Below are 67,384 nucleotides of genomic sequence, written 5' to 3'. Positions count from 1 at the left end.
GACTCTTGATTGCAGATCAGGTCATGATCTCAGCTTCATGAAATAGGGCCCATATCAGGCTTTGTGCTGAGCTTGGAGCCTAGTGAGGATTCATTCTCTGTCTCTGTCTCTGTCTCTGTCTCTGTCTCTGTCCCTCTCTCATTCTCCCTCTGCCTCTACCCCTACGGGTGCTCTCTAAATAAATAAATAGGGGCGCTTGGGTGCCTCAGTCAGTAAAAGTCTGCCTTTGGCTCAGGTCGTGATCCCAGGGTCTGGGGATCAAACCCCATATCTGCTCCCTGCTCAGTGGAGAGCCCGCTTCTCCCTCTCCCCTTGCTACTCCCCCTGCTTGTGCTCTCTCCGTCTCGCTGTCTGTCAAATAAATAAATAAATAAATAAATAAAATCTTAAAAAAAAAAACTTTAAAAATTTAAATCTTTATAAGGATTTTATATATTTACTTGAGAGAAAGAGGGCATGTGCGCACACACACAGACAAGCGGGGAGAGGACAGGCAGGAGAAACAGGCCCCCCACTGAGCAAGGAGCCCAGTGTGGGAATGGATCCCAAGACCCTGGGATCATGACCCAAGCCAAAGGCAGACTCAACCAACTGAGCCACCCAGGTGCCCCAAAAAACTTTAATAAGTGACAGATATTCATTTGAAAAACTTAGAAAGTTTAGATAAATCATAAAAAAAAACCCCAAAAATCTCTTAAGAGATAATCACCAAATGTTAACATTTTGCTGTGTATAAATATCCAGTCTTTTCTATGCATATTGTATGTGTGTGTTAGGTGTATGTATATATATCAAATATGTATATACATATATTTAATTTTATTTCTTAAAATTTACAAGTAGTCATAATGCACATTCAGTTTTGCAACCTGTTTTCTTTTTTTCCCCCCACTTAATAAATTGTTGGACACAATTCCATAGATTAAAAGGAAAACCACAGACTCAAAATAGCCTCTCTTGAGTTAAGTCCCCAAGTCGGTAAACCAGGGCTTAATACCTAATCTAATTGTAGTTTCAACCTCCCTCAGAAATTAAGTCTGAACCGGTCAGTCAGGAATTTTCTGATCACCACTAAGGAGATAAACTGTCTCTTGGACCTCCTCTATCTCCCAAAGGAAGGTGAGGTAATGAGGTAATCTGTATACTAAGACCCCTTGCCCTCCCCACTCAAGGAAGGTGATCCCTTCTGAAACAATCCTTTCTTTTCTTCTGCTTGTAATTTTCTTGCCCCACCCTTGTTCCTATAAAAGCCTTCCATTTTGTACAACTGCAGGAGCTGCCCTCTGCTTGCAAGATGAGATGTCGCCCAATTCATGAGTCATTTAATAAAGCCAATTAGATCTTCATTTACTGGGTTGAATTTTGTTTTTTAACACATATAAATAAATAATATTCCAAAGACTCATTTTTATTTATTTATTTATCACTATTTCTTAAGTAGGCTCATACCCAGCCAGGGTGGAGTCCAACATGAGGTTTAAACTGACAACCCTGAGATCTGAGTGTCTGGACACTTAACCGACTGAGCCACCCAGGTTCCCCCAAATAATAATTTTTAATATAAACTTAAAAATACGTATTGTATTGATGGACCAACATTTGTCCAATCCCAGTTGAGTTTTCTGGTTACTTCCCAACATCTGCTAGTATAAATAATGCTTTAATGAATATTTGTGTAGCTAAATCCTTGCTCACATCTAAAATTAATTGGTTATGATATATTTCTAGAAATGCTATGGGGAGTCTTAAGACCCCTTATATCATAAAATTGTCTGTCTTGGTACAGTTTGTGATGATGAAACTCATAATCATGAGCTATCCTTTGATTTCTTATATTTATCTTTACAAATTTCAATCTTAATTTTTTTCAATCGGTCCTTAAAAGGCTGTTAGGTTTTCTTTTCTGACCACCTGTTGTCATAAAACCTAATAAATTTATTTAGAATATATCTTTTCATTGCAGCTCTCGCTCCCTTCCCTACCCATTACAAAATGTCAAGAATTTTGCAAGTCTGTGGTTTACAAGGATGTGCTCATACAATTGAAAATGGTCCTATTATGGACATAGCTAACAAGACACATTTGTTGGCCATTAGTGAAGCAATTGTATTCTACAGATATTTAGATTTGGTTGAAGTGAGGGAAAGATTAGTTTCCAGTAAGGGAGAATGAGGTCAAAGGCCTCTCAAAATCAAGACTGGAGTTGACCAAATAGGAAAAACAGAATAATCTCATATGTTTTCACATCTCTCATATTTTGCATGAGCTCAAGTATTCCCACAAAAATAAGTGTGCAAGGTCTTAGAGATGGGGAAGAATTCAACTCATCAGTGTTCTAAAACTTAGATTAATCTGGAATTTACTACAGATACCTTTTAAATGCTTAAGTTAGGCATTTCAGTATAACTGGTTAAATGAGAATGTGTCCTTCTTCATCTATGTAGCTAAATCGTTGCCATCTACATTTAGAGTAGTAGAGAACCCGGAAGTTTCCCTAACTTTAAGCAAAAGCCCATGGAAACAATAATAGAGTAATGGAAATTAATTTTATTCTCAAAAAGTAGTTGGGGTGGGAGAGGAGAAAACAGAGTCGGGTGTTTAAGGACTAGGTTAAATGATATGAGGTAAAGTATCCTGACCTATGTAGTCAGAGAAATCTTAATTTTAGTTGTGACTCTACCTTAAATATTTTCCTAGGCTTCAATGTTATAATCTTTTTTTTTTTTTTTTAAGATTTTATTTATTTATTTATTTGTCAGAGTGAGAGAGAGAAAGAGCACAAGCAGGCAGAGTGGCAGGCAGAGGCTGAGAGAGAAACAGGCTCCCTGCTGAACAAGGAGCCAGAGGCAGGACTGGATCCCAGGACTCTGGGATCGTGACCTGAGCTGAAGGCAGTGGCTTAACCAACTGAGCCATCCAGGCGTCCCTTTTTTTTTTTTTTTTTTAAGATTTTATTTATTTATTCAATGTTATAATCTTTTTAAAAGAAAAGTCAGATTCCAAGGCTCTTCCTAGCTTTAAATGTATTGTGCTATTTACTGAAATGACTCCTATACTTTAAAGCAGAAGGAAATTTGCTTGTTCTTTTTCTTTTAAAGATTTTTAAAATTCAGATAATACATAAAATTTGGATGGGTAGGTCCTTACCAATGCTCCTTAACACATGTCAGGAAAATCAGATTCTCTAACAATAAGACATAGCTATAGATACATGGATGGAAATTAGAGGAGGCTCCCAAATCAGAGACTGGGAAATAATCTTTTTTGTTTTTTCAATTTTTTTTAAATTAAAAAAAATATATATATATTTTTCAATTTTTAATTTTTTTATTAACACATAATGTATTTTTTGTTTCAGGGGTACAGGTCTGTGATACATCAGTCTTACACAATTCACAGCACTTACCATAACATCTACCCTCCCAATGTCCTTCACCCAGCTTCCGCATCCCTCCTTCCAGCAATCCTAAATTTGTTTCCTGAGATGGTTTGTTTCACTCCCCGGTGCCATCTTGTTTCATTGGGAAATAATCTTCTTTTTAAAGCATTTAAGAAAGGCAAAAATTGAATCTTAGTTTTAGGTATAGCTCTCACTAGTGGTGGGGGAAGGGCCTCAGTGAGTGACCTCTGTAGGTGCTGGGGTTTTGGGGTGGGTTTTTTTTTTTTTTTTTGGACCTGAAAATATCCTTACTTAGATTCTCATAGAAGGAAATCATGAAATGATTTTACTCTTCAACACAGTCTTATTCTTGGCAAGGAATAAGATTCAACAGTGAAAATCAAGCAAAGCTGGTTTCCTGTCTTCTTAAAATACTGTTTCCACTAGTCCCACCCCTTCCTCCCCTAATTGCTTTGAAATAATGCCTGAGGCTGTAACTCATTTGTCGGCAATGAACGTTCTGCAGTGACATATTTAAATGCCAGGGATGCGTCCTGACAGGGAGGAAATTCAAATCACTGATGTTCCATGTACTCGTCGGAAACCATACCAAGGGCAGGACTTGGAAAAGATGAAATGCCCGAGTTTCCCTCAAGTTCCCCATTCCACCCGAGTTATCTCGTTCTGGTCAAGTGGGTCTGACCTGGCAATATTTTGGAAATCAAATTATATTTCAAAATTTCTCTTTTAATCACACAAGCCATTCCTGGAAATGGGCTGTCATGCACCACCTTTGGGGATATTTGTGTTGGCTATTTTTATTGGGAAGAATTTTGTACTGTGGAGTTTCTGCCATTTCTTTGTCCCTTCCTTTTCTCAGCCCCTGCTCTCTTCCTCTGCATTGTTCATTGGCAAGGGCACGAAACTGTTCCCAGTGACTCATTATTACTCACTATAGTAATCTACTCTCCTTTGTGAGACTAAATTTGGAAGATGCTTGAGTTGCCTTTCCTGAGGAGAGTGGGTCCTAAAATACATCCTGTTAACTCTCAACTCCCCGTGCTAATGCCAGGAAGTACTGATACCGATCACAGAAAATGGCTTAGCTGCTACATTTCATCCTGGTCAAGCCCAAGGCTGCTGCAAAAGGGCTTCCTGCAGTAAGCAGAGCCAGGTGCCTGATTGGACAAAAAAAGAACTCTTGATTGTAGGGCAGAGCAAGCCAAATTATATTTATATAGCATTTACAGTATATAAAGTATTTTGTGATGCACTAACTTGAGCTTTTCATGATCCGCATCAGAGCATTCATTGTTACATCTATCATGTAAGGAAGGTGAAGCTCTGGTCTTTTACCCAACACCACCAGCCTTTGAGAACCGCCCACAATCCAAAACCACTGTTCTAGGATGAATGCCCGTTCACTTTCACAGTTAGCATGAGGGATCCAAACCCCAGAGTTTGCTCTGCATCTGAATAGGCAGCAACTAGCCTTAGGTACCTCAGTAGACCCACATTTGACTGACACTGTCCCCCTCTAGCAGGTGGGCCTCTCAGTGTTGAAGTTCTGCAACTTGCAACTCGGGTGCTCTATCAGTGGGGTTTCTGACTTTTAGCTGAGCCTCAACTTCTACACTTTTGCAGGCTGACACCCATCTCCTCCATGCCCAGTAGTCCCTGGCTCTCTACCTGGTGATACCTGAATTCAGCTATTTACCTCCATCCTCCTATCCCCACCAGCCATCCTTTTTAAACCACAGTTTATTTCTAACTAATTCCTGTGTTAATTTCGTCTGCCTCTTTCCCTTTCAGTTTCTCAAGCCAACTGATTTACTTAATCTTAGCTATCTACCAGACTTTCCAGCCCCTCCTTACTTCCTACTGTCCCCTGAACCTAATCTGAGCTCCCGTGACTGTTTCTTTTCCGTGTTCTCTTTGCTAGGCAAATGATAGACCTAAGACCCTTTGTACTTAACTTCTGGCTCCTTCTAACCTACAGCAAGGTGCCCAAGGCTCAATTATTTTTATATTTTCTGTTGCTGCTTAGAATTTCAAATCCTATTGACCTTCTAAGCCTATATTTTCTCATCTCCCACTGTATCATTGATTGCCATAGCTTCTGCCCTAGTTGAAATAGGATCTGTAAAAGCACTTCGTTTAAGCCATTAACCTCATACAAATATACTCTGCTGCTATTATATTAGGTAATTCAAACCAGAGGTGACTTTTGTTAACCTTCCCCATGGAAGGAGATATGCTGTCAGCTGAAATAGGTAATTCACAATTCTTGTCCAAAGCCAAAAATAAGAGAATTTAATAATTATGGTACCATAACTGATCTTTTCATATAGAAGATTACTTTTGACAAGGTCATCACTGGCTAAGACGTGTCACAGGAAAGAGAAATGAAATATTCTAGGCTAATCTAAAGGCCTCAGAAACTTGCTTTGAATCAACTTGAAGATACCGAGCTTTCAGATGACATCTACCCTGATTGATTTTCCAATGCTAAGATAATAATTACTTTTAACATTTATATGGCATTTTATATAGTAGTATTCTTACCTATATTATTTCATGTCATAAAAAAAAGACTTCATGGGGGAAATAATATTTATTTATTTGAGGGGGTGGAGGGGTAGAGGGCAAGGGAGAGAGAGAATCTCAAGCAGACTGACTCTTTGTTGAGAGAGGAGCCTGATGCAGGGCTCAATCTCATGATCCCGGAGATCACGACCCTGATATCAGGACCAGAGCCGAACTCAAGAGACAGATGCTTAACTGACCGTGCTACCTAGGCACCCCTTCATTGTTTTACTTTTTTTTTTTTTTAAATAAGCTCTACACCCAGCATGGACTTAAACTAAGGACCCTGAGATCAAGAGATGCATGTTCTACTGAGGCAGCCAGTTGCCCCCAACTGCTCTAAATTTTTAGATAGGGCAGCTGAGGCATATCTGTAAACCTGAGCTCTCAGTTAACTCGACCAAGTGCAATAAGCCAGGATGCTCCTTGCATTTGAACTCAGACTTTCCTGAGTCCAGAAAACCCTGCTTTTTTATATCTCGAGTCAATGCATCTCAGAACTTTAAAACACTCTGGGAGTGAAACTGCTTATTTATTTCCAGATTAAGAGAAGATACAAAACCAGACATTCACTTAATAGATCACAAATAAGCCACGGAAGGGGATGGTCAAGAGCCCATGCTGTGTCATGGTTTTCAACGGTTATACAATACTGCCACCTTGTGGATAGAGTCATTTTCTATTACTTTAGCCAACTTCTGGCCTAGCATAACGCATAGCCAGAATTACCCCGCAGAATCTGAACAGTCAAATGTAAAATGCCCAGGAAAGGGCTGGAATCAGGTAGCTTAGGATGACATTTGAGGGACTAGGCAAGTGTCAAGAGTTCGTGAACCTGTGGTGCTTTCTGAACGAGATCAAACCCTGCATTATTATTAACTTTGTATCCTCTTTTAGTTTTATACACAGGATAGTTGTGTCCTGTTAGATGGAAGAATGACCTTGTTATTGTCTATTCAGAGACTCCGTATGGGTTAAGGAGATGCAGGTGGGTGACAAGTTGACAAGGAATGGACTTGTGATGGTTACTTTTAGGTACCAACTTGGCTGGGTCGTGGTTGGACCCAAAGATTGGGTCAAACGTTATTCTGAATGCTTCTGTGAAGGTGATTTTTGGATAAGATTAACATTTAAATGGGTGAACTCTGAGCAAAGCTGAATGCCCTACACAAAGTGGGTGGTTACCATCCAACAACTAAAGGCCTTACTAGAAAAAAGACTGATCTCCCCCAAGCAAGAAGGAATTCAGCCAGCAGACAGCCTGTGGTCTCAAACTGCAAATCTTTTCCCTGGGTCTTTAGCCTGCCGCCTAACCTGCAGATTTTGGACTTACTAAGCTTCCACAATCATATAAGTCAAGTCCTTAAAATAGATGTCTCTCTCTCATTCTCTCTTTCTCCCCGTTTCCACACACATACACACATCCCTGTTGGTTCTGTTGCTCTGGGGAACTCTAGGACACTCCCGTACTTCATTCAGATCACGGCTGAGATGTTCTCTCCTGAGAAACACTCTCTTCCTGACTAAATTATTTAAAATAACCCCTTACTCACATCCCCTCAACATACCTAGCTACTTTTCAGGTCTTAACCCTGCTTTATTTTCTTCATAGCACTAATTAGCGTGTGAATTTATATATTTATTGTTTTACTCTTTTGACCTGACCCCCTTCACTAGAAAATTCCCTCACTGAGACAGAAATGTTTTCTGTCTTATTCACTAGTGAATTCCCAGCATAGTGCCTGACTCAACAGTATCGCTTGAATGACCAATGGATTACATAAATGCATTATATGGATTTACCTATATACATGTTAAGTGCATGGCTCTAAAACCTGTCCCCCCCCCCAGTCGATATAAGGCATCTGTAACAATATCCGTAACATGGACATTTTTACATATTGGTGCCTATAGATAAACCCTATTCTTTTTCTTGGCTGCATAGTAGTCCATGGTGTAAACACACTGGAATTGAGTTAACTGTCTCCTGCTGACAGTTATTTGGGCTATTTCTAGCTCTTTGATTTTTTTAAAAAGTCATAATAAACAATTTTATGCATGTGTTTTTGTACACTTGTGTGTGGATTTCTGTAAGATAAATGAACGGAAGTGAAATTCACAAAGGTTTTATCAACTTCCAGTCAGCCTTACAAGTTATTTACACACTAGTGCATAAAATTGCAGATCCTTAAAAGGATCCCCCCCCCCTCAGGCAGTTTCCAGGGAAGCATTGCACTGACCGAGGGGACTTCCAACGAGAAAACAATAGATTAAAATCAGATATTAAAATAATTCAAAAAATACTTGAATGAAAAGGTACTGGCCAAATATTTTAACTGTGGTTTGACTTGGTGGTGTGGGACCAGACTGAAGCACAAGAATCGAAAGAAATTGTTCACAAGGAAGTTTAGTAAGAGGCTGGCTCACCTCCCCACTCTAACTGCCTGCTCCTGCCCTGTCTTTTTGGCCAGCTCCCCTTCCTCTGCCTGCCCCTTGCTTGTGTTCACAGGTCTTTGCCCTTGGCCTTTTCCTCTTCATGTCCTTCCTGTTTTCCCAGGTCAACCTCATTCACTCTTACAGCTTCATGTACAGCAGGTTTGCCAGTGACTTCCAAATCTGGGTTACCCATCCCAACTTTCCTCTCCCAGAACCTTATATTCATCTTCCCACTGGACACCTTCATTTAGATCTGCTCTAGGTGTCATCTGTTTGTTTTTGTTTTTGTTTTTTGTTTTTTATTTGACAGAGATCACAAGTAGGCAGAGAGGCAGGCAGAGAGAGAGGAGGAAGCAGGCTCCCTGTGGAGCAGAGAGCCCGTTGTGGGGCTCGATCCCAGGACCCCGGGATCACGACCTGAGCCGAAGGCAGAGGCTTTAACCCACTAAGCCACCCAGGCACCCCTAGGATGCCCTTTCTTTAGTGAAGATCCCACCATGCACCTAGTCACCCAAGACAAAAATCTCTGAGTTGGCCTAGACCCTCCATCCCCTTAAAGCCTGAAGGTCATCAGATATTCCTTCAACATTTTATTCTTATCCTTCATCTTTATATTGTTCTAGGATCCATTTACTACTAGATGATGTTTTTAAAATTCAAATAATCCCACACAATCCCCATTCCTCCATGACTTCCCCATTGCCTACTGAAGTGGTTTAAATTCCTTAGTGAAACATGCATGCCTTCCCCAATGTGGTGCCTGCCAGCAGCTGTCACAGCACAGCCCAACGTGTAGCATTCAATCCAGCTACAATGAAGTGATCGCGTTTTCTGAAAACGAAAGGTAATTGCGTCTTGATGCGCACGTAGTCCTTTCTACCTCGCATAGCTTTCCATGCCTATCTGCTCAGTAAGAATTCTCTCCTTAAGGACTCAGAAGAAAGTGAGATGGCTCCCCATCTTCCCTGTAGATGGCCCACCTGCCCACTCCTGCAGCAGACACTGGATAACAAGTGTAAGAGCTACCTCTTCCGGTTTGAGAGTTCCACTCCCTTGCTGTGTTATATAGCACTTTATACAGATTCTACTCTTTAATTCTTTCTGTTCAGGGCTTACAAATTGTTAGTAGAGAACTGCATAATGGACTTATATCCTTTTCCCAATTTACTCAGCCTCTAAATGGCCTTTATCAGTTTGGAGAACAGGCTACTGTGTGAGGCAGGGCCTGCATTTCACTTCTGGAAGCCAGAAGGCACAGGTAGCAGTTTTCCCTCATTACTGACTACTTGGGACCCAGTCAGTCCCACCTGGATCGTGATCAGGAGACAGGAACCCAGAGAAGCAGGCAATGTGCAACAATTACCCCGGGAACGGTGGCAGGTGGTATGTGGCTGTGGCTGGGGCAGCTGGGGCAGCCACGGCCCCCATCCTCCGCATGTTGCCAGTGTCCAGCAGCAGCACTTTTCCTGTGGTGTGGTTTCGTCTGGGAGGTCTGGCCCCCCAGCCTCCCTTCATGTCTGCCTGTATTTCTAGCCTGGTTGTCTAGGCTGTCCATGGATTCTTTGAGGTCAAGACTGTTTCAATGAATTCCTTTCTTTGTTTCAGTCAATCAAAATTAGTTTTTATTGTTTGCAACCCCAAGACTCAGGCTGGTGCATAATCTTTTTAGGGGGAGTGAAGGGCACAAAGTCTTTAGGTAACGCTTAACTCAAGAGTCTGATGCTACTGTTTTTTTTTTTTTTTTTTTTTTTTTTTTTTCAGTTTTTATTTCTTTAACTCATCTCTATACCCAACATAGGGCTCAAACTCATGACCCCAAAGATCAAGAGTTATAAGCTTTTCCAACAGAGCCAGCCAGGTGCCCCTGATATCACTGCTTTTAGACCAGATCTCTAGATAAAGTCGTGGTCAAATTTGCAACTGGCCTGGGAGTTTCATCTGGGCTCCCCTGAAGTCCATAAATCTCAGGCACAATGTCTGCTGCCTCATCCTAATCCCCTTCTTCCTGTGTCTCCCACAACTTCTCAATTCACACTCACTCACCTACCCAGTCCATAAAAACATATACAGTCCCTACTGTATACAAGGCAGGATGCCAGACACTGAGAGGAACCCAAAGGTCAATAAGCTGTAGTCCTCATACTATATTTTAGAATTTCGAACCAGGTAAATGTATTTTCTTTTCAAAAAAGATATTTAAAAATTGATCAGTCTGTGAAGGGTAAAAGTGAAGAGGAACTCTATCTTTGAGTTAGTGTCACTGGGAGCAAGGGGATGTCCATTTCTTTGTACATGTTCTAGAAATCACCCCCCCCCCAATAATTGGTTTGCTTTGTTACACAATGGTTTCCAGTTGAAAACAAACAAGTAGCTCTCCAGAACATTGAGAAAAGAATGGCTTTTCTGAAGTTGGCCATTAAATTGCTACCCAACAAAGTATTTATGACTAGGATAAAAGGTGAGGCACTAGAGTGAGTACTTTAGGAATTTAATTCAAGATAACCCAGAGCCCTCAAACAGAATCTAAGAAACATCTGTTTCAAATGAAAATACTAGCCAGCTTGTCTCCTTTTCCTTAAATTAACAAATAAATACTTCTTGGGACTATGGAACCCTGCTACCTCTGGGACCCCAGTAATACAACAATTGCCCAGGGATTGTTGTTGGCACGTGGGTCTGAAATCACAGAATACTCAACACAAGCTAGGAAGAAGGGCATACATCAGTCATGTAAAGTGAAACGAGCAAAGCAGATGACTCCATACTCGGGAGAAAATGCTGATCACCCCCACCCCCCACAAACACTTTACAGGAGCAGAACTGAGGCGCTGACGCTGAGCACTCAAGACCCTTCCCACAAAAAGGAAGTCAATTTAGAAGTCAGGCTGGCCTTGGGATCGCCTTAAAAAAATTTTTTTTTAAAGATCATTTATTTATTTGTCAGAGGGAGACAGAGGGAGTACAAGCAGTGGGAGCAGCAGGCACAGGGGTAAGAAGGATCCCCACTGAGCAAGGAGCCTGACGGGACTCCCTCCCAGAACCCTGAGATATGACCCGAGCTGAAGGCAGTTGCTTAACTGACTGAGCATGCATCCCTTGAATGCTGACTTAAAATTTTTTTTAATTATTATTGATGTATAGTTGCCATGCAATGTTATATTTTGGGTTTTGTTGTTGTTGTTTTATTTATTTTTTATCTTTTTTGGGGGGGTCATCTCAACACCCAGAGTGGGGCTCAAACTCACAACTCTGGGATCAAGAGTCACATGTTCTTCCATCTGAGCCAGCCAGGCATCCTGCAGTGTTATATTTTGAATGTCGACCTTCAGTGGTAAGATGCTCACTCTCTCACTCACTTACTGATGCCACTTTTGAAATGTTCTGTTAGAGAAGTTTTTCCTTACATGTTCCAGTGTGTGCTTATGGATATCCCCATGCTAGTGACTTCTCAGGTCACACACCTGAAGTCTGATCCATGGATCAGAAAGCTCTCAACTTCATTTGCTTTTCCTGTCTACAGACTAAACCACCCCTCTCCCCTTCTAGTCTCATCCATCACATTCAAGGCATAGCCCCATTTTGGTCTTCATGTTTCTTGTTTTGGGTTTTTTTTTTTAAAGATTTTATTTACTTAATAATTAGAGAGAGAGAGCACCCACATGAGAGATCACAGGTGGTAGGGAGAGTCAGAGGGAGAAGCAGACTCCCCCACTCTGAGCAGGGAGCTGGAGGGGAGGCTTGATCCCAGGACCCTGGGATCATGACTTGACCCAAAGGCAGAGGCTTAACACACTGAACCACCCAGGCACCCCTGGTCTTCAGGTTTTTGTGGGTGTAGATTAGTGGTTAAGCAACAGGAGGCCTCCAACAGTTTGAATTTGAATACTGGTTCTGTCCCTTAGTAGCTGTGTAACAGTAGGCAAATTGCTTTCATTTTTCTGGCCTCAGTTTATCTAAAATGAAGATAGTAGTAACAGTAATGCTAAGAAGCATGCCTGTTTTATAGAGAAGTTGTGAATGAGGTAAATGAGGAAACACAAGTAAAATGTTTACTATAGTGCCTGGCATTTAGGAAGCCAAATTACTATTGCTACCACTAATAATAATAAATAATAAGCCCTAATAATGAGAATAAGAATTAGAACCGAGAAGATTTGGGAAAGTTAATCTAGTTGATTGCTGATCCCACAAACAAGGTTTGCCTTCCCCGATACGACATTTTTTCTTTTTTTTTTTTTTTTTAAGATTTTATTTATTTATTTGAGAGAGAGACAGGGAGAGAGAGCATGAGTGAGGAGAAGGGCTCCCCCGTGGAGCTGGGAGCCCGATGTGGGACTCGATCCCGGGACTCCGAGATCATGACCTAAGCCCAAGGCAGTTGTCCAACCAACTGAGCCACCCAGGCGTCCCGATACGACACTTTTTCATAGCGATTTTCACTCTTCAATGTCAATGTTCTAAGTGTCCGACCAACCTCACCCATCACCGCCCCGCCCTCCAAGGGGGCGGGGACCTACTTAGGGCCTAGAACAGTGTCCTATTTCACAGCAGGGAGAGAGTGGACGTACAGCTTTCTATCACAGGAAAGGAGACTGGGGTGCAAGGAGATTGGCAGATTTGTCTGAGATTGAGCTCGTGGGAGAGCTGGGTAAGAACCCAGAGGTCCTGGGCAGCGGACCCTGGGAATGAAATCGAAGTCCAGCCCTAACATCTGGTGCTTTGGGCAGAGCCACGGATACACAGATTGTCAGTGATCCAGGGGTCAACATTCCCACCAGGTGGCCTAAGCACTGGCCCGTGTTTTGGGGGCGCCGAGATCGGGGGAGCAGGCGGCTGAGCGGGAAGGCACGGGTGCACCCACCCTTCCCCGCGGCGCAGCGCGCAGAGCCGCGGCAACTCTCGGCGCTGGCGGCGGGCCAGGGCCACCCCGGGCCGGGCCGGGTCCCGAGCGCGGCAAGTGGAAAACAACCTGGCCGCAGACAATTGACAAAGGCGCGCGAACGGGCCGGCCCTCCGCCGCGCGCACGCACGCAGCGTGGGCAGAGCCGCGCCCTCCGTGGGACCCGCGGCGCCCAGGCCCAGGTGGGGCGCGTGTCGGGGAGAGGGGCGTCCCTCCCGCCTCTGCGGCGGTTCGGGTGCGCCCGAGCTCCGCGCGGGGAGTGCGCCCCGTGAGAGGGGCGGGGTGGACGGGCCGGGCGCGGAGGGGCGCGGGAAAGCCGCCGCCGCTGCTTGCCGAGCTGGAAGGTGTGGGGCGCCGAGAGCCGCGACGCCCGGGACCAGGTGGCGCGGTGGAGCCTTGTGTCCTGGGGCCGCACGGAAATGCAAGCAACCTGATCACGTGACCTTTTACAGGTGGGCAGATAAGGCCTAGAGAGGTAAGGTGGTCTGGAAAAAAACTATTATTTCTTGCGTCGGTTTGTTTATCTCTGCCCGCTTCAGTGTAGGATTTGGGGTGATTTTTAATAAGAATCGATAGGTTGAAACAACAGAAAAATACAAACAGTGTTAAAGGATCCTTGCCAAGGAAAGTATAATTATTACTACGGGCGGGGGTTGGGGGAAGAGAAAGGAAATTCGAAGTCCCTATGTTGCGCTGCTTTGGCCAAGGACCCGCAGAAAAGTGCCAGAGCTGAGACCAGAAGCCTGAGTGTCGGGCTCCCCCGGGGGTTCAGTGCTCTGGGCACAGTGAGTGACCAGAACTTGCAGGAGAATGGAGAAACAGCAGCCTGCCCGCGGGCTTCACCTTCTTGGGATTCTGGACCCCTTAGACATCTGGATCCCTTCCTACAGAGGGGTTCACACATGACCCTGCACACCGTTTCAGATTTGACACGAAGCATTCTGCTGTAAGGAGTGACCGGAAGGCTGGCACTCAGCCTGTGCTATCAAGAGCAATTTTTTGCTCTTTTTAAAGGGAGGCAGCCAGGGAAAAAGCGAGTACCGGCTGTCAATCCAGTGTTCTGACCTCGCTAGCTGGTGATCTTGGACACACTGTTTAACCTCTCCAAGGCCTAGTGTTTTGCTCTCTTCTTCTTTTTTTTCTCTTTACAGATTTTTTTAAAACTCAAGTTAGTTCACTTATCTAGTGCAGTATTAGTTTCAGTCCCAAGCCTGGCATTATCTGTAAAATAAAGATGAAATTGTCTGCCTCCTCCTTCAAGTTATTGTCCGCCTTAAGAATGAATGCTGATCCCAGTGTCTGGCACATAGGGAGTGCTCAGTGAGCGTGCAGGTGCACCGAGCCCAGTGGCTCGCAGCTGTGCCAGTTAGGAGAGATGATGACATGGAAGACATCGGGCTGTCTCTGAAATAAAACACAAAATTAAAAACATTGTAAACTGAAACTATAAAGAGAACCCTATAATGACTCAAACAAAAGTACAGCAGTGCACCACGTCAATATTTGGCCTAAGGTGGCTGAGAGGAGAAGCCACCAGACATTCTAACAAGGACTGTTTACTGGGCCTTGCTTGCCTCTTTTGAATGGAACCGGCACCTGCATAGCTTGTTTCTAAATGAGAGGAAAGAGGAAGGTGATGAGGGGACCTGGGCGACACCCAGTCTTGCCAGGTGATGTGGGCTTGGCCAAGTTCTGGCCGGGGTACAGGAGTTGCTGGCAGTTGGCTCTCATCCCTCTTGGATCAGCAGCTTGTTGTGGTAAACAGAGCCTTGGTTGACTGTGTTCTAGATCAGATAAATGGCTTTTTATTTAACCGATGGGGGTGTGTGTTTGAGTGCTCTAACTGAAGCAAAATAGTGTTTGTTGAGCTTGATTGTCCAAAGCCTATAGCTTGTTTACTGACAGGCTAAGGAGTTTTTATTATTATTACTATTGATTTATATGATTTATGGAGAGAGAGAGCATGCATGCACCCACAAGGGGAGAGGGGCAGAGGGAGAAGGAGAAGCAGATCCCTCACCCAGCTGGATACCAGGACCCTAGGACCACCACCCAAACCCAAGGCAGATGCTTAATTGATTGAGCCATCCAGGCGCCCCAGGCTTAAGAGTTTTAAAATCTGCAGATCCAAAATTGTGAGGACAGGCCTGCTTGCCTATAAAAAGAATTGCTCTTAAAAAAAAAAAAATACTGTGTTGTTTTCTTTCTCTGCTATTTTAGGCCTTGCAAATAGAGTCAGGGAAATATGGCTTAGGGCAAATAGCTGCTATTTAATTTGGGCTGAGACACAAATTACCTGTCTGCTGGGTTACATGCCTCTCCAGGTGTTTATAAAGAAGAGTTCTTCCTCAGAAACAGAGAATGTGTGTGAAGTCTCTTGCCCCCTGTCTGCCTCCCCTTGAGCCAGTCATTTCTCAACCCAGAGAAATCCTTTTTCTGCAAGTTCAGTGACTTTGGCAAGTTCCTTCCCTTCCTCGCTCTGTGGCCTGATTTTGTTTCACAGTAGCTCTGTTGGAAAGTTGTTTTTTTGTTTGTTTTTTTAAAGGCTCCACACCTATGGGGAGCCCAACACAGGCTTGAACTCACGACCCTGAGATCAGATCGGAGCTAAGATCAAGAGTCAGTCACTTAACCGACTGAGCCACCCAGGTGTCCCTGTTTTGTTTTTTTAAAGTAAGCTCTACATCCATCGTGGGGCTTGAACTCAGGACCCCAAGATTAAAAGTTGCATGCTCTACCAACTGAGCCAGCCAGGTACTCCTAGAAAGTTTTCCCTAATTTGACCTTTAGATTCTAAACATTTGGTGCTCATAGGATGGCATAGAGCAAACATACTCTCTTAGGCCAAGGCTCTTCCTTATTTGAACGCAGCCTGTGGACCTCTTTCATGTTTCTACCTCCAGACTCGCTGCCTTCATTCTTTCAACATTTCTGTAGTAGGTTGAGATTAAAAGCAGAATTTTCCCAAGAAGTGATCTACAGACTACTTGCATCAGAGTCACCTAGGGACTAGGGTGCCTGGGCAGCTCCGTCGGTTAAGCCTCTGCCTTCTTTGGCTCAGGTCATGATCCCAGGGCCCTGGGATCAAATTCCGCATCAGGCTCCCTGTTCAGTGAGGAGTCTCCTTCTCCCTTTGCCTCTGCTGATCCCCCTGCTTGTGTGTGCGCGCGCTCTTTCTCTCTCTCAAATAAATAAATAAATAAATAAAATCTTAAAAAGAAATCAACCAGGGGCTTGTGGAAATGCTTCATCCCTGACCACCTGAATCAGAATCTTCAAGCATGTGGACAAGAATTTACACATCTGAGAAGGGCTCCTGGTGATTCTTATGCACCTTTGGTTGTCTGCTTGGGTGTTGGGGGTGTGGATTGGTAGTGGGGGATTATATACTCCTTATAAATTCTATATTGTTTGTCTAAATTATATAATGAGTGAGAGCCTCTTTTGTAAATTGAACAAAACCATGATGTCTAGGGAAAACGTGAGTAGCAAGTAAGCGCTTGAGAAAATGCTCAAGATAATTCATCATTTGGGAAATGCACATCAAAACCACATTGAGATGTCACTTCCTACCTATGAAGGTGGCTAAAATTAAAAAGACTGACTGTAGCAAGCTTGATAAGGATGTGGAGGAACTAGAACTTGTATGCACTATTGGTGCGAATGTAAAATGGTACAACCACTCTTTCAAAGTTTGACATCTATCTTGTGATCCAGACACATCCCTAGGTCCGGCGTTATTGGACGAGAGAAACAGAGAACAGCCAATTGTTTGTCCAGTGTTGGGTAAACAAACAGTTTTATGTCCCTACAGTTAAATATGCTCAGCATTAAAAAGTAATGAACTGGGGCTCCTGGGTGGCTCAGTGGGTTAAAGCCTTTGCCTTCAGCTCAGGTCATGATCCCCGGGGTTCTGGGATCGAGCTCCGCATCGGGCTCTGTGCTCAGCAGGGAACCTGCTTCCTCCTCTCTCTCTGCCTGCTTCTCTGCCTACTTGTGATCTCTGTCTGTCAAATAAATAAATAAAATCTTTAAAAAAAAAAAGTAATGAACTACTGACACACAGATAGATCTCGAAATAATCTTGCTGAGAAGAAAAAGAAGCCAGACCAAAAAAGAGTACAGACGCTACAATTCCCCTTATACAAAACCCAAGGGGAGTTGCTCTCTCTGCTCCTCCGCCCCGCTCCCCGATCTTAAACATTATGGTGGCGTTCAAGAATTGTGTATGATTATATTAGTCAACCTCCACTTGTTACAGTGTCATTGGCAATTTGATCTGCCAGTGTTTCTCCATTTCATTCATCCATTCAGTTAATCAAGTACCTACCATGTGCCTGATTTAGAGTAGACACTGGGTAATGTGTTGGTGAATAAAATAGACATGATCCATAGGGACGTCTGGTGGCTCAGTGGGTTAAGCGTCTGCCATTGGCTCAGGTTGTGATCCCAGGGTCCTGAGATTGAGACCCGCGTTGGGCTCCCTGCTCAGTGGGGAGCCTGCTTCTGCCTCTGCCTCTGCCTGCTGCTCCTTCTGCTTATGCTGGTGCTCTCTCTCTGACAAATAAGTAAATTTTTTTTTTTTTTTAAATAGACATGATCCCTTTCCTTGTGGAGTTTACCCTTTATTGAATGAACCAGTAAAACAAATAGGATAAGAAAAATAGTTCTTGGGGGAAAGGAGTGCTTCTTTGGAAGTGGGTTTCAAGCAAGAAGTAAAGCAGTCAGGTTTTTTTTTTTTTTTTAAGATTTTTATTTATTTGACAAGGAGAGACTTAGCGAGAGAGGGAACACAAGCAGGGGGAGTAGGAGAGGGAGAAGCAGGCTTCGCTGAACAGGGAGACCGAGGTATGGCTTGATCCCAGGATGCTGGGACCATGACCTGTGCCTCACTCCCCTCTGGTACTATGAATCTAATCAGGATGCCATTATACTTGTCCAGGAGAAAGGTGGTAGAGATTTAGACTCAGGTGGTCTTAGAGATGGAAAGCATTAAAGGAACTGCTGGATATCCTTAAACCGGGCAGATCACAGAGGTTGAAATTAACCAATGTTCTTTAAATTATGTAGTTTTTTCAGTTTTTTCTTTTTTTTTTAAGGGGGGTTTCAAGAGCAGGAGGAGGGAGAAGCAGACTCCCAGCAGAGCAGGGAGCCCAATGCAGGGCTCCATCCCAGGACACTGGGATCATGACCCAAGCCAAAGGCTTGGGGAACCTGCAGGGAAGCCTGCTTCCTCCTCTCTCTCTCTGCCTGCTTCTCTGCCTACTTGTGATCTCTGTCTGTCAAATAAATAAATAAAATCTTAAAAAAAAAAAAAAGTAATTAACTACTGACATACAGATAGATCTCGAAATAATCTTGCTGAAAAGAAAAAGAAGCCAGACCAAAAAGAGTACAGACACTACAATTCCCCCCATATAAAACCCAAGGGGAGTTGCTCTCTCTCCCCCACGCCCGATCTTAAACATTGTGGTGGCTCTCAAGAATTGTGTATGATTATATTAGTCAGCCTCCACTTGTTACCGTGTCATTGGCAATTTGATCTGATGGAGCCACCCACGCGTCCCTAGTTTTATCAGTTTTTAGTTCATATTACTCTACTATGGTCCCCTCCACCTCCATCCCCCCAGCTCTCAGCCTCCATCACCCACATCTTGCTCCTTAGAGAGACTGCTTAGAAAGACATCAGCACCTTGCTGGGCTGGTTACACTAGTATACAGCATTCCTTTGATCCACTGGCCTAGTTGCCTTTTAGTAAGAGAATGAAGATAGTCTGCAATTAACTGTTATTCTGTTTTGTTTTGATCTATCCTGGATCCCAGTGATCTCTGTTTCCCTTTATAAAGGCTGAGGGACCATCTCTTTTACTCAAGTGGCAGAATCCTCAAATGGCTAAGGCTAAAGAGGATGGGGGAAGAAAATATATTAGCTCCTAAGAAAATCCAAAGGCAGGGATGCCTGCTTGGCTCAGTTGGTTAAGCATCCAACTCTTGATTTTGGCTCAGGTCACGGTCTCAGGGTCCTGAGATTGAGCCCCATGTTAGAATTAGCTCAAGAGTCTCTCTCTCCCTCTCCCCCAGATCTAATTAAAACAAACAAACAAAACACCTAAAGGCAGTCAGTCTCCATCATGGCTGGACTGGGTAATGGCATCAGGGCTCAGTTTCATGGTCCCTCAATCCTTAGCTCCATTTCTTGGTGTTTGCTGCATTCTGAGTCAGGCTCTAGTGTGTCATTCCTATTACTTATTATTATTATCATGATCAGCTGTTCTCACCTTCAGCTTGAATATGATCAGCGAAGTGTCCTTAGATAATGTCTTGACCCATTGGATCCATGGTAGTGCTATCCTTTACGGTGAAACAACAATAGTGACGAAGCAACTGTTAAAATTTTTGCGAGCTTACCTTGTACTCTGTTAGATACTCTACATGGATTATCTTTTTTTTTTTTTAAGGATTTATTTATTTATTTGACAGACAAAGATCACAAGTAGGCAGAGAAGCAGGCAGAGAGAGAGGAGGAAGCAGGCTCCCTGCTGAGCAGAGAGCCCGATGCAGGGCTCGATCCCAGGACTCTGGGATCCTGACGTGAGTCAAAGGCAGAAGCTTTAACCCACTGAGCCACCCAGGCACCCCTACATGGATTATCTTATGAAATTTTATAATCACCCTGTAAAGGAGGTTAATAATTATCCCAGGAAAGCCAGCTGACTGATTGCTGAATCAGAATTTAAAATTGGGTTTTCTGGCTCTAGAGTGTGGACTCCAAGCCTTTACAGTGCCTCTTAAAGTCCCTCTTAAGAACTAAGAAGACGAGAGCAAAGCCATCAAATATTGTGCCTGTATCTTACTTTTTCTGAACATCAATCTTAAAATATACACGGCAATCATAGTAGGGGCAGAACTTTGGAAGTTATTCTCATGACTTTGTCAATCTCTGATCCTTATGGGTTGTTAGAGTTTTGGGAGCTCTTCGTACAGGACCTCTCTCCTGGACTATTCAGTATATCTGTATAAACCAGGAATGTCAGGCAGGACTCCAGTGTGGCCACTCTTCTTTCTACAGGCATTTCCTCCCTTTGTTTTTCTTCTCTTTCTCTCTCTCTCTCTTTTTTAAGATTTGTTTACTTTTATATGAGGTGGGGGGCAGAGGGAGAGGGAAGGAAGAGAACCCCAAGCAGACTAACTACTGAGCATGGAGCTTGACAAGGGGCTTGATCCCACGGCCCTGAGATCATGACCTGAGCCAAAATCAAGGGCCAGACACTTAATGGACTGTGCCATCCGGTACCCGTAGTCCTACGTCTTAACTGAGGTGGTGGTTACACAAATCTAACATGTGATAAAATGGCATAGAAACAATCATTCATGAATAGTAGACTGATGCCAATTTCCTGGTTCTGATATTGTGCTATATTTAAATAATAGGTAACCATCAGAGTACCCTAGTGAAAGGTGCACAGAAAATCTGGTACTATCCTTGCTACTTCCTGTTGAGTGAGTCTGTAAGTCTTGTACCTGTCTGTAAGTATTTCAAAATAAAAAGTTAAAAACAAAAGATTACATAGCTTAACTTATCCACTATCTTTGCAGCTCTGTATGGACAAGTACCGCCCAAAAGCCTGGGAGAGCAGGCTGGGTGTCCCTGTTCTATTTCCTGGTCTGGGTTGATAAGGAGGCTTATCTCAGAGAACAAGCTTGGGAAACATGGCTTTCCTTGTAGTCCAGTCATGCTCAGTCCTGGGATCTCTTTCATGTCCCATGATAGGCAATTTTTTTTAAAGATTTTATTTATTTATCTGTCAGAGAGTGAGCACAAGCAGGGGGAGCAGCAGGCAGAGGCAGAAGTAGGCTCCCTGCTGAGCAGGGAGCCCAATGCAGGGCTTGATCCCTAGACGCTGGGGTCATGACCTGAGCCAAAGGCAGACACCTAACCGGGGCCAGGAGTCCCCCTGATAGGCAATTTAGAACTAAAATCAGTTTAGCCCTCTGTTCTCTCTCTCAAAATAAATAAATAAAATTTAAAAAAAAAAAAAAGACACAAAATTATTCTAGGACCACAAAGCTCTCCCTGGTGTTGTTTCTTTATGGTCACACTCACCTGCCCTTCACCCTCATCCCTAGCCAGGTGACCACTAATCTGTTCTCTGTCTCGATAATGTTGTACATGACATAAATGGAATCATACATGACCTTTTAAGATTGGTTTTTTTTTTCAGGCCGTGTAATACCCTCAAACGCCCTTCGGGCTATCACGATTTATGCATAATTCAATCTGTGTTATTTCTGGGTATTCAGTTGTATATGGATCTACCCTTTCTTTCTTTTCTTTTATTTTTTATTTTATTTTTAATTATTTTTATTTTTTTTTAAAGATTTTATTTATTTATTTGACAGAGAGAAATCACAAGTAGACGGAGAGGCAGGCAGAGAGAGAGAGAGAGAGAAGCAGGCTCCCTGCTGAGCAGAGAGCCCGATGCGGGACTCGATCCCAGGACCCTGAGATCATGACCTGAGCCGAAGGCAGCGGCTTAACCCACTGAGCCACCCAGGCGCCCCCTTTCTTTCTTTTAAAGCATTCACCTCTTCTTAATTTTTTTTTAAAGATTTTATTTATTTATTTGACAGAGAGAGATCACAAGTAGACAGAGAGGCAGGCAGAGAGAGAGAGAGAGGGGGAAGTAGGCTCCCTGCTGACGTGGGACTCGATTCCAGGACCCTGAGATCATGACCCGAGCCGAAGGCAGCGGCTCAACCCATTGAGCCACCCAGGCGCCCCCTCTTCTTAATTATTTTTATTTATTTATTTATTTTTTAAAGATTTTATTTATTTATTTGACAGAGAGAGATCACAGTAGGTAGAGAGGCAGGCAGAGAGAGGGGAAGGGAAGGAAGCAGGCCCCTGCTGAGCAGAGAGCCCGATGCGGGACTCGATCCCAGGACCCTGAGATCATGACCTGAGCCGAAGGCAGCGGCTTAACCCACTGAGCCACCCAGGCGCCCCCTTTTTTTTAAAGCATTCACCTCTTCTTAATTTTTTTTTAAAGATTTTATTTATTTATTTGACAGAGAGAGATCACAAGTAGACAGAGAGGCAGGCAGAGAGAGAGAGAGAGAGAGAGGGAAGTAGGCTCCCTGCTGACGTGGGACTCGATTCCAGGACCCTGAGATCATGACCCGAGCCGAAGGCAGCGGCTCAACCCATTGAGCCACCCAGGCGCCCCCTCTTCTTAATTATTTTTAAAGTAGGCTCCACACCTAACATGGGGCTCGGACTTATGACACTGAGATTAAGAGTACCTATATGCTCTACCGACTAAACCAGCCAAGTGTCCCTAAAGTGTTCACCTGTTAAACACACCTATTAAAACAACATTTTGATTGTTTCCGGTCTGGCAATTACAAATAAAACTTCTGTAAGCATTTGTGGACACGTTTTTGTATGGACATAAGTTTTCTTTCTCTGGAATAGATGCCCGAAGTTATGATTGTTAGTGAGTGTAGGTTTCTTTTTAAAAGAAACTGACAAGCTGTTTTCTGCCGTGGCTGTACCATTTTCGCATTCCCACCAGTGATGTCTGAGCGATCCAATTTCTCCCATACCTCTGCCAGCAGTTAATACTATATAATATTTTTCTGATTAATGGCTTTATTGAGCTATAACTCATCTCATATACTTCACCCACTGAAAGTATACAAATCAGTGGTTTTTAGTATATTCACTGAGTTGTGCAAGTATCACCACAATAAATTTAGAACATTTTCGCCACCCCCAAGAGAAACCCTGTGCCCAGTAGCCACCACACTCCATACCCTAGCCCGTTAGCCTAGGAATCCGATGATCTGCTTTTATATAGATTTGCCTATTCTGGATATTTCATATAAGTCAGATCATAAAATATGTGGTCCTTTGTGACTGACTGCTTTGACCTAGCATAATGTTTTCAAGATTCATCCGTGTTAAAGCACATATCCATAGGACTTCATTCCTTTTCATTACCAAATAATGTATAATATTTTTAAAGAAATAAAAGTATGTTTCTTTCCATTATACAGACCATAAACTAAGAGATGACAAAATGCTCTTACAGGGAGGTTTTGCCAGGCCAGCTTGGAGGTCTAGCTTGCAGTTAGCCTAAGTGAAAATTAATGCTATTTTAAATATTTAGCAGTTCTCTGTAGAATGTGCTTTTTGTTTGTTCAGCAACAGTTCTGAGTAGTGGAACCTGAGTAGCTCTCCTGAAAGCCTGTTGGGATCTTTCTAGAGAACCTACTGTGCACAGGGGGGTGAGTGTCAGCGACTCAGGCCAGGGACAGGTCAGCAGGCCACGGGAAGTGTTCAAGAGCTGGAACAGAGCTGTGCATCAGACAGATGCATTCCAGGATCTTTCTAGGCCCTTTGCTCTCCCCATTCAGTTTACAGATCATCTGATCAGGTCAGCGCTTATGGCCCACGACAGAAACTTCTGCTGCTACTAGTCCCTCCCAAAGGACATTTATATATGCAAGTATCATCAGTATTGTGAGGAATAGTGAAGGACACCAGGTGAATGGGTGCTCCTCTGTCTCTGAGTGTGTAGGGTCTGGGCAGGAGGCTGAGGCCTGGTTCTGAATAACCCTAAATAGCCAAGTACAAGTTTGAATGGGCTGTGTGCCACTTAAAATATTAGGAAATATTTTACCCATCCAGAAAAGAACAAAGAACAGTGAAACAAATACCATGTACTTACCACCTCGCTTTATTTAATTTTAACATTTTTGTCCTCTGTGCTTCATTATTTTTAAGCAAATAGGACTTCTCTTACTTCAGCAATAAAAAGTAACGAACTACTGATACATGCAACAATTTACAGGAATCTCCAGGACATTATGCTGATTGAATAAAGTCGGTGCCCAGAGGTGACACACTGTAATGATTCCATTCATATACATTCTTGAAATGACCAGATGACAGAAGTGAAGAACAGATTCCTGATGGCCAGGGGTTAAGGATGGGATGGAGCTGGAGGGAAGTGAGTGAAAAGGGAATATGAGGGGTCCTTGTGATAGAAATGAGCTGTGTCTTGCTTGTATCAGTGCCAGTATCCTGGCTGTGAGATTGTGTTAAGAGTTTTGCAAGATGTTACCATTGAGGAAATTGGGTAAAGGGTACATGGAACCAGTTTATTATTTATTATAACTGCATGTGAATCTCTATCTCAAAATTAGAAGTGTAGCTCAAAACAAGACAGCTTCAGATCCCATTAAGTCCCTTTTGATCTGTCCTCAATTCCATTTCTCTGCTTCCCTTTCCAGAGGTTGCTACCATCCTGAATTTACTGTTGATCATGTTCACAAAATTTTTAATACATATATATGTAATATATATTATAATATTATATATATATTATAATATTAATTACATATATTATTTTTATATTATAATAATATTTTTTTACTTACAGTGTTGATGAGGCTACCCATTATGATATATGAATTTGTAGTTTGTTCATTTTCACTGTTGTTGAGAATTCCATGGTATGGATATATTACCAGTTAATAACCCATTCTTTTGTTGATGGTCATCTAGGTTGTTTCTAATTTCATTATCAGCAGTGCTGCAGTGAACATTCTTTTTTTTTTTTTTAAGATTTTATTTATTTATTTGACAGAGAGATCACAAGTAGGCAGAGGCAGGCAGAGAGAGAGAGGAGGAAGCAGGGTCCCTGCAGAGCAGAGAGCCCGATGCGGGACTCGATCCCAGGATCCTGAGATCATGACCCGAGCCGAAGGCAGCGGCCCAACCCACTGAGCCACCCAGGCGCCCCTGCAGTGAACATTCTTGTCTCCATTCCTTGTGTATAGGAGGAGAATTTCTTTTTTTTGTTTATGAGTTTATTTATTTATTTGACGGAGAGATCGAAAGAGAGCACACGTAAACAGAGTGGCAGGCAGGGAAAAAAAGAGAAGCAGGCTCACTGCCGAGCAAGGAGCCAGATGTGGGACTTTATCCCAGGACGCTGGAATCGTGACCCCAGCGGAACCTTCCGCTCAACAGACTGAGCCAAGTAGACTCAGGCGCCCAGGCGCCCCCAAGTGGACAAGTTTCTTAAACACAGGTTATCTCTAAGAGTAGAACTGGCCTGATGGTGCAAGCATTTTTAACTTTTCTAGTTATTGCCAAATTGCTCTTTGGAGTGGTTTCAACAATTTACATTACCATATCGGTACATGAGACTTCCCGTCATCTATAGTCTCACCAACATTTTTATATTTTGCCAGTCTGATGGGCATGAAATGTTATCTCACTGTGATTTTTTTTTTAAGATTTTATTTATCTATTTGACAGAGAGAGAGAGATCACAAGTAGGCAGAGAGGCAGGCAGAGAGAGAGAGAGAGGAAGAAGCAGGCTCCCTGATGAGCAGAGCCCAATGTGGGGCTCGATCCCAGGACCCTGAGATCATGACCTGAGCCGAAGGCAGAGGCTTAACCCACTGAGCCACCCAGGTGCCCCCTATTTTTATTTTTAAAGATATATTTATTTGAGGGAGAGAGATAGTGCATGAGCACAGGGGCAGAGAGAGGGAGAGAGGGAGAGAGTCTCAAGCAGACCTCACGCTGAGCTTGGAGCCTGACGCAGGGCTTGATCCTATGATCCTAAGGTCATGACCAGAGCCAAAACCAAGAGTCCACACTTACCCCACTGAACCACCCAGGCGCCCCCATTGTGGTTTTACTTAATCACATTTGCCTAGTTACTAGTGAACCAAGCATCTTTTCATTTGTGTATTAGCCATTTAAACTTCTTCCTTTGTCAGTTACCTGTTCATACCTGTATAGGCTAGAGTTTAGTTGGAGAAAACACAGGTCATTCTGTTTTAACCAGAGTTGGAGGCTCAGCTAACTGCACCATGCAGGTGTCCCTCCATGTCTTTAAATAGCATGCAGGTACTGTCGATTGAGCTTTTGGTTTATGTATTGTTCTTTGACTTTCTACCATGGAAGATTTAGTTGTTTTTTTTACTCCCCACTCCACCACACATACACACGCCTTCCACAACCACATACTCCCAGTATAGTTACACATCATATTGTTTAGGTCACTTGCATTATAGTGTGTATAAATTGTATTTATAACTGAACCAGGCAGTAATGTACTTTTATTTTTCCTGCACAACTTTTTAAGTTTTTAAAATTTTATTTATTTATTTTTAAAGATTTTATTTATTTGAGAGAGAGAGTGTGGGAGAGTAGAAGGTCAGAGGGAGAAGAAGACTCCCTGTGGAGCTGGGAGCCCGATGTGGGACTCGATCCCAGGACTCGAGGATCATGACTTGAGCTGGAAGCAGTCGCTTAACCAACTGAGCCACCCAGGTGCCCCAGCACAACTTTTTTTTTTTAAAGATTTTATTTATTTATTTGACAGAGAGAAATCACAAGTAGATGGAGAGGCAGGCAGAGAGAGAGAGAGAGGGAAGCAGGCTCCCTGCTGAGCAGAGAGCCCGACGCGGGGCTCGATCCCAGGATCCTGGGATCATGACCTGAGCTGAAGGCAGCGGCTTAACCCACTGAGCCACCCAGGTGCCCCGACAACTTTTTTTTTTTTGCTTTTAATTTTTTATTATAAAATATGACAAACAGAAAAGTGAAGCTGAGTGAATTTTCACAAAACAAACCCCCATATAACCACCACCCAGGTCAAATAACGACCACCACCCTGGAAGCCCCCTTATGTCTTCTCTTATTATCAGTCCTCTTACCCCTTCCACAAGGGTAACTGCTCTGGCACAACTTTTTTAACAATTGTTTTGTGTTTGTTCGATGGTTTATCTCTTAGTTTTGTATGTATGATCTGTGTGATTATCCCCAAAGATATACCATATTCTTTATTGATTCAATGAATCTATTCTCAGGACGTTCTAGCTCCTTCTGAAATACCATAGACTGTTTGCCATCTGCCTGTAGCCAGGGGTCAGTTCTAGGATTTTCCTTCCCCATCTGGGGCTTTCCTTGGCCCTTCTCACTGTTGACCACCAGTGTCCTCTACTATGTCTTCCTCTTTCCTGTTTCCTTATTTTGGTGGCGGGTATTTATTCTCCCATAGTTTTCTGAGAAGAGGAACAAACAAAGATAAATTCTCTAGGCTTTCAAGGTTCTGCAGTTTCTCCTCAATGGCTCTAGATACAGATTTTTAAAATACTTATCCTGTTAGGGACTTGTACTTCCTGGATCTAAGAATTCATTTTTTTTTTATAAATTCTGGACAATTCTTACTCCTATCTCTTTGAATATTACCTCTCCTTACTCTCTTTATTCCTGCCTTCTAGAATTCAGATTTGATGCATGAACCTTCTTATTTCAATATCCAGATTCCTTAAGCTCTCTTTCATATTTTCCATGCTTTTCTCTCTCTTTAGCAATCTTATTTCTTCAGATCTCTGTGCCCTTTTGGTATTTCTCTTTTCTAGATGTCTATTTAATCTGCCTATTCAGTGTTTAATTTTGAAGGCTTTATGTTCAATTTCTGTAAGTTCTGTTTGGTGCTTTAAAAAATCAAAATTGCACAGGTCTTTTTTTTATATTATGAGTTTTTTTTCCCCTTATTTTACAGTTTTTACCTAATGGTTTGACTCTCTGGGTGTTCTTGGGGTCTACTCCTGCTCATTGCTGTGGAGTCTGGATTGCAGACTCATCTTCAGGACAGGGTTCACAGGAGGAGACATTTTATTTCTATGAGCACTCAGAATAGCATTAGTCCAGAACTGTTTTTGTCAGTTTCTCAGCTTTGGGTTACTTGGGTCACATGTGTAGTATCAATTTGAACCTAAAGCCCAGTGAGGGCAGGCCTGTTTTTATGAATTTTCAGAGGGGACTTTTTAAAAATATTTTATTCATTTATTTTACAGAGAGAGAGAGAACACAAGTAGGCAGAGAGGCAGGCAGAAAGGGGGGTGGAGGGAGGCAGGCTCCCTGCCGAGCACACAGCCCGATGCGGGGCTCGATCCCAGGACCCTGGGATCACGACCAGAGCCGAAGGCAGAGGCTTAACCCACTGAGCCACCCAGGTGCCCCCAGAGGGGACTTTTTGTCCTCATGTAGGACCCAAGCCAAGAGGACTTCATCTTCTGTGTGAGTGGGAGACATTTTTTTTTTTGATCCACCATTTCACTGGAGTCTTTGGGGGTCCCAGTTCTGTGAAGAAGCTTGTCAAAGATAAAACAAATTTATCTTTGTTCCTGCCTGAACACCTGTGCCCAAGTCCCTGGTTGCCTGAACTTGGCCATGCCCTTTTCCCTGCCCGCTCTTCTACTTGGGGCCCCAGCCACATCTGCTGTTCTCTCTGTTTGGGGGTCCTGCTATTTCCTTTCTTCTCTTACAAGCCCTGCCGGGCTGTGAGGAGGGAGTTTTATGCTGATCCAGACTGTCTAGGATGTTTTGTAGCAGGGAGGGGTTTCAGGCCATGTTGTTTACAGTATTGCCAATTGTACCTTTAAGCCTAGAGATAAAAGGGTTGTGGGAGTGTCAGGGAGGGAAGGTCCATCTGGCTGGGAGGTTCAGGGAAGGGAAGGGAAGATGAATGTCCAAGGGTAGAGACATGGGAGGGGGCCCAGCAGGTGCAAAAGCACAGAGGCAGGAAATGACTGTGCAGGCCCGGAGGAAAGCACGTAGCTCTCTTTGGCTGGAGGATGGTCTGTGAAGGGGAAAATGAGCTTGGAGCTGGACCACAGAGCAGCAGGGAGCTGTTCAATCCCCACAGTGCAGAATGCCGTGATCATAGCTTTGTTTCAGGAAGTATAAGCTTGGAAGCACCTCCAGGATGCATGGGTGTGGGCGGCAGCCAGAGGGAGAGGGCTTTAGACTTGGAACAGTGCCCCTGGAGGCTATGGAAGAGCCCATGGGATGGACTGTGGGGCCCGAGTGGGGTAGTGGGGGTAGAGAGGAGGGAACCCCTGGGACAGAGGGTGGGAGAGACTGGGCTGAACCAAATAAAGAAATCTGGGTCAAGAGCTGGGGAAAAAATAGAAGAAAAGCTAGGCAAACACATGATCTGAATCCTGGAAAATGTCAGCAATTACGAGCCTTGTTCTACCTTTTCAAATTGCTCAGATACTGCCCACAAATGCTAATACACAGTTCATCATGCGATGTGCAAACTAGAGATGTTTTTAGGCCACTTGATGAATAGTTGTCTTTGGATTAGACACAGTATGTTCCAGTAGAGCTCCTGGAAGTGAGTTGGGATGTGTTTGCCTTTCCTAGAACCTGCTGACATGGCTGAACATGGGACTGATGAGCCATCCTCCAGGACAGGGAGTCCTGACGGAGAAGGCCGGGCCTCTGGGGACAGACTGTCGCTGCATCAGAGGCTGGCTGTCAGGGAGCTCATTGACACTGAGCTCTCCTATCTTCACCTGCTCCAGCTCTGTGCCTCTGACATCAGGAGCCGCCTGCAGCAGGTACGGGGGCTGCACATAGCCTCCCTTAACAGGGGCAGACCTGGGTCCTGGCTTCTGAGACCCCACAGCTTTTCCAGGGGCAGGCCTGATGGAGGGGAAGGTGTGGTGGCCGGGAAGTCATCTGGATGGAAGCTGGGGTGCTTCCATTTACTGGGCGTGCAGCCTTCAGCCAGGCCTTTAACACATCAGAGCCTCAGTGTATGCATCTGCTAAATGGAGAGAGGAGTAGTCACCCCAGAGAATTAAGTGAGCTAATGCATAAAATAACCCTTTATCAAATTTAGAACAAATTGCTTAAACTGACCTATATTCCAGTCGTCTCATTTAGGAGATGGCAACAGGAAGAAGTTATCATGATGGTGGGTTTTTACATCTTTTTTTTTTCCTCTTGATTTCAGAAGTAATATAGGCTCTCTTTATAAAATATAAAGTATCCCTTAGCATAAGCACCATTAGGGCAATGTACCTTCAGTTCTGGACTCACAAATCAGAGACTTCCAATTAGTGTGTCTTGAATGAATGAAATACTCAAGTGGGAAATGTGCAAAGTGAAAGTTTTCTCATATTTTACTTTCCAGAAATTAGGATTTTTCTCTGTAGGCATTAAGCAAACAACTACAGGTTGTTACTTACTCCAACAAGAATAAGAGCATACTCTAGAAATCTTTCTGCAGTTAGCTCTTCCTACTCGATTGTGCATCCAGGACACACACACACACACACACAATCTCCTGCATACACCCATGCACATTTATAGATGTCCTACAGTAGAATTGCCAGTTCATAGTAGCTGGAGTTCAGAACATATGTCAAGGTAATGGTGGTGGGTGCCAAGTATGTCAGAGCTGGAAGGAAATCCAGCTTTTTCCCTAATCTGACAGATAGGGAAACTGAGGGAAGAAACATGATGGCTGCCAGCAGATCTGGGATAAAACCCCAGTTCAGCTTTCATTCCATGCTGAGCCCTCCATCTCTTCCTCACTTCCTGTAGAGTAATGAGAACACCTAATTTATAAAGTTTTTCAAAACCTTGCGAACATTCCACTGTGACAATATTCCCAAGAGTAATAGGACCCTGAAGGTATGAATGTTCTGGACTGATGTCCAAAGTCTGCAAAAAGTCCCTCTGCTCAACTCCCAGAGACTCCTATGGTTTTTTGTTCCTTCTAGCTGCCCCAGGGAGATCTGGATGTCCTGTTCTCAAATATCGATGATGTCATTGAGGTGAACAGCAGATTTCTTCATGATCTGCAAGAGACAACATCCAGGGAAGAGGAACAAGTGTACTTAATTGGTAAGCAAAAGACAAGGCAGTTGTTAGCCCTAGGTTCCCATGAATTGTCCTCAGCATGTGGGTATTGCTGAACTGTTTCTAGTTCCAGGGAAATGCAGCTCAATGGGAGTTTCTTTTGGGCATCTCTGAAATACAGCATGACAGAGGTGGTAGGACCCTCAAAATATCCAGCCCAATCCCATCTCGTTTACAGAAAACGAGCTGGGGCCCAGAGACAAGGAGGGACAAATTTGGTCAGTGGCCCGGCTGAGCCGTTAGTTATTTACTAAGCTTAGTTTTGTACTGAGCACTTGCCAGTTACTATGCTGTGTGCTGGGGTCACAGCATCAACAAGTGAGTCCAAGTTCCCATTCTTAAGGCTTGGCAAGTTAGAGAACAGCAGATAAACAGATAAACAAGAGAATTTTAGAAAATAATTTAGAATTTGAAGAACGGAAACAAATGCAGTAACCCTTGAATATGATAGTAGTCCTCTTAGGAAGGGGACATTTGAACTGAGATCTGAATATTAGGAAGGAGATGGCTATGGGATCTGGAGGGAGAGCAGAAAGAATGGCTGTGCAAAGGCCCTGAGGCAGGGATAAGCCTAGAACGTTTGAAGGACAGAAAGAAGCCTAGTATTACTCCAGGGAAGTTTATGAGGGGAGTATGTTTGGAGATGAGATAGAAAAGGTGGAGAAGGACTGAATCATATAGGGCCTTCTAGGCCATGGTAAGGAGTTTGGATTTTATTCTGAATGTGATGAGAAACTACTAGACGGTTTTGAGCAGGAAAGCGATATGGTCCTATTTATCTTTTTGATGACCTCTTTGGCTGTTGCGGACAGTGGGTATGAGGGAGTGGCAAGTGTGGACGCCTGAGACCAGTGGGGGCCTCACTGTCACCCAGGTGAGAGATGGTGGGAGTGTCTTCACTCTGGGATGGTCAGGAAGACCCTTTAGAGCGTAAAGGAGGTGGGATGAGTGGGGATAAACCTCACACCTGTGTCCCACATTCTCTTCTCATCTGTTGCCCTGAGCTCACACCACAGAACCCCAAGGTCAGGGGTTTTGAGTGGAGTCAGGCGGGAAGGGTGAAAGGGTACCAGGTAGAGAAGAGGGGCAGGGAGGGCACCCAGCCCAGGGCCCACCCAAGTTCCTTGGCCTTTACATCACCAGTCAACCCTTTCTGAGACATGAATGACGATGGAGATTAAAAATAACAAGTACACACATTTTTTTTAGAAAGCCCATTTTCTGAGTGTTTACTAAATGCTTAGCACTGTTCTGGAGTCATGTATTAACTCATTTCATTCTCACAACAACCCGGAAAGGTAGACGCTGCTACCTCATTTTACAGTTGAGGATACAGAGGCACAGAGTGGGGAAGTAACCCATCAAGGTCACACAGCTAGTGGCAGAGTCAGGATTTGAACTTGGTTGTAGGTCTCCGGAGCCAGTGCTCTCTTAACTGTGGCACTGAGCAGCTTCCACGTAGTGGAGAATGGTAGCAAAGCCTGTGAATGTGTTGATTATTCCCTTGAGAATAGAGTTCCTTATTGAAACAGCAATGCAAATGAGTTACCATTTCCTATAAAAGACAGATGAACACAAAATGAAAGAACAAGATTTTTTTTAAGTAGCTGGGTAGATATTCTCAACGTTTATCTTTTTATCCTTATTTCTATTACAAATTACCATTTATTTGAGTGGGAATCAGTATAACCTCAGGCTGAGGACATGCTGGGGTCCAGGGACTCAGTCAGGTTCTCCTGTTGCTGTGGTTTGAGGTTCGATGTGGTTCCTTGTGTGAGGGGCCTTGCTTGCCAGTCTCTGCCTTCCTGGTTGACCTGCAGCAAAGAGTCAGGATGTCACTTTGTTTTCCAAACACACCTGGTGATCACTCTGCTACCTGCCTTCCTGGTAGAACTGCCAGATAAAATACAGGTCCCAGGGGGCCCTGGGTGGCTCAGTGGGTTAAAGCCTCTGCTTTCGGCTCAGGTCATGATCTCAGGGTCCTGGGATTGAACCCCGCATCAGGCTCTCTGCTCAGCATGGAGCCTGAGCCGGCTTCCTCCTCTCTCTCTGCCTGCCTCTCTGCCTACTTGTGATCTCTGTCTGTCAAATAAATAAATAAAATCTTTAAAAATACAGGTCCCAATTAAATTTAAACTTCAGATAAACAATGAATACTTTTTTAAAGATTGTATTTATTTATTTGAGAAAGAGAGAGAGAGAGAGAATGTGCACGAGCAATGTCAAGCAGACTCTCTGCTGGGCGCGGAGCCTGATGCAGGGCTCCATCCCAGGACCCTGAGCCAAGGTCAGACACATAACTGCCTGAGCCACCTGGGCGCCCCATCAGTGAATAATTTTTTAGTATCAGGATGTCCCATGCAACATTTGTAATATACTTATACTAAAAATGTGTTCATTATTTAGCTGAACTTTAGTCCTGTATTTTTTTCCCCTCTGATATGTTAGTTCGATTTCCTGTCCTATTTCCTATTTCCTTTACAGAGTCTACAGAAAATAGCCTCCTCATCCTCTGATCCTTGTGATTAGCCGAAAAAAGGCACAGAGAATCCATATGGCTCTTCTCTTCGGTGCCCTATGTGCTGGGTCAAGACTGCCCTGGCATCTGCCAGCTTCAAGGAAAGCCCTTCTCCCAATCCTGCAGACACAGCATTTTAAAAGATTTTTGGATCTCAGGCATAGCTGTCTTTAACAAGCTTTTTTTCCCCCAGATGACTTAGGTCCCCTGTCCTTTTCGAATGAGTCCATTACAACTCTGACATTCACAGGCGTCTCTGCCCCAGGTTATCTCACCAGAAGGTGCCCTGGTATAGCTCAGTGCAGTCCAATAGAAATGTAATTCAAGCCACACACGTCACTGAACATTTTTGAGTAGCACCATTTGGAAAATTAAAGAAGATAAAATTAATTTTAGTATATTTGATTTATCCCAATATGCCCAAACTCATATTTTTTAAAAAAGATTTTATTTATTTATTTGACAGAGATCACAAGTAGGCAGAGAGGCAGGCAGAGAGAGAAGGAAGCAGGCTCCCCACTGAGCAGAGACCCTGAGGCGGGGCTCGATCCCAGGACACTGAGATCATGACCTGAACTGAAGGCAGAGGTTTTAACCCACTGAGCCACCCAGGCACCCCTCCAAACTCATATTTTAACATGTGATCAATATAAAAGTTATTCATGAAACATTTTGCTTCTTTTTTTGTACTGTCTTTGAAATCCAGTGTCTTTTATACTGACAGCACATCACAATCAAGATTCTCCATATTTCTAGTCCCCAAAGGCCACATGTAGCCGGTGACCTCTGCCTCTGGGCCGTGCAGGTCTAATGGTTTGGAGTCTGACTGGCAAGGCTCTGCTGCCCACCGGTTCCCGTGGGTCTTCGAGCCTCAGTTTCTGCCTCTTTGAAATGTGCCAGCCATGACGCTGAGTAACACAGACTAGCTCTTTCATTCTCACAATACTCTGACTAGTTGATTACTATTATTATTGTCGCCATCTTACTAAAGAAAAACCTGAAGCTCAGAAAAGTTCAGTAATTTCCTCAAGGTCATACAGCTTGGCTAGGCAGAGTCAAGAGCCATAACCCTTGACCATCTTAACTCTTTCTTGTCTTTCTGATTCATCCTAGCTGTAGGTATACTTTTTTTTTTTAGAAAGATTTTATTTATTTATGACAGAGAGAGACACAGTGAGAGAGAGAACACAAGCAGGGGAGTGGAAGAGGGAGAAGCAGACTCTCTACTGAGCAGAGAGTTGGATGCGGGGGCTTGATCCCAGGATGCGGGGATCAAGACCGGAGCTAAAGGCAGACGTTTACCCACTGAGCCACCCAGACACCCAATAGGTATTCTTCTGATGCTGGGAGTAACTTTTCCACTGGAGTGACTTGTTTACAGTCTGTGGCCATAAGGCAAGACGAAAATAAGTTAAGTCTTTACTTTTTTTTTTTTTTTTAAAGATTTTATTTATTTATTTGACAGAGATCACAAGTAGGCAGAGAGGCAGACAGAGAGAGAGGGGGAAGCAGGCTCTCCACTGAGCAGAGAGCCCGATGCGGGGCTCGATCCCAGGACCCTGAGATCATGACCTGAGCTGAAAGCAGAGGCCTTAAGCCACTGAGCCACCCAGGCGCCCCAAGTCTTTCCTTGTGCATTCCTGGTGCTCCTGCCCCTTTGGATAGCCGTACTTCTGGGAGTTTGCCGTCCTCTACTGCAGACACGCTACGCTACAGTTCTTTGCAATCAGTCACATCTGTGTTGACTCGTTCCCAGGTTAAGAAAAATGTGGGAACCGCCCTACATTTCAGGGCTGCCCCAGGCTGTCTCTTAGCTGGGATGGTCTCTGCTGTTGGCTGATCTCCTGGCATGCACATTCTCCCTAGCTGCAGTTTTGTGTCCTCTTTGCTCTGTGCTCTCTCCTTCTGGGGGCTTCTCCTGAAGCATTCTCTCTGAGGATCGGCTGGGCCAGAACTGGGGAAGAGGACTGGTCCTGTGTGGCAGTCTGGGTAGCTGAAAGCTAGACCACACCGAGCTAGCACTGTCCCATGTGTCTGATGGGGTCTGGTCCAGGTCAGAGGCCCAGCCTGTAGCTTCAGCGGGCAGTAGGGTCTGCTGGGCTTCCTGTGGTCCACAGCCCCCCACTCCCATTCTTGGCTAACACATTCCTCTTCACCCTCACCACTTCCCCCTGGATGGACGACCATAGGCTCTTGTGGATGGGTGAGGTAGTTTTCTAACTGCCATTCTTGTAACCACTTTTGACCCCTAGTTTAGTCTCAACATAGTATAGATCTTTTTTTCTTTAATTAATAGACTTTACTTTTTAGAGTGCTTTTAGGATTACAGATAAGTATAACGTACAGGGAACTCTCATATGGTCCCACTCTCCGTAACTCATAGAAGTGGAACCACAGTATTTGTCCTCTCATGTTTGGCTCTCACTTGGTATAATGTCTTCAAAGTTCTTTTTAAACTTTCTAAATCTTGGGCATCTTCGTGGCTCAGTGGGTTAGGCCTCTGCCTTCAGCTCTGTTCCTGGTCTCAGTCAGGGTCCTGGGATCGAGCCCCGCGTTGGGCTCTCTGCTTGGCTGGGAGCCTGCTTCCTCCTCTCTCTGCCTGCCTCTCTGCCTACTTGTGATCTCTCTCTCTCTCTGTGTCAAATAAATAAATAAAATCTTAAAAAAAAAAAACCTTTCTACATCTTTTTTTTTTTAAAGATTTTATTCATTTATTTGACATAGATCACAAGTAAGCAGAGAGGCAAGCAGAGAGAGAGAAGAGGAAACAGGCTTCCCGCTGAGCAGAGAGCCCAATGCGGGGCTCGATCCCAGCACCCTGGGATCATGACCTGAGCCGAAGGCAGAGGCTTTAACCCACTGAGCCACCAGGCGCCCCAAAACTTTCTAAATCTTAAAATAATTTTAGATTTACAGAAAAATGGCAAAAATAGTACAGAGGTCCTAAACAACCCTCAAACTAGCTTTTTCTTATTTTAATATCTCAGATATCCGTAGTATATTTTTGATACCAGAAATTAGCGTTATTAATGCTAATTAATTAATTAACACTATTAACTCTATAGACCTTATTCACATTTTGCCTGCTTTCCTACAGATGTCTTTTTTCTGGCCCAGGATCCAATCTGGGTTACCACAGTTCATTTTATTGACATGTTCTCTTGGCCTTCTTTAGTCTGTCTGTGTTTTGTGACCATACACTTCTGAAGAGTCTGAGCCAGGTTTGTAGTTTATCTGTCACTTTGAAGTTTTCAGTTATTAAAATTAAAATGATATTATAGATTTTATAAAAGCTTAGGTATGTATAATCTATATTTTATAAGTTATAAAAGTACCTATTTATAAACATTTTATGTATTTATGAAATTAAAATTATTTTTGGCACACGTGGGTGGCTCAGTTGGTTAAGCCACTGCCTTTGGTTCAGGCCATGATCCCAGGGTCCTGGGATCGAGTCCCACATCAGGCTCCTTGCTCAGCAGGGAACCTGCTTCTCTCTCTGCCTCTGCCTGCCACTCTGCCTGCTTGTGCGCTCTCTCTCTCTCTGACAAATAAATAAATAAAATCTTTTTAAAAAATTAAAATTATTTTTATTCTTAAATTGACATTATACATTTTTGGCAATAATATCCTGGCCAATGTCCTGTCCTCCTTAGTGTGTCAGAACAGGGGCACTTGTGGTTCCCATATGTTATTACTTAGAATAATGTTAACTTTGATCACATGGTTGATAGAAGGTAATATCTGTTGTGTTTTTCCACTATAAATATTATTCCACCATAATTACTATAAGTAATATATATAATTTCCCCCTTGTTATTCATAAATAGCTTACAGAGAAAAACTTTGATAGTATCCAAATGTCCTATTTCATCTCAAACTTTCACCCATTAGTTTGTTGGGTTTTTTTTTTAAGATTTTCTTTATTTATTTGAGAGGGAGAGAATCAGAGAGAGCATTAGCAGGGGGAGCAGCAGAGGGAAAGGGAGCAGCTGAGGCAGAGGGAGAATTCTGCAGGCTCCCCACAGAGCAAGGAGCCTGATGCGGGACTGGACCCCCGGACCCTGGGATCATCACCTGAGAAGAAGGCAGACGCTTAACCGACTGAGCCACCCAGGTGCCCCACCCATTAGTTTTAACATCCATCAGTGGTTCTTGCCTACAAGAACTATTACTGGTGTTCTCATGGTAATTTCTATTTCGCTTATCCCTTCGACATTTATTAATGGCAATTTTTCTATAAGCAAGAACTGTTCCTTCATGAGCATTCATTTGTTCAGTTATTTATTTATGACAGTATGGCCTCTTGAACGTTTACTTTATTCTGTGAGTCATAATCCAGTACTATGGTTATTTATTTTCTTGTTCAGATTGTACCACTGTTGGCCATTGAGAGCTCCTTCCAGTTGGCTCCCGTGTCCTTGTAGTATGCCTCTGACAATTTTTGAGAACATTCTTATTTTCTGACACCACAAGGTGTTCCAGGCTCGTCTTGTGTTTCCCTGCCCTGTCTCTGGAATCAACCATTTCTCCTAGGATCCCTGGTTCCTATTTGGGGAGAATAGTATTTAGACACCAAGCTCTAGGCTGTAGGTGTGCTCATTGCCCCTGGGATGTCAACTCACAGAGCTGGGATATATATGTATATATACTAATGTATGCATATACACATTTCGTTCTATATCTATCTGTCTGTATTTATATATTGAAACCGTGAACTCATACTGATACCTACAATTCCAGTTCATCCAATCCATGCTCACCTCTCATCCCTATTACCCTATCCCATTCCCTCATTCTTTCCACCCCAATCCATCCACCTGCTGCAGGTAACCAATCTCATAAATTTCTGATTTAAAAATATGGAGAGCGGGGCACCTGGGTGACTCAGTCGTTAAGCATCTGCCTTCCACTCAGGTCATGATCCCACGGCCCTGGGATCAAGCCCCACGTCCTGACTCCCTGCTCAGCGTGGAGTCTGCTTCCTCTCTTTCTCTGCAGCTGCCCCTGCCTGTGTGCACGCACTCTCTCTCTGTCAAATAAATAAAATCTTTAAAAAATAAATAAAAATATGGAATGCATTATAGATTTGCCTGTTATTCTTGTGCAGGGACCACGCTCATCTTCTCCATATTGTTCCAACTTCCGTGTATGTGCTGCTGAAGCCGAGCGCTAGACTGGTCTTTTTTTTTTTTTTTTTTTTTTTTTTTTTTTATTTGACAGAGAGAAATCACAAGTAGGCAGAGAGGCAGGCAGAGAGAGAGAGAGGGAAGCAGGCTCCCTGCTGAGCAGAGAGCCCGATGCGGGACTCGATCCCAGGACCCTGAGATCATGACCCGAGCCAAAGGCAGCGGCCCAACCACTGAGCCACCCAGGCGCCCGCTAGACTGGTCTTTTTAACACAGAAAGCAGATCATCCCTGCTCAAACCCCTGCCTCTATTAGAAGAAAACACAAACACTTTACTCCATCTTACCTACCTACTTGAGGCCCTGTGTGATCTGGCTGCAGCTGCTGGATTATTTTCTCTGCTTGGTGCTCTTGTTTACTCTGCTTCGGCTATTCTTGCCTTTTTGCTGTTGCCCATTTGCCCAGTGCTCTCTTGCCTAAGGCTTGAAGCCCTTTGCATTTCCTTTCCGAAAGCCTGGAGTGCTGCTCGCACTCCACGTTCCCAGGGCCCGGTGCTTCTGGTCTCTGATAAACATGCACGTCCTCCTGGAGGCCTTCCTTATGGAGATCTTCTACTGCTTTCTAACGCTTTGTTACGCTTCTTCTTATCATCGCATTGTGACAGGTATAACGTATTTACTTACTGCCTGTCTTCACCACGGGGACATAGGCTCCATGAGGCAGAGACTTTGTTTTGTTTGCAGGGCGCAGAAGAGGGCATGACATCTAATCCATAGATAAGCAGTTGGTAAATATTGTGGGAGTCAAGTTTGCATCAGATGTTTTTACATGCCGTGTTTGATTTAGTTCTAACAACAACAAAAAAAACACTTGGAGGTGAAGACTCTTATTCCAATCTGTGGGTGAGAAAATGGAAGGTCCAGGAGGTCAAGGGCTCACCCTAGGTCATGCCCCAGGGGAAGGGTTGGCTGGAGTGCTGTTCCTGGTCCTCTCTGACTGCAGAGTCCATGCAGGTGACAACCTGTGCTCTGCTTGAGCATGCCTTTGTAGACTGGGGGTTTGAAGTTGTCCTTGGCACACACATGATTATAAAGGTGTGACACGAGTACGTTCTGGGACCTGTAAAGCACCTCACAAATAATATTACTGCTGTAATGATAGCTGTGCTTTAGTAAGACTCCCCGGGCGCCAGCCAGAGCAGCGTTCCGTCACGTAATCCTTCCAGCAGCCTTTTGAAAGCAAGATGGAAACTCAGGAAGAAGAGGTAATTTGCCCAAAGTGGCCCAACAGGTCAGGCCTGGCGGTCCCAGTCCCCAGTGAAGGGCTCATCTGTCTAACTCACCACCTCCATGTCCCAAGTGAGGGGACAGATAGACATGCCTTTGGGGGTCCCTGTTGCTTTTTCACCATCAGGCAACTTGTTCCTGGAATTCCAAGAGGAGCTGGAGCGAGTCTACAGGGTCTACTGTGCCAGCTACGACCAGGCCTTGCTGCTGGTGGAGACCTACCGGAAGGAGCCGGAGCTGCAGCGAGAGATCCAGAGCGTCATCGAGGCTGTGGTGTGAGTAGCACCACCAGTGCGCATGGGCTCCTGCTGCCGTTGGCCCTGGGGGTGGGAGCTGTCCAGGTCTCTCCCCTCCTTGGTGCTGCCCGTGCTCCTGCAGGGACACAATCCCTGACTCTTGGTGGCTTCGAGTAACAAAGGTTTATGCCCTCCTGATGCTCCACTGCAGGTCACCTGAGGCTCTTCTCTGGGCCATTCTCACTTTGGGGCCCACGCCGACAGCAGCCCCTCTCTGGGTTATTGCCAGTAACTGCGGCAAAGGGCAAGGGAGCTCTGGAGGGCCCGATGCTGCTAATAAGTGCTCCAGGCCAGGGGCGCCTGAGTGGCTCGCTCAGTGGGGGGATTAAGTGTTCCACGCCAGAAATGATATGCATCCCTTTCTTGTAATTCATGGCCCAGACCTAATCCCGTGGCTTTGTCCACCTGCCAGGAAGCCAGGGTATGCCACCCTGCCTGGGGGTCCAGAGGTGGAAAAGCAGAATCATTTGGTGAACAGCACTCCTTTCTCCCACAGGAAGGGCAGTGAGATGGTGGGAACCATGTGCAGTAGGCAGCATGACATGAGGCGGGCTCAGATCACCCCGGAAGGCCTCTCCACACACAGTTGAAATAGGATCCAAACTGCCCTGGGTGGCCTCACCACCCAGATCTGGCACCAGTGGGTAGAAGCTCTAGATAGAAATTTGGAGAGAGTAGAGATTCCTGGGTGGCGCTGTCAGTTAAGGGTCTGCCTTCTGCTCAGGTCATGATCCCATGGTCCTGGGATCGAGTCCCGTATCCTGCTCCCTGCTCGGTGGGGAGTCTGCTCCTCCCTCTGCCTGCTGCTCCCCCTGTCTGTGCTCTCTCTCACTCCCCATCTCTTTCTGACAAATAAATAAATAAAATATTTTAAAAAAGAAACATGTATAGAACAGGTATTTTTTAAGTTAAAATTTTGAGTGGAGAACAGTTACATAGTTCAGAAGCTTTTTTTATTTTTATTTTTTTATTTTTTTAAAGGTTTTTTATTTATTTATTTGACAGAGAGAAATCACAAGTAGATGGAGAGGCAGGTAGAGAGAGAGAGAGAGAGGGAAGCAGGCTCCTCACTGAGCAGAGAGCCCGATGCGGGACTCGATCCCAGGACCCTGAGATCACGACCCGAGCCGAAGGCAGCAGCTTATTAACCCACTGAGCCACCCAGGCGCCCCCAGAAGCTTTTTTTTAAATTGATGCCCCAGAAGCTTTAAAAAATCCAAATTTATGCAACACAAAAAATCCTGTCCTGTCCAATCCTGTCCATTCATTTACCTAAATACTAGTCCCAGCCCCAAAGTCATGCTAACCACTTGTAAATTGCTTGTGGATCTTTGTAGAGTTCCTTTATGTATATAGAAGCAAATCAAATATATGCTGTCATTTCACTGCCTTTTTAAAAAAAGTTTGTGGTTTTTTTTCCCCTCACCATGTATCGTGGACACCTTCCTATTTCAGTGCATACATGTATGAGCCTTTGAACAGCGTGTTCTACCACATGGCTGTTCCCCAGTTCATTTAACTGGTTTCTATTAATGGACATTAATTTGCTTCTTTTCTTTCGCTATTACAGATAGCGTTCAGTGATTATTCGTGAGTGTATGTCATTTTACTCAGGTGCATATAGTTCTTTTTTTTAAGATTTTATTTATTTTAGAGAGAGCGTGTGTGCATGGGTGGGGGGATGGGCGGTGCAAGAGGGAGAGAGAGGATCTTACGCAGACTCTTTGCTGAGTGCAGAGCTCAATGCAGGGCTTGATCTCAGGACCCTGAGATCATGAGCTGAGCCAAAACAAAGAGTCAGACACTCAGCCGACTAAGCCACCCAGGTTTCCCACAGGTGCAGGTGTTTCTGTAAGGTGACTGTCCAGAGGTGGACTTTCTAGGTCAAAGAAAGCATATATGGATAATTTTGCTAAGATTGCAAACTTTCCTTCTATAAAGGCTATACTGTGAGCAAGGTGTGGGTGTCTGTTTCCTCATAGCCTCACCAGGGTGTGTCATTAAACTTTAGAGTAATGCCACTGAGAGAGGTGACAAATGGTGTCTCAGTGTGGTTTCATTTTGCATTTACTTCTCATGATTAAAGTTGGTCATTTCTTCGTATATTTAAGATCATTTATATTTCCTTGTCTGGGATTGTCCTGCCTCTTTTCTATTTTAAAAAGGCTTTACCTTCCCCAGGACAAGCTCCCCAAATGGAGATAGATGAAGGTCATTTTCTGGAAATCAGAATAGTGCAGGAGGATGAGAGGCGGTTGTTATTTTATCTTACTTAGACATTCCCTTTACACCCAAGAGAAGGACTGTACAGAGTAAGATCTTTGAAGATGATGTTATCTCCTATGGGAGCTCCTGATTCCTCCCCTGTTCCTCTCCCTTGTCTATCCCTCCAACCTCCTGAAGCCTCCTTTTCAATTACCCTGGCCCCTCGCTACCCCCCCCAAAACTATATTCACTTCCCCCTTTGATTCATCCTTTCATGGGTCTTAGAAACTTAGGTTTTGGGGTACTTGGGTGGCTCAGTGCGTTAAGCCGCTGCCTTTGACTCGGGTCATGATCTTAGGGTCCTGGGACCCAGCCCCACATCAGGCTCTTTGCTCGGGGAGAGCCTGCTTCCCTCCCTCTCTCTCTCTCTCTGCCTGCCTCTCTGCCTACTTGTGACCGTTCTCATAAATAAATAAATAAATAAATAAATAAATAAAATCTTAAAAAAGAAAAAAGAAACTTGGGTTTTTTGTGAGAGTCACTAAATACATTTCAATAGGAGAGAGGCAGATAACAAAAACAAGAGTGGCACATGTGGGGCATAAGGGAGCAGTGGAGACTGTGGCCAGCCAGAGCCAACAGACCCCGTGTAGAGAGCAGCTGCAACCCTGTTAACGTTCCCTGTGTAACAGAGCACCCAGAACAGAATGGCTTAAGACAGACACGTGTTTGGTTCATTCTGCTGCTTGTTAGCAATATGGCCGGGCTCCATAAAGGATTCTTCTAGCCCACCTGAGCACCTTCACATGCCCATGATCACCTGCAGGTCAGCATTGCTGATCTCAGCTGGGCTCTCTTGTATGTCTGAGACACCGAGCTGATTCAGCTCTGGCTAAACAGGCTCCGTCACCTGGCAGGTGGCCCAGGCTTGTTCACATGGTAGTCACAGGGTTGAGACAGGGGGAGAGCGGGAGGGAGGGAAAAGGGAAGTGGGGGGGCAGGAGAGGGTAAGGCCTTGGGAGGTCTTGGCTGGGAATTGGTGTTCTGTGACAGACCCAAGGGGTGGAAAAATTGACGCTGCTTCTCAAGGGGAGGAGTTTCAGGGTCGTACTCAAAGTGAGTACAACAGCAGCCGCCACAACAAAGGGTGTGCATGCAGAGAGTAGAATAATTATAGCCCTACTTTACAAACCATCCGCCTCAGTTGCCATGTAGGACTGTGAGTCCACTGTGGCCAGACCCTCCGACTTCTCAAAAGAAGTCAGAAACTGAGATAGAACATCTCCCAGGTGCCAAATACTGGCATCGAGCTCAGACAGGTTAGAAGCACCATCAGGGGGCCCTAGTTGGCTCAGAGGCTGCGGTTTCTCATGCTTCCCACACTCCGGTCTTTTCCAGCCAGACCAGTCCAGGCTTTTCTCATGGGCTCCGGTGCCACGCTGCCCAGTGGTGGATCTGGCTCCTCTCCAGCTCACCTTGGCAGATCCATTTCATGTCTCCGAACCTGGTTTCCTTACATGTGAAAGGGGGAGTAATAACTGTGCCTCCTGGGGGGTTGGACTCACTTGTACCCAAGTGACACTGTAAACCCCAGCTATTACCCTTGTCCCGACTGGGCAGGGTTTGTAGTTCTCTGAAACCACACTGTGGCTCTCAGCACTAGTGGTTTCAATACTCCTTTTTTTTTTTTCCTTTTTTTTTTTTTTTTTTTTTTAAAGATTTTATTTATTTATTTGACAGAGAGAAATCACAAGTAGGCAGAGAGGCAGGCAGAGAGAGAGGAGGAAGCAGGCTCCCCGCTGAGCAGAGAACCCGATGCGGGGCTCGATCCCAGGACCCTGAGATCATGACCTGAGCCGAAGGCAGCGGCTTAACCCACTGAGCCACCCAGGCGCCCCTTTTTTCCTTTTTTTAAGGAATTTATTTATTTGAGGGAGAGGGAGAGAGCACAAGCAGGGGGAGCAGCAGAGGGAGAAGCAGGCTCCCTGCTGAGTAGGGAACCCAATGTTGGGCTCAATTCCAGGACCCCAGGATCATGACCTGAGCCAAAGACAGACGTTTAACCACCTGTGCCCCCCAGACGCCCCCCACTTTTTTTTTAAGAGAGTGAGAGAGGGGTAGGGGAGAGGGGCAGAATGAGAGGGAGAGAGAAAATCTTAAGGAGGCTCCACACCCATCACAGATCCCAACGCAGGGCTCCATCTCACGACCCAGAGATCACGACCTGAGCCAAAATCAAGGGCCTGACATTCAACCAACTGAGCCACCCAGATGCCCCTCAATGCTCCTTTTTTGTAAAAAACTTTAAATTAATATCCTGACATATATTCTTGAAATAGATTGGCAGATAGATAGAGAGAGAGAGATACCCTGCCTGTATACATAACTGGAAAGAAAAGATAATGGCTTAAAAGTAATAAAAAGAAGTAAAAGGAAAATAATGTCTAATAAAGTAATATGTATTTCAGTGTGGAACTGCCTGAGCACCGCTACCCTAGAAATCTAATGAAAGAATCAGATGCTGGCACCTACTTGTAATAAATAAGTTTGGATTCAAGGAAAGAAAAGTCAGAAGCCATTCCATGTAAGAAGTATCGAAAAAGGAAAGAGCAGAGAAGGCACATGCCGTAGAATGACAAGTAGCAATGAGAGCACATTTGACCTCCCTGTGTATGATAAGCAGCAAATGACATAAATGACACAGGGATAACATTATGCTCTGGGGGCAGAGGAAGTGAGGAAGTAGGACGTATGATGTTCTTGCAGATGGTCTGGGTCTTATTTATGAAAGGTAGCATCATAAAAATTTCCAGTGCTTGGGGCGCCTGGGTGGCTGTCGTTAGGTGTCTGCCTTTGGCTCAGGTCCTGATCCCAGGATCCTGGGTTTGAGCCCCACATCAGGCTCCCTGTTCAGCAGGAAGCCTGCTGCTCCCTCTCCCACTCCCCCTGCTTGCGTTCCCTCTCTCGCTGTCTCTGTCAAATGGTCACAGTAGAAGGAGAGGGAGAACCTGCTGAGCTGGGAGCCAGGTTCTCCCTCTCCTTCTGCTGTTCTCCCTGCCTGTGCTTATGCTCTTTCACTCTCTCTGTCAAATAAATAAGTAAAATCTTAAAAAAAAAAAAAAAAAAAAACTTCCAGTGCTGTGATCAGTTACTGGATGGAGTTAGATAGTCACAAGAACACCTCTGATCGCGAATTTGCAGCACATTTTGAGGCATTCATTCAGCCTGTGCATGTTCAGAGGGCCCTAGGTGACATGGCACACTGCTCCACAGTGCAGGGCTGTCCTTGCAGATGCCCTGGACCCTCCTGCTAAGTACCTGGAGCAGCCCAGTGCCTGCAAGTTTCCACCATGCCCTCGATGAGAGCCCCTGGTCCAGTGTTGCCCCAGGAAGGCCATTCATCCTGCCAGCCCTTGCTTTCCACCTCCTCTCTCTTGAGATAGTAGTCCTGGTTTTTTTATGCATATGATCATGGGACTGTTTCTGGAGCTTAGCCAACTAGAATCACCACACCAAGCAGTAAGGGGTTCTTCCTCATCCATCTAATCCAATTCTTTGTGATTCCAAAATGCATGCTGCTTGCTATCTTTTTATTTGGCTGGGTGAGCTGGCAGGATCTTCAATTTGTCCTGTCTCTTAATGCAGCTCCCACCTGAGGGCCAGGGGATCAAAGCTTGCCCTTGCAGTGGGCAGGAAGCTCTGCAGCTGGGGGCGGGGGCGGGAGTGGGGGGGTAAAGCTGCCCTGCAGAGGCTGATCAGTCCAGCACAGAGCGCCCACTCTCAGAATGACAGCCGAGGCAGTGTTTGGGGAAGGCAAATAATCTCTCTTTTCCTTTATTGACAATCTTCCTTCATTTTATTTTTTTAAAAATTTTTAAAAACTTATTTGAGAAAAAAGCAGGGAGAAGGGGCAGAGAGAGAGGGAGGAGCAGACTCCCTACCAAGCAGGAAGCCTGACACAGGGTTCGATCCCAGGACTCAGATCATGACCCGAGCTGAAGGCAGACGCTTAACTTTATGTGCCACCCAGGCGCCCCTCTTTTTCCATGTTAAATATAAAAATAATGAATGCTTACTGAAAAAAAGGAATATTTAAACAAAACACGGGGAAATAAAGAGTAAAAGTCCTTTGTCCTTCGGTCTCACGTTTCTCCGTCCCTCCACCTGTTGGTTAACTTTTCCATCCAAACTTTCTTCTGTTCATTTATTATTTTTTTTAAAGATTTTATCTATTTATTTATTTGACAGACAGAGATCACAAGTAGGCAGAGAGGCAGGCAGAGAGAGTGAGGGAAGCAGGCTCCCTGCCGAGCAGAGAGCCCAATGCAGGGCTCAGTCCCAGGACCCTGAGATCATGACCCCAGCCGAAGGCAGAGGCTTAGTCCACTGAGCCACCCAGGCGCCCCAGCATCTGACTCTTGATCTCAGCCAGGTCTTGAACTCAGGGTCATGAGTTCTATCCCCATGTTGGGCCTACTTTAAAAAAAATTTTTTTTCCCTCCGGATTACCTTAGAAAAGCTGTAATCATAAAAGGCTGCTATGATTCTGTCATGACCCCTTGCTAATTGTGGAGGAGAGCAGTGATTCTCTCTTTGAAGATCCCATGTACTCTTATTTGTGGACAGCTGTCCTCATGAGGCAGTTGGGCCCTTTCCCATGGAAAGTAAGCCCAGAGGACAGAGCTTTGCAAATATCTGGTGACTTTTCCATCTCCCCTGCCTGTGGTTGGCCAAATGCTAGGAAACCCATGGTGAGAGCAGATGGTCAGTGTAGGCACGTCTTGACAGGTATTCCTACCCCTGCCTCCCCCACAACCCCCCGTGGCTAATGAGAGAGCACCCACCTGTTCTGCCTGTCCTTAGCCTCAGGGGTGATACTTCCTGGACATTTGGTCTGGAAATATTTCCTTAGGAGGAAGAGTAAGAAGCCAGGGTACCATGGAGAGAGGGTGGAGAATGGTTTTGAGCAGCATCTGTGAGTCCTCTTGGAGGAGGCGTGCTAGACATTGAGGTTTAAAACCCTCATAGGCTTCTTGAAAGGCAGGTCTGAGGGCTTCTGGCTATGATCAAGGAAAACTGTGTGAGCCTCTTCCCAGAAACCACTGACAGGTATTTTTTCCTGCAAATCCCCGAAATCAGCAAGAAAGGGACTAGAAAAAGTCATCTATTCATCAAATAGTACATCTGGAAGGGATCTTGACACTACTCGTTCTTGTGTTCTGCACCTGTAGAAAAATAGAATGTAATAAACATATACCACTACCTAAAACTAACCAGTGTTAACATTTTGCTGCTGTTTTTACACTGAACTGTTTAAAGATAAGTAATAGAAACCATGACTGTTTACTATTAAATAATTTTTTTTTCCCTAAAAATTTTACTTATTTATTTGAGAAAGAGAGAGAGCGATTGAAAGAACAGGTGGGAGGAGGGACAGAAGGAGAAGCAGACTCTCTGGAGAACAGGGAGCCTGATCCAGGACTCACCCAGGACCCTGGGATCATGACCTGAGCTGAAGGCAGAGGCTTAACCAACTGAGCCACCCAGGTGCCCCCTACCCTTAAATAGTTTTTTTTTAAAGACTTTATTTATTTATTTGACACAGAGAGAGAGAGAGAGAGAGAGAGAGATCACAAGTAGGCAGAGAGAGAGGAGGAAGCAGACTCCCTGCTGAGCAAGGAGCCAGATGTGGGACACGATCCCAGGACCCTGAGATCATGACCTGGGCCAAAGGCAGAGGCTTAACCCACTGAGCCACCCAGGCAGCTCTATCCTTAAATACTTTAAATGCATCTCTATAAACACAAAGTTCCTGTGATTTTTTTTTTTTTCGAACTTTCAACTGGTAAAGCCACAAAACCATTTTACTGCATGAAATGTCAAATGGGTGGCCTACATACAGAGTTGAGCTTAGGACATAGCCAGGTGGACGTGTCACGCAGTCAGCTGACCGTGTGAGTCCAGAGCTCAGAACAGAAGTGGGAAAACAGAGGTCTGGGTTGGGGCTGTGTTAAAAGCCATCAGACTAAATGAAGTCAGTAAGAGAAGGAGTGGAGGGGAGGGAAGGCCCAAGGGCACTCTGGCATTGGAGGGAAGCCAGCAGAGGAGGCCAAGAGAGTGTCCCACGGAGCAGGGAAAGCAGGGCAAAAGGCATCTCTGGGGCCAAAAGAAGAAAGTGTTTTAAGAGCAGGGACAAGTCAGCTGTGTCTGCTGCTGACAGGCCAGGGAAGTGGAGGACCGAGAACTGACTGTTGCATTTAGTACAGATGGGAAACCAGGACCCAGAAATCGGAACAGTGAGAACTAGCAGTTCCTCTCTAGCATCTAGACCTCATGCATTACAGATGAGGAAACTGAGAACCACGTAAGGAGGGTGACTTGCCTGAGATCACACAGCGAGTTAAAAGGCAGAGCTGGACCTAGAGCCCAGGGCTCCTATTCCCCAGAACAGTGGGTTTCCCCTACCTAATGCCAGCCTTCTCCCTCAGGCCACAAGCTGGGCCCTCAGGCCTGAGTTTCTTACTGGTGATCCCTCTTCAGAGGATTACAAAGTACCCACTGCTGCTGCAGAAAATCCTGGAGAACACAGTCCCTGATGCCAGTGCCTACCCTGTGCTTCAGAGGGCTGTCTCTGCCCTCCAGGACGTGAACACCAATATCAATGAGTACAAGAGGCGCAAGGAAGTGGGTAAGGACTTGGGGGATTTAGGGGTTATATCAGTGAGAATGCTTCCAGGTACAAAAACACTCATTTCAAGCCATCTTCATTAATAAAGGAAATGTAGTGGCTCATGTAACCATAAGTCCAAAGGTAATATGGACTTTAGGTAGGGTTTGATCAGGGTGTTGGCTCCATTTCCCTAAAATTCTCTCATCTCTGATCTTTACTGTGTGTTACTTCATGTCCAGGCTGGCCTCCCTCATAGTAGTAAATGGCTATTGCTGTTCTAAGACTCACATCTGATAACACACCCTGCAGGGATCTTTCACCCCTTAGTCATAAATTAGATTGGAGTGTCATTCTGATAGGACCCATTTGGGTCCTGTGCTCACCCTGAACCAGTTACCATCGTTAGGGGAATGCCATAAGTTGTTTGGCTTGGGCCTGGCTTATGTATAATTCTTGGAACCAATCACTGTGATCAGGAGTTTGAGATTATATGAACTGGCTTAGCCCAGCTAGCACCCACCCCTTGAACCAAAGCAAGATCAGTCCCATGCAAACCACACTGCATATACTGTGGAGGAGAAATTAATATGGAGGAGGCCAAGAGCTCTGTGTGTGTGTGTGTGTGTGTGTGTACACATACCTTGGGAAGGCCAGCTAGTGCACGGGAAACTCTGTCTCTTAGGTTGTTAAAACAAAAAGGTTTGGGAAATGAGGCAGTGTCCCAGGTAGAGAGCAAACTCCACTGTGCCATCTGGATGGTATGATAGTGATAATCCAGCTCCTGTGACACGTCTTCCATTCCTTATCTGGTTTGATCCTTACCGTTGCTCTTGGAGACTGGCCCCGGTAGCCTCATGTCACGGTCAGGTCAAATGAAAGCTCTGATCATTCCCTCCAGATGCCAGAGCTGGTGAGAGGCAGAGCCGGCTTTCAGACTCAGGCCGGGAGTGGAAAGCCCTGCACCGGGAATGGGGCTTCATGGTTCCCAGCCTGGCCTGGCTGACACGGGCCCTGGGGCCTCCGGCAACTCATCTCTCCCTTGAGTCCTCCTTTAGAAAGTCCATTCAAACCCACTGTCTTCTGTGATCCTCCGAGCAAGCACAGGGGGTGGCTGGTCTCGTTTACGAATAAGGAAGCAGGCTGAGGAAGGGGCACCTTGCCCAAGTCAGGCTGCTCAGCCAGCCTCATACCTTGCAGCCAGCCCAGGTCTCGCCCTCTGCGTGCTGCTGTTGGAGCGGGTGTGCTGCTTGAGACAAGGGCCCAAGCGGACGCCTAGCCAGGTGTGACCGGGATGCCTGCTCTCCTGGGTCAGCTCTGGTCCCCGTGCCTTCCCTCTCCTCTGTTTCTGCAGCCTCCAAGTACGCCAGAGTGGAGCAGCTGACCCTCCGGGAGCGGCTGGCCCGCCTCAACACGCACACCCTCTCCAAGAAGACCACTCGGCTGAGCCAGCTGCTGAAGCAGGAGGCCGGGCTCGTGCCCAGGGTGAGCCTGGGCGGAGGAAGGGTGGCATCCCAGCCCTTCCAGAGGGGAAGGACTGTGCTGTGGGTGGAGCAGGTGGCTTAGACTCCTGTCAGAGGTGGCGGCTGAGGGGGCTGCAGGGACCTCTCCACATGTGTTGCTAGGAGGGGCTGAGCTGTCATCCTCACATGATTCCGAAGAGCCGGCTGGGGCTCTCTCCAGGGCACCCTGTGCTGTCCTTTTCTGAGCATCACTTTCTGCAGATAGGAAAGCTAACCTCTGGGCATGGGCAAGGGACCAGCTTGGAATAGCTCCCAGGAACAGCTCAGATTGCTGGGGGCACTTACTCTAGACCAGGCATTATTTGATCAGCACAATGAAGTAGGTGTTTTTATTACCCCATTTGCAGCTGAAGAAAACAGGCTCAAGGGGGGTAACACTTGCCCCAGGTCACACAGCCAAGGACCTAGGACTCCTGCGCTTGCGTATCTTACTCTGTGATCTGAGTACCAAACCACTAAGCAGCACTCACTGCCTCTAACCATCCCACTCAGCTCTGGGGCTGAAGGCCGAGGCTCTGGTGGGCAGGGCTGCGGAGAGGTGGGCCCCAGTGAGAGCTTGGGACATGCATGGGCCCACGCGTTCCCCCACCTCCTCCCTGCGTGGATATTCTCAGCGTTCACAGATCTCACTCTCCTCTCAGACGGAAGACAAGGAATTTGACGATTTAGAAGAGAGGTTCCAATGGGTGTCACTGTGTGTGACCGAGATGAAGAACAATGTGGCTGTTTACCTGGATAATCTGGAGGTGAGGATTCTGCCGGTAACGATGACTGGGCTGCGCTGGGCTGGGTCCCCCAGGCAGGACGCCTGGGGTCCATCCGACAAGCTGGCAAAAGCACCAGCCACAGGAACCCAAATGGAAGAGGTCACCGGGTCGCTGGCCGCAGGTCAGAGGAAGGGCCACAGGCGAGTGCTCCCCAACCCACAGCTCTCGGGGTGAGGTTCCCACTGAGCAGGGTTAAAATTCACTGGGGTTTGAGTCCCAACCCACCAGTCTGGCACCTAGAGCAGGTGACACAGGTGCCTATGAAAGTGAGGAAGGTAATATTGTCACATGAAATGTGCACATGTCTGAGTCTTAGTGTCTAATAGGCTGTTGACGAGACTTTTCAGTAGAGTTAAATGCATAATAATACTTAGAATTTGGGGGCGCCTGGGTGGCTCAGTGGTTTGGGCTGCTGCCTTTGGCTCGGGTCATGATCTCAGGGTCCTGGGATCGAGCCCCGCATCGGGCTCCCTGCTCCGCAGGAAGCCTGCTTCCCTCTCTCTCTCTCTCTGCCTGCCTCTCTGCCTACTTGTGATCTCCGTCTTTCAAATAAATAAATAAAATCTTTAAAAAAAATAATAATAATAATACTTAGAATTTGACCATATGGGTGAACAAAGCCTAAAGGGGCAGCAGTTACTTGACTTGGAGAAGCCGTTGCTGTTTGGGAATGTGGACCCGACGGTAGCCAATTCTGGTTTTAGGGGGAAAAAAATTTTCAGATGATATCTCATGATGTGTCCACATGAGCAGCAAATTTAATGAAAACTTAAGTACTCTGTAGGCCCAAGAAAATGTATTTCTACAGGCTGAATTCAGCCCAAAGGAACACCAGTTTGCATGCCAACAGGCACATTATTTTCCTTGTCCCCAAACTCTCCTTCACTGTTGTCATTGACGCTGACTCATTCCATCCACTCTGTCCCTTTGTGGTTTTGTCCTCAGTCATGGCCATTCGCACAAAGCGGCTTGGTCAGAGGATAACGGGCTCTTTGGATAATGGGATTTGGGGTGTCCTTACGGGAAGTGTGGGAAGCAAGGAAGGTCATAGTTGCAGGCCCCTCTGTGTGGGGCAGATCCCTCTGCTTCTTCCCACTCCATCCTGGGCCCCCTGGGCAGAAGGCAGCAGGAGCCCGTCATGGTGCAGCGAGACGGGAGGGGACGGCTCCCAGAAAGGACGGAGAAGCAGGGTCACGTGCGAGACCCATCCGGCTTTGCAGGGTAGGACAGATATTTGAAAGCATTAAGCTGTGTTCCCCCAGAGGCAGGCTTACATGACATAGAGTCCCCCAGCAAGCATGGGACCCCTCCTTTAATCCCCTGAGTGCAGGAAAAGCTGCTTTGGCTGGTGTGTCTTTTAACAATGGCGCAGTGTGTCTCGGGCCAGGAGCCTTCTGCCCGCGGGGCTGTCCGGACAGAACTTAATGACGTTGTTTGCTTTTACAGCAGTTACTCTTACATGCCTGTTTGTGGCAGTTACTGCTGGTTTTCCCGTTATGGTAGTAGTGTCATAAGGTGATTAAAAAAAAAAAATACACTGATATGAAAAGGAATGGTTAGTTGATTTCAGGTATCCATCGAATATGTGGAATATGGGCACGGCAGTGAAATCAGAGGTTCCGTGCAAACACACCCGGTCGGGGCAGCGCTGGATTAGGGAGAAAGGGCTGGTTCTGTTGCAGGAAGATTCGCTAATCACCCGAGCTGTGCAAGGATGGAGTAGGCTGTGTGCTTCCCTGTCGCAGTGGGGGTGCGGAGGGCTGGACCGCCTCTCCATAGGTAGGGTGAGAGTAGGGGGTGCAGGCGTGGGATGGCCACAGTGGGTCCTCATTGGCTGTTTCTCGTCTGCTCCGGGTCCAGGCTTTCCTCCGCTTCCGGCCCCAGGAGTGTGATCTGGACATCGCTGGAGGGCCCGTGCCGGAGTACTGCAGCCTCATGCGGGAGCTCCAGCTCCAGGCCTTCCCACGCTTCGTGAGTCCAGCTTCTCCTTTCCCCTTCCTTTGAGAGGCAGGTCGTAGAGCCTAGTGAGAATAGTATTTAGGGGCCTCCTGGCTGGCTCGGTCAGTAGAGCGCGCAACTCTTGATCTCAGGGTTGTGAGTTCAAGCCCCACGATGGCTGTAGAGATGACTTAAAGCCAGGCCCTTTATATGATTGTTGCACCCATAACCTTCCAGAGCAGTAAGCAGGGCAGAAATTATTATTATTAATGCATCTTACTGATAAAAATAGCCTCAGCTAATGTTTGCTATGCCTTACTATCCACCAGGCAGATAAGCTGCTCAACGCTTTATAGTCTCCATTAATCCTCACAACACGGCGTACGGGGCAGAGGCTGCTAAGAGCAGCACTCTGCAGGGGAGAGCTGGAGTGCAGGGAGGGTGACTTCCCAGCTTATTCACATGGTCAGTGTCAAGATGGAATCTGAGTCCCAAAGACTGTGTTTGTGGTCACCCCTCTCTACAAAATCTCCTAAGATCTGTACACAGATGTTAGGAAGGGCCAGGCCCTCTGCTAAGCTCATACATGCTCTGTCCCCATTGTTCAGGTGGGCACACTGAGGCCCAGAAAGGTTAGATAACATGCAAGAGGTCACATCGAGTTGGTGGGGGTGGGACTACCGCCTGGTCCTACCTCCCTCCAAAACCCCTTCTCCCCAGTGCCTGCCCTCTGCCGCTCCCTTTCCCAGCCCCGAGCTCCCCTCTCCCCACAGAAGCAGCGGCTAGAAGGCCTGGTGTGGCAGCCATTGTGCACCCTGGCCAAAGCCCTGGCTGGCCCTCAGAACCTGGTCAGGAAGCGTCTGGACAAACTCTTGGACTTCGAGAGGGTGGAAGAAAAGATGTTGGAGGTGGGCAGCGTGACGTACGAGGAGCAGGAGGCCCGGCACACGTACCAGGCCCTCAACTCCCTGCTCATGGCCGAGCTCCCGCAGCTGAACCGGCTGGCCGTGCGCTGGCTGGGCCAGATCCTGTGCACATTCGTGGGCCTCCAGAGGGACCTCGCACAGCAGGTGCTGCAGAGGGCGGAGGGCAGCTTGGCCCAGGTAAGGCCTCTGGGATTGGGGCGCCTCTGCCGAGTAGCCAGGGTCTCATAGCCCTGCAGCCAGCAGTTCAAGGGGGCTGGCATGGAGGGAGATTAGGCCGTCAGTGCTTAGCAGGCGGCCATGGGGACCTCCTGGACCTCTCTTATGTCATTTGCCCATTCCTGGAGTCCGATCATGTAAACGAGAATAGAACTGGGACTCCGGTTGATTCCTGGGCTCTGGGATTCAGAAGCGGTGGAGGCTCTGCTGGGAAAATAGCAGACCTTGGGGCCCGTCCTTGGAATATATTAGAAGTCGGTGACAGAGGCCCGGCCCTTCCCCAAAGTCGGGAGTCAGTGTCTCTGGTTGGCGTTCCCGCTGCTGTGACTACTTCTAGCAGCTGCATCCTCGTGAACATGTGGTGTGTCCCTTCCATGCATTATCCCAGCACATCCTCACACTGGCCATAGAGAGTAGATACCATCATCATCCGCGTTCCAAAAGGAAGCTGAGGCACAGAGGGGTTAGACAGCATGCCCGAGGCCACACAGCCGATAGCAGGAGTTCACCCTGGCAGCTCAACTTCTGGGCTCTGAACACTGCTTGGCATCCTAGTAGAAAAGTTGTCCGCTGAAAGATCTATTTATATGGATCGCAAAGAAGTTTGGACAAACTTCCAAGGACAAACTTTGAATTCAGAGCTTTGAGGACCAGGGAAGAAAACCAAGCTGCTTTCAGGTCTGTCTCTGTCAGCGTCAGAGCTGAGGGACTGTGGGCCTGGCCCCTAGGATGGTCCAGCACCCCTCAGAGCACACAGTGTCTCCTGGGCTTCCTGGTCCGTGGCTCAGCCGCCCCCTTGCACTGTGTTGCATGAAACTTCCTCTGAAACGCTCGTGACCCCCAGCTCCTTGTCCCAGGCCACCCTGTGGTCCCATTTCCTGGACACTGATTCTGAGTGTGACCACATCCCTTTGCACAGACCCCTTGCTTGGCCTGAAATGCCTCCAGCCCAAGGTCCTCTATGCCTTTCACAATGCCTGGTGCAAGGTAGGAATTCCCCAAATATGTGACGGATGAATGAACCTTTCCATTCCCTCTTGCAGCTGGGAGAGCCCATCTCCCCATCGCACATACTCCAACAGCCCTTAGGATGTGCTGTGCTAAGCGCTTCACAGAGCCTGCCTTCAGCTGGGGCGCTGGAAGAAGCTGTTTCTCCTCCTTGAGGAGGGCTGGGACGATAGGCTTTTATTCTTTTGGGCCTTCAAAGCATTTAGTACAGAGTTCTGTCTTAGACGTGCTTTTTGAATTTAACTAAGCCTGAACCATCTGCCAAAAGAAGCATTTCTTTCCCAAAGCCGGAGGGTCGGTGTGATTAGATGATCGTCATTCTCTTTCCACCCTCCAGTTCTGTCTGTAGGGCTGCCAGGCCTCTTGTGTTTAGACTGGGATGTGTGGGCCTGGGGAGTGTTGCTGGAGGCCAGCAGCGGGAAGATCAACTTTATAAAAGTAGAAAGTGGGTCTTTCCTGGTTGGGTCTGTCCTTTCGATTGTTTGGACCTGTCAGTGACTGGTGCCAGCTTCCTTGTCTGTGTCCTATGGCCCATTGCCCGGGACCAGTCCCGTGGAACCTGGGAAAGGCCTGCACAGTAGAATCTCAGTCTGCATCCTGGGGGCAGGGGAAAGGTTCTAAGTCAGACCCAAGAGCAGTAAGCTTGGTGACAAGCAGAGAGGGCTGGTCTCCATTAGCTGTGGATCTTACTCGTTCCTTGGTTGTTGGGAAGAATGCAGGAGATGGCTAGCTAGGCCATGGTCTCAGCATGCGGCATTACTCAGAACTCCTTGGGTTCCAAACCAGCTGAGGCATAAAGAAGGACATCCTGATTTGCATAAATGGGAGGCCCAGGAGGCGATCGAACCCACGGCAGGTGCATTCAGCACAAACAGTGTCAGGGCTCCGATTTTCTCTCCATCTCCTAGCTCTGTTTCCCTGTCTGGGCTGGCTTCACTCTCAGGACAACCTTTTTCTGCATGGTGGAAGAGACAGTTTTTACATCTCAGCATCTAAAAGAGAAGTTTTCCTCTTGCTCTCAGTCTTCATATTCTAAATGTGATGGGAGGATTCTGCCTGGCCTTGCTCGGGTTCGTTGTCTAGTCCGTGGGCTGCTCGCAGCAGATGGGAGAAGGGAGGCCGTGCCTGCCACCCCTGTGGCCACAGCTCCACGGTGGGCAATATTCCTAGACTCCCACAGAAGGACACTTTCTTGAAGGACACTGAGCAGGGCAGTCAGCAAACACACATGACAGCTGATGAAGACATTAAAATCCCTCTTCACACACCTGGGGCTGGAATGTAGACTACCCGAATCTTTCTGCCCCCTTCCTCCCAGAGAATGCTCTGATGACAGTGTCTGTCCCACAGCTGCCCCACTACCACCTCCCCGAGCCAGCCTTTTGGAAGCTGGTGGAGGACACCCTGGGCCAGAATGGTCACCAGCTTCGCTCCTTTCAAGAGAACTTTGAGAAAGTGCTGCCACCTCCCACCGTACAAGTAAGTGTCCCTCCTTGCCTCGCAGACTGTCCAGTCCTTTACCTGCCAGTGGGGGAAGGCCCGGTCCCGTTTCCTTTTCTTACCCAAGGTTTCCCTGTACCCTTTCCCTCTCTTCTTTCTGTCTGTGAGCCAGAGGAGGTGATAGGATTCACACCACCACCTACACACATGCTCCTCGTGGCCAATAAACATCAGAGAAGAACAGTAGAATATTAAGTGCAATTAGACATAATAACAGACAAGTGACATCAGCATCCCCAAACCTGAAATTTCACATTTTTTTTAAAAAAGCGTACTCTGTTTCCTTACCATCCCACTGAACTGGCTTCAGATACCAGCATTCAGAGTGAATAAAAAGTGGGAATAATAAATCATTTACATTTTCATTTTGCTATGGCATTTTCAATTGCAATACACAGCATTTCAGCTGCATTATGGTTTACAGACTTTGGCTGGCCAGATGCTTTTCTGAGTAAAGTATTTTTCTCTAAAATAGAAGGAAAGGGTATGTTTCCGGTGCACTTGAAGGATGTACGGAGGTAGCATACGTCGGAAGTGGAGCTGAATTAGCTGAAAGGAGAAGGGGGCCCCGCAGGGGACAGACCTGGACAAGAGACTCCTGAAGCTGTGTGTTCAGTCCCATGTGAAATGTGAAGTCAAAGGTGGGGAAACAGGGCCAGGATTCCCCAGAAGGGAGGAAGGGGCTCTAGAGACCCAGAGAGACAAGTAAAGGAGCCCATCCCACAAGGGCTGGCCCGTAGAGGTGGCCTGTGCACCTGACTGGAATGCAGAGAAGGCCAAAGGCCATCAGGGATGCAGGCCCTCTCCGAGGACAGCGGACACTTCCTCAGGCCACAGCCATGCCCCCCCTTCCCCCCCACACCAAGGCTGTCCCAGCCAGAGATCCCACGGGGGTTGGGGTGGCGTGGGCCCTACAGTGTGGTGGGGAGGACAGGTACAGAAAGTAAAGAGCAGAGCAGCCACTCAGATGAGTCCTGGGAAACTCCTCTCTCTCTCTACTTGAGATAATAATATTTTTCTTATTGCAAAAGCATTTCATGCTGATTGTAGAAAAAAAGAGAAAACAAAGAAAAACAAGAGAAAGGAATGGAAACATCATGAACCCAAGGTGTGTGGCAAACTGGCAGGAAGAGAGTAGATGCCCCCTCTTTTCCACCTTCGTTCCCACCCAGTGCCCCACACCCCTCCTACGCATTCCTGACTTCTTTAGCTCGGGGTTCAGAACCCACAGAAGTGAGGTGGTCTCCAGGACAGAAGCAGTCCTCGTGATATCCTCCCACGTGTCCCCTTGGTCCCTCTGGGGAATGCGGCTCTTCTCTGCCCGCGGCCTCTCGGACTTGAGAAAGAAGGCAAACGTTTCTACACGGCTAGCTTTTACACCCAGGGTAACACCTCCATTCTGGGGGGAAAAAGCTCCCCTGTCTCCACATCCACCTAAGGGCCTGTTTAGAAACATCAAGTTCTGCTAGTTCTTGAGCCTGACTAGTGAACCCACCGGAGTAGGGGTAATGGCAAAGTGGCAGAGTCTCTGCCCAGACATCCCTGAAGGGCACTTCTATCTGCTTTCCCTACACCAAGCGCCTCCTCCCCCAGAAACTACCACATAGAATGTGATCGCTGTATATATACAAACACATATATAGTCAGACAATCTGTAGTAAATCTATATTCAATATTTTTAGTTTCTTCTTTGTTTTGCAAAAAAGGGATCGTCACCCCTGAGTCTTTTCCTGATGATACTTTTGCTGGAAGAAATGAACAAGAAAACAAAGGCAGGGCCAGGAGATTTTTGGATGCATGGAAAGCACCCCTGAGTCATTCTTCCCGGCTAGCTGGCCGTTTCCATCAGGGCAGAACTGTCTTCTGCGTTTCTGTTACTCCATTCAGAAGGCTTACTGTGCCTTGTAAACAGTAGGTGCTTGATAAATACTTGTGGAATAGAAGATAGCACTCCTTTCCGTCACACGTGAGGGAGGGTGTGCTTGCGTCACCCCGTGCCGGCTGTCGGAGTAGCCGCACGAGTCAGGCCTGGTGCCCGTGTGAAGGTCACGGTCTTACTCATTCGGGCTGGAAGACCTGTGCTGGGCTTTTTCCTGTGGGGTTATTCAGCTTGATGCTGTGGCCAGAATTTAGGGCCCCATCCTAGAGTTCTGTAACTGAGAACTTCTGGAAGCTGAATTAGAATTTTAGAAAATTCCAGAAGCTTAGACCTAGGAGGGATATTTTTTTAGAGGTTAAATTGAGGGGGTTTTTTGAGATCCCTTCGGAGCCTAAGAGTGTGTGTCCTTCCTCTAATCTGTCAGTGAGGCGACTACTGCCCATTGGCAGCAGAGGAAGCATTGGCGCAGGGCTCCTGACTGTCAGCACGGGCAGCCAGCTTTGACACACCGACTGAGACACCTGTGTCTCTCTTTGTCCCTCCCCCACCCCCAGCCACTCCTTCCAGGGGCTGAACGCCAGGTGCAGGCTCTCCTGAGCAGGTACGGCCCAGAAAAGCTGTACCAGGTGACAAGCAACGTCAGCGGGGCTGGGACTCTGGACCTGACGCTGCTGCGGGGCCAGGTTGTGGCTCTCCTTCAAAACAAGGACACCAAAGGCAACAGCAGCCGCTGGCTGGTGGACACCGGGGGTATGTGAGGCTTCGGGGGCTCTTCCCCTCCCTCTGGGAAGCGCCCCAACAGGAACCAGTGGGGAGATCTGGCTGTGGGCAGGGGTCTGGCTGGCTATGCAGATTTGCGATGGGAATTGACCCAGGTGAAAACTCAGGGCTTGGGGCTCCGCCAGCTCTGCATGGCCCGTGCCATGCCACAGAGAGGAAGTGAGTCTACGTTGCTACATCTGTTATCAGGCACCTGTTATGTGCCTTGCGGACCTCACAGACTTTTGGGGTAGACAGAGATGTGCAGAGAGAGCTCCAGCATCTCCCTCAAAGACGTAGACACGCAGAGAAGGCATGCTTGGATCCCAGCTACAGGGAGGACGTCTGGCATCTAGAACGAGAGACGTGTGGTCCTGCCTGTGCCCCATGCACTGGTCCCAGCCTTGGATGTGCTGCTCAGGTCTGGGTGCCCCAGTGTAACTGGGCAGGAGGCAAGTGGCACCTTGAAACCAAGAGGAGATGGCCCAGCAGTGTCTTCCAGAAAGGGGCCTGTGACCCACATGATGAGGGTCACACAGGCTCACTGGGAAGGGATCCACAGACAGGTTTTCCCCTTCAGGCAGTGTATCGTAATTGTCACTGAAATATTTTTCTGCGTATGAGAAAAACGATAGCCAGTTCATAAACCCGTAATTTTATTCATATTATTGGTAGAACAAGTCTAAGTTTTAAAAAGTGAGTTTATCAAAAAATTAAGTGTGTGACTCTTGATCTCAGCTCAGGTTTTGATCTCAGGGTCGTGAGTCCAAGCCCATGTTTTAGGCTTCACACTGGGCACCGAGCCTTCTTTAAAAAAATTTTTTTAAAAATGGTACAAATCCAACAGAAACTGTGAAAGGGCAGTCTCATGACTCAAGTTGACAAACAGCTGAATTGGATTCAAGCCGGCCACTAGGGTCAAGGGGACTGAGTTTGGATCCCAAGTCAGCCACTTGACTAACTGCGTGATCTCAGAGAAGTTAGCGGAGCCTCTCTGAGCTCCGCTGGCCCAGCCATCAGATGAAGACAACAGTACTGACCCGGAGGCTTGGCATGAAGACTGGACAGTCAAATGCCAGTCCCACCGCCCAGCAAGCTCTCAGGCGGTGCTCGCCGGGCACAGTGATAGGGAGCAGAACAGCACTGGAGCGGGGACTGGGGGTACTCAGCGAAGAGAAAGGCAGTTTCTGCCTTCTGCAAAAGGCTGTGCTGAGTGAGGAAGCAGCCCCACTCTAGGTCTCCGCTTGAGGGGAAGGGGACCAGTGCCAGGAAAGCAGTATTCATACCAGCCCAAGGGAGAACGTCTTACCCCTGTTCAAAGCAGAGTGGGTTGCCTTGGTGGGGGGGGATGTGCAAGTAGAAGCTGGAAACAGTGAGTGTGAGTGTGGGTTTGGAGTGGGTTTGTGAGGTTCCTAGATGACCTTTTCAGGTCCTCTTTCATGTTGGGAAATTGTGCTGGAGGCATTCACATCCATGAATGGTGCTGACTTCCTCTACCACTAAAAGGGATGGGAAGGGCGGTCTGCAGCCAGATAACATTGTGCGTGTCCTGTAGGACATCGAGGGTATGCACCAGCTGGGAAACTGGAGCTGTACCATGTCATCTCCGGTCAGGAGGAAATCAAAGGGCAGGAGGGGCCTCACCAGGACTCCCATCACCTGGCACCAGAGCCCATCCCAGCCCCTGTCCCCTCTCTCCCAACGGTGACCCAGGTGAGTCTGGGAGAGGGGTGGGGTTTGCCCTCCCATAGCCACCTGGAGTGGGGCTTTGATCTTCCTCCTGTTGGAAGAGGCTACCGTCCCTTGAGGCCAGGGCCTTGGTCAGTGACCACACTGGTGTCCTGGTCAGGACTGGACCTGGAAAAAGGAGGATTTCATCCCTGCCCCATACACAACCCCTGGCTACCTATCAAAGGGATGAGTGGAATTCATTCATTCATTCATTCATTCATTCACTGTTTGCCAGGCATTGTGCTAGATGAGAGATGTAATCATGAGCAAAAGTAAATCTTGGTCCTTGCCTTCCTCAGATTTATAACCTGGGGGTGGGGAAAACAGCAATTAATAAAATAATCATGGGAATCATTGTAAAGTTAGAGCCATGATAAGTACTGGAGCCCTAGGTCTAGTGAGAGAGGTGCAGGAAAGGCTTTTCTAAGAAGAATGATGCTTTTTCTCAGACTTGAAGGGTGAGCAGGGATTAACTGGATAAAGGGAGTGTGCCGGCATGTGGATGGGAAGAGCTCCTCAGAAAGTGTGCATAGTGAAGGCAGAGGCCCAGCATGTTTGTGTGTGTACACGTGCACATGTGCGTGTCTGTGTGTGGACAAAGGAGGGGCACGTGGCGGGGAGGAGAAGGTAGGTAGGGGTGCGGTGCTGCTAGAGAGGTCGGCAGGGCCAAGCCAGGGGAGCCTTATGGCCTTGGCAAGGGTGTCTGCCTTGGCTTCAGAACAGTGGGGATCCCAGACGCATGTTCACAGCGGCATTAGTCATAACTGCCAGGAAGTAGAAACAAGCCAAGTGTCCATCAGCGGACGATGGGGGTAAGTGAGATGCAGCGTAGCCACACAACGGAGTATTATTCGGCCGTGAAAAAGAAGGAAGGGCCGGTACATGCTGTCACATACAGCTCTGTGCAGCAGTCCTCATGCTGTATGACTTTGTATGAAATGTCGAAACCAGGCAAATGGCTGGAGATGGGAAGTACATCAGTGGTTGGCAGGGACCAGGGGGTGGGGGGAGTTGGGAAGGGACTGCTCTCTCAAATGGGGGGTTCTTTTTGAGGGGATGAAAATGTTCTGGAATTAGAAACGCTGATTGCACACCTTTGAACCTATTAAAAACTACTGAATCGTACACTGTAAAAAGATGACTGCTACAGTATTTGAATTCTACCTCAAAGCCAAAAAAGTGATGGGAAGCAATTAAAGGGTTTGGCTTTGCTGGGACAGAGTCGTCGAGGGAGGAGAAGCTCTGTGGGGTCGCTGTGAGGGCCGGAGGAGCTAGGAAGACCAGGCCAGGCATATGTGAGCTTCAGTAAACGGCAGCCGCACTTCCCGGTAGAAGAGAGCTTCATCTGTGACAGGTGGGCAGTAGAAAGGGCAGGAGCAGCGACAGGGAGCAGTGGTAGGAAACCAGAGACTGGTGGTGAACAGTCCGAGAGGTCTCAGGCCTGAGAGAAGCCTCAGGCGGGCTACTGGGGGGCAGTGGAGAAGCCTGTATGATGTGAGGCATGCAGCGTGGGGCTTATCCCCAGGAAGGCTCCGAGGGCCAGTGACTCCTGCTGGGCATTCCCGCCCATCAGCCAAGAACCCACAAGGAGCTCCCCAGAGGGCCTGGTGGGCCTCAGCTCCACCCAGAGTGGGCAGCATTTCTAGGTCTGGGTGAGCCCAGCTGTCCATCTTCCCAGACACATCAGCCACTTCCTCTGTTCATGGGTCCACACTTGTGGAATGGTCCCCGTCCTCCCCCGCTTCTGACTGTTCCGGAGGGTTGGCCACAGTAACAGCAGGAATGGTAAACAGAGTCAGAGTACCCCACATGTACTGAGCCCTGAGTGTGTACGGGGCACAGATGCACATCATTCATTGAACTCCCACAATTACCTGGAGTGGGAGATGCTATTACTTCCATTTCACAGATGATGAAAGTGAGGCCAGGCCCTTCCAGGCCCCCCCCCTCCCCAGTTCAATGCCTTTCCTTAAAAATTAACCGAGTCCCCTGATTCCCCGTCTCTACTCCAAGTTGGGAAGCGGGCCTGGGTAGGTGACACCCTCAGATCCGGGAAGGGTTTTGGGGGAGAGGCTGCCACGTGCTCTGCTCAGTGGGGTGACAGCAGTGGACCGAGGGCACCCGTACTGACAGGCCTGGCGTCGTTGCTATGTGATTTTGAATGAGCTCTTTGACTTCCCTGAGTCTCCATTTCCTTATCTGAAAAATGGAGCAGATAGAATTATAGAACTGTGAGAGTCAAGCCCAGGGAACACGCTGGAACAGAGCTTGGCACACAGTGGGTATTGCTGGTGGAAGCAGAGAGGATGTCCTTGGGACGTGGTGACTGCCCCGTGGGCACTGAGTCGGGTGGGAGGGAGCAAGACGAGAATGGCATCTCTGGGTTGGGTGTGTCTGTCCCCACGCCGCACTGTTTCTGTGTCACTCCCCATGTGTTTCAGGCGGTGGCGGTGTACCCCTTTGTGGCCAGAAGCAGCCATGAAGTGAGTCTGCAGGCGGGCCAGCTGGTGACTGTCCTAGAGGCCCAGGACAAGAAGGGGAACCCGGAATGGAGCCTCGTGGAAGTGAACGAGCAGAAGGGATATGTGCCTTCCAGCTTCCTGGCCAGAGTCCCAAACCCAGCTCCGTGGGGCTGGAGTCTGCCCTCCTAGGGTGCCCGCTGTGGTGCCTGTGCTGCCAAGGGAGGAAGGAATCCAAGAGAAGGCGGGGGTGAGAGGGGAGATCAGGCCTAGGTGGGGTGAAGGGCTGCCAGTAGAGGTGGGTGGGCCTTGCAGGCATGCCTGGCATGGGTGAGCAGGAAGGGCTCCAGCCAGAGGCACTCATCTGGTCTGCAGAAAACGGGGTTCCAGACTGAAGTGACAACAGCCTGGATGGCAGGTCAAGTTAATGAGGACTTGCTGTCATTTATGGCCTGTCTTACCTGTGCTCCCATCCAGCCGTGCCCACCGAGTGGGTCACGCAGGTGAATGTTACCTGTGTGTGTGGGGTTGCAGGGCGCTGGAGAGGTCCAGAGTTGTCTGGCCTGACAGTTCATTCCCTGCATGTTGCACCAGGAGACACCGCAGCCAACAAATGCTGGCAGCTGAGTTGTCTTGGGTGGTGAACCTCCCTTCCAGCCCTCTCTAGCTGAGGAGCAAGGGCTTGTGAGGGCAGTGGAAAGGTTCTCCTTGGGGGAGCCTCAGAGTGGGTGTGGCTGGGTCACCGTTCTGGAACTTGTTTAGGCAAATTCAGAGGCTGTTCCTGGGAACCGGAGATTTTGAGGGTAAGGAGTGAGGATGCGGGCACATGAGGCTGTGTAGCTGCTGGGCTTGTGTTCTCTGCACTAGGGAACAAAGGGCATGCAAATTGCTTAGGCAACTCTGTGCAGTGGGTGATGGAAAGCCTGGTGGGTGGGGGAGCTTGGGTGATGGCTTGCTTTCCTGTTTCTGGAAGTTGGGAGCCGGGGGAGCACCCGCTGGTTTCAGGGCCTGGAGGTAGCAGGTGCATGTGGGTGTCAGTTGGTGTAAGGGCCTTAGACATAGGACACAACCTCAGTTTTCTCATCCACAGAGATCTAACTCACAGGGTTCTGGCGAGAATGGTCTGAGGCTAAAGACGGGAAGCACCTTGTAAATTGTTAAGTGTGATAAAAATGTCAATTTTCATGGTAGCATGAAATGGTCTCAGACCAGCAATGGTCTCAGGATGGCCCCAGCACCCTCAGGCCCAGCTGCAGAGTTCGAGCCTCTGCTGGCCCTGCCCAGCCATGGCAGACACTGGGACTCAGCATGGGGCCCTCTCCCCTCAGCCCAGGAGCTACCTCAGGGCCCCTCTCCACACTGCTTTCTAGGTAGTCAGTCTCTTGAACTTGGTGAGGTCAGTCAGACCCATCGCCATCCCTTTCTAGGACCTGGAAATGGGAAAAACAGTACCTGTTCAAGGCGAACCAACCCACTGGGGCCATTCTGGGAGCAGCCACCATTGAATTACCCTCTCTGGGTTGTCACGTTGGCTAAGATACATCTGGGGATTCACGGAAGAGGGGAAAGGGGTCTGGCCTGACCTGTAATACAAATTATACATTTGGGGGCCGACCCAATCTAGAGGCTGGGGGAAAATCCAGTGTTAGCTTAGACTTACCTCCAAGAACCTCTCCATGGTATTGTCACTGTAGCGCCTAAAGCAGTTAGCACTGGCTTTGGGAGGGCTTTTAAGAAATATATACATGCCCACGTGAGATCTGCACCTCACTCCTCGGTTCAGGAAAGTGGGAAGATGGATTGTGCAAGAGAAACTCAGTCCCCACTGACCCCGTGCTGGCACCAGATTCACTCTGTAAGATGCTCTTGACTCATTTTCCTTTCTCTTGCCCACTAAGATTTCTAATACAAGTAGAAGACGTAGGGGAGCATTTACAAGACAGGAAATCCACGTGTGGGTCCCTCAGTGCTTACTGAGACTCTCCTGTGGGCTAGAACCCCAGCTCAGGCTTCTCAACCTGGCTGCTTGCTGCGGGGCCAGTGACTGATGCCAGGATCCCCACCACCACCACCCCGCCCGCAGAGATTATAATGGAGTTGGTCTAGGCTGGAGCCAGGCCCTCAGGAACTCAGAAAGCTCCCCAGGTGCTTCCGGTGTGTCCCCGGGACTGGGGACTTCGGCCCGAGACACGCAGTAGTGGACGAGACGGGTCTGCTGTCTGAAGCGGCCGCCAGCTGTAAGCTGGGATGTGCCCCCTCTGAGTTCTGTCCTTGCTCAGATGTTTTGAACAGGCAGCTTTAGAGATGTTTTGAAAGAGGACAGCCTGTTCTGTCAGGTCCCAGAATGTATATTTATTAAGTGCCATTAAGAGGGACCTGAACAAAACTGGATGTTCTTGAAGGCAGAAGGCAGAAACCTGGAATACATGTGGAACCACATCTATCTCGTGAGGGGAGAAAGAAAATGCCTTCAGGGGCACACAGGTTGTGGTTTCTTGTAGACTAGGGGTGGAGATCCAGAGTCAGTGACAACTGAGAAAATGCATGTTGAGAGGCAGAGAATGGCCTGGATTTTCTGCAGAGACCTCTGTGTAATGTGCCTTGCCCCTGCCCCCCGGAATCCTGGAACCCTGCACTGAGTCCTCCGCCCTACGTATCGCCCTGTGAGGCCGCCTCTCCCTGAACTTGCCAGGGTGTCTGCCCGGAAACCAGACAAGGCTGATGCCGAGGGCGGCCCTTGCTCCCTGCCGCAGAGTGCGACCTCTTTAACCTTTTCGGCCCAAACCCAGGTCTGAACGTGAGGGCAAGGTTACAATATGGAGGAAAGATGATTGGAGTCCCGCTCACTGTGGGGAGCTCTAGCTTGGTGAAGCAGTGATGGGAACTGCTGAGAATAAAGGACTTCAAAGAGGAAAACCTCTCTGGAGTTTGTGGGAGAGTCAGATGCCCCAATGGGATAGGTGTTCATAAAAACAGGACTTCGTTCGTTCATGTGTTTATTTTCCTTTTTTTTTTTTTTTTTAGAGATTTTATTTACTTGAGAGCACACGTGCACACACAGAAGTGGAAGAGTGGCTAGGAGAGGCAGAGGGAGCAGCAGACTCCCCACGAGGCAGGGAGCACAACCTGGGCCTCAATCCCAGGACCTGGAGATCATGACCTGAGTCGAAGGCAGACACTTAACTGACTGATCCCAAGTGCCCCTCATGCGTTCATTTGATAAGGGTCTACCACACATCTCTAGTGCCTCTAGGAGTTGGCCTTGGCTACTGGGATACAATGAGAAGTCAGATGGGGGCCCTATCCTCCCAAAGCCCACTATCTGGGGAGGGAGACAGACAAGTCAGTGGTCCATTACATGCAGTGTAAGTGTTTGCACAGGGCAGTAACAGGTGCCACTGGAGCCCAGTGAAGGGGTCAGTGTCCCTAACCAACACTGGGCCACTAAGGAAGGCTTCCTTAAAGAAGTAACATCCAAGCTGAGGCTTAAAAGGTAACTTGGGTTGGGTGAAGGTGGGACAGAGGGC

General features: G+C 46.9%; 1 protein-coding gene and 1 long non-coding RNA gene across 4 annotated transcripts; one reads left to right on the top strand and one right to left on the bottom strand.

The window, feature by feature from the left end:
• Positions 1–13,218: 13,218 nt before the first annotated feature.
• ARHGEF37 (Rho guanine nucleotide exchange factor 37) lies at positions 13,219–66,773 on the top strand. Of its 3 annotated transcripts, none has more exons than XM_082726292.1 (13): positions 13,219–13,483; positions 29,545–29,741; positions 30,912–31,035; positions 40,111–40,258; positions 48,973–49,172; positions 50,506–50,636; positions 51,316–51,420; positions 53,302–53,412; positions 54,153–54,482; positions 56,880–57,008; positions 59,463–59,658; positions 61,223–61,380; positions 63,840–66,773. In XM_082726292.1, exons 2-13 carry the CDS (start codon positions 29,556–29,558, stop codon positions 64,047–64,049), a joined length of 2,028 nt encoding a protein of 675 aa, XP_082582418.1. In that variant the 5' UTR covers positions 13,219–13,483; positions 29,545–29,555; the 3' UTR covers positions 64,050–66,773. The 3 variants fall into 3 exon arrangements, with proteins under 3 accessions (XP_082582418.1, XP_082582416.1, XP_082582417.1); XM_082726290.1 differs by having other exon boundaries at positions 13,430–13,753; XM_082726291.1 differs by having other exon boundaries at positions 13,437–13,776.
• On the bottom strand, positions 32,250–39,321 carry LOC309862438. The gene is made up of 3 exons (XR_014310518.1): positions 39,048–39,321; positions 32,713–32,864; positions 32,250–32,605 (listed from the first exon to the last, which is right to left on the bottom strand). It is a non-coding gene; the product is annotated as an uncharacterized lncRNA (long non-coding RNA).
• Positions 66,774–67,384: the final 611 nt, after the last annotated feature.

This window comes from Mustela nivalis (assembly GCF_964662115.1).
Source record: "Mustela nivalis genome assembly, chromosome: 3".
In the NCBI taxonomy this organism is placed as follows: Eukaryota; Metazoa; Chordata; class Mammalia; order Carnivora; family Mustelidae; genus Mustela; species Mustela nivalis.
The sequence above is the reverse complement of the archived record's forward strand: the minus strand, read 5'-3'. Positions and strand labels throughout refer to the sequence as shown.

What these genes read in the sequence shown, in the direction of transcription:
- ARHGEF37 (XM_082726292.1), top strand. Translation starts at nt 29,556, where the DNA reads ATGGCTGAACATGGGACTGATGAGCCATCCTCCAGGACAGGGAGTCCT. An exon ending in GGAACAAGTGTACTTAATTG is followed by an intron (nt 31,036 to 40,110) that starts GTAAGCAAAAGA and finishes TTTCACCATCAG; the next exon opens with GCAACTTGTTCCTGGAATTC. An exon ending in AGGCCGGGCTCGTGCCCAGG is followed by an intron (nt 50,637 to 51,315) that starts GTGAGCCTGGGC and finishes CTCTCCTCTCAG; the next exon opens with ACGGAAGACAAGGAATTTGA.